The following is a 72,089-nucleotide window of genomic DNA, read 5'->3' as shown; positions in this document are numbered from 1 at the left end:
TATTTCCATTATGGGAATAATAAATGTGAAATTAATGAGATTAAGATAAAATGAACCCCAGAAGGGAGTGTAAGCACCTTTTAATGAAGATCAGGATTAAATGCAAATTTTCATCACTTCATAGTTCACTCAGTCGCTCATAAACGTTTTGAGTGGATAAAAAAACACCTGAATGGACATAGAGACTTAAAAGAATGGGTAGAGTTTATCTCAGTTCAGTGCAAAGAAAAGATAGTGATTGGTGATTTTAGTGGGAGGAAGTTATTAATGATGTATACCAGGGCTGGACAAACTGCTGATCTTGTGTCAAGGCTGACCTGCCAATGTGTTTTTGTAAATAAAGTTTTATTGGGCCACAGCCATGTCCATTTGTCTTTATGGTCTGTGTGGCTGATTTCTTTTGATATGGCAGAGTCCCTGTGGCAGACAGAACTCTCCTGGCTTGCAAAACCTAAAATATTTACTATTTTGGCCCTTTCTAGGAGGGCCTCATAAGCTTCTCCATTAGATTATTATTATTATGTTTTCATTTACTATTTAAAGTAGTTTTAATATGCCTTTTAATATACTTGGTTAGTTTTTCTGGTCACACCATGTAGCATGCAGGATCTTAATCCCTGAGCAGGGATTGAGTCCCTGCAGTGGAGGCATGGAGTCTTAACCTCTGGGACCACCAGGGAATTCCCTAGATTGTATATTTTTGAAGACAGGAATTCTAGGTTTAGCTTCAGTTTTTAATTTACCTTTAAAAAAGTATCAATCCCTTTGAGATGATCAGTTAATAACTCTAAGAAATGTCATATAGCATACACATTTCTGCAGTGGGTGGTATTTTCTAGTAGTAGTTACACATGTCCTTTAGGCCAATCCTGTTTTTCTCAGCCCTCAGGGCTCTGCCCCTCGCACCTCCATCTCTGCGCTCTGCTAGGGTCTACAGCGAGCCACACTGGAAGAGTGTCCATCACCAGACTCCCACAGCACCCCTTCAGGCAGACCTAGGGGAGCCCTCCCTGGCCAAAATACAAGCCAGGGTCTTAAATTTAGAAGAAGAAAAAGAAAACCTTAAAATACAAATATTCTCTTATTATTTTTCAGTCGATACAATACGTGAGAAGTTGATTTTTGCACCTCAGCTTTTACTTAAGTGTGAAAGTGTGTTAGTTGCTCAGTTGTGTCTAGCTCTTTGTGACCCCCTGGGCTATAGCTTGGCAGGCTCCTCTGTCCAGGGGATTTCTCAGGCAGGAATACCAGAGTGGGTTGCCATTTCCTTCAACAGGGAATCTTCCCAATCCAGGGATGGAATCTGGGTCTCCTGTGTTGCAGGCGGACTCTTTACCATCTGAGCCACCTTTACTCCAAAATATCTGGCATTTAGTAAGAAGCAGCCAAAGTGCAGGAGACGGAGTTCCAGCTGAGCTGTTTCAAACCCTAAAAGATGATGCTGTGAAACCACTGCACTCTCTATGTCAGCAAATTTGGAAAACTCAGCAATGGCCACAGGACTGGAAAAGGTCAGCTTTCATTCCCATCCCAAAGAAAAGCAATGCCAAAGAATGTTCAAACTACCACACAATTGCACCCATTTTACACGCTAGCAAAGCAATGCTCAAAATTCTCCAAGCTAGGCTTCAACAGTACATGAACTGAGAACTTCCTGATGTTCAAGCTGGATTTAGAAAAGGCAGAGGAACCAGAGATCAAATTGCTGACATCTGTTGCATCATAGACAAAGCAAGAGAAGTCCAGAAAAACATCTACTTCTTTGACTATGCCAAAGCCTTTGACCATGTGGATCACAACAAACTGGAAAATTCTTCAAGATGGGAATAGCAGACCACCTACCCGCCTCTGAGAAAGGAGGTCAAGAAGCGACAGTTAGAACTGGACATGGAACAATTGGGAGAGGAGTACCTCAAGGCTGTATACCCTGCTTATTTAACATATATGCAGAGTACATCATGTCAAACGCTGGGCTGTATGAAGCACAAGCTGGAATCAAGACTGCAGGGAGAAATATCAATAACCTTAGATATGCAGATGACACACACTTATGGCAGAAAGCAAAGAGGAACTAAAGAGTCTCTTGATGAAAGTGAAAGAGAGTGAAAAAGCTGGCTTAAAACTCAACATTTAAAAAACTAAGATCAAGGCATCTGGTCCCATCACTTCATACAAATAGATGGGGAAACAGTGGAAACAGTGACAGATTTTATTTTCTTGGGCTCTAAAATCACTGCAGATGGTGATTGCAGCCATGAAATTAAAAGATATGTGTTCTTTGGAAGAAAAGCTATGACCAACCTAGACAGCATATTAAAAAGCAGAGACATTACTTTGCCAACAAAGGTCCGTCTAGTCAAAGCTATGATTTTTCCAGTAGTTATATATGGATGTGAGAGTTGGACCATAAGGAAAGCTGAGTGCCAAAGAATTGATGCTTTTGAACTGTGGTGTTGGAGAAGACTCTTGAGAGTCCTTTGGACTGCAAGGAAATCAAACCAGTCCATCCTAAAGGAGATCAGTCCTGAGTGTTCATTGGAAGGACTGATGCTGAAGCTGAAACTCCAATAATTTGGCCACCTGATTCGAAGAACTGACTCACTGGAAAAGACCATGATGCTGGGAAAGATTGAAGGCAGGAGGAGAAGGAGATGACAGAGGATGAGATAGTTGGATGGCATCACTGACTCAATGGACATGAGTTTGAGCGAGCTCCAGGAGTTGATAATGGACAGGGAAGCCTGGCGTGCTGCAGTCCATGGGGTCACATAGTGGGACATGACTGAGTGACTGAGCTGAACTGAACTGAGCCAAAGGGGAGGGATGAAGAGTTCACGGATGGCCACCCCTTAGTCCCCTAGGAGCCTGGAGTCCCAGGTTGAAAACTTCTGCCTAAGACTGAAAGGAGAGGCAGCGCCAGGGCGTGGGGGCGAGAGTAGATATGTGTTTTGAACTGACCTTGCTCCCACAGTGGACACTGCCCAGAGCAAGGAGACTCTCCCTGCTCCCTTCCTGTGCCCTCCACCCACATGGAGAGTCTGTCTAGGTGCTCCAGCCACAGTTGCTGGTCTGGACCTCATTATTTTTCCTTTTTTCATAAAAACGTTTTTGCAAAATTATACTAAGATGGTTTCTGCATTTGCAAGTTGATACAATATATGGCCTCATGAGAAAACTGCTATAACTCCAGTAGAAGTCATTACTGAAAAATTTTTCTTTAAGAAATTTAGTATCTTTTACAGAAAGGGATATAGAGATACATTCTTCTTAAAGCTGATTGCTAGGAAGAGTTGTTCCTTCTGACACACTTGAAATGTTTTCCCTTATCAGAAAAATTAATAGTCCATAATATTTTGATTTTTTTCTCTCTTGGCTTCCAAGAAACTTAGAGCTAAATTCTTTGTGCAAACATGGCAACATACTTCAGGCCTTCCGTTATGGTTTTCTGAACCCTCCCGTCTTCCCTGATTCATTACTTAAGTTTTGTTATTTTATCCCGTCCTCAAAGGTCATATTGGTGGGGCTACAAAATTAGCTTCCTTAGAACACATTTTCTGAGTTATGTTTTATGAATTGGCTAAGAGTTTTACATTCATTTTCTCGTATAATTTTCAGAACAGTCCAGTGAAATTGGTAATTTTCTCATCTTCCAGAAGAAAAGACTAAGGCTAAAAGACAAGAAGGATTGTAAGGCTAGAAAGTGAAGGCAAAGTTAGGATTTGATACCATTTATCACCTAAAAGCCAAGCTGGTCAACTCAATCACTGAGACGGACAATCTCTCCCAGTCATATTCTGGTGGGTTTCAACAGATGTCAAAGAGACCAGCTTTGTAAAAATGGAATCAATTTTCCCATTAGAAAAAAAAAAAAGATTAATAGGATGAGCAATTACTAATAGAAGACTTTTATCCATAGAATTGATATTAACCGTTTCACAAGAGACTGAGACTGTGACATCAAATGAAATCCAAGCAATGAATCGACATTGGGAAAACAGTCTAATCGTGTCTGTAATTAATATGCAACTTAAAACCATTATAAAATGTTTTGGCATTGGAGCTCTGTAGAGGTAGGTTCTCTTAGGTTCTTCTGGTTGCAAAAAATTTGTTTAATCTTATTGGTGGACAAAACCATAGAAATCAGCATAGTGTCAATGTATGGGTCCTCTTTATAGAAACTGAGGAAATACTTTAAAAGATGAGAACCATGTGTCCAAAGCTGTCACTGCAGCATTATTAGCAGAAAGGAGATAACTAGTCTTCAATAGAAGATAAAATGCTCAGGTGATTTTGATTCAACAGCAATGCTGTGTACTAGAAGTTCACTGATGAGGAAGACATAACAAACAAAGTCATAAAGAAAACAGAACTCTGTTTTGATTATGCAAATACAAAAATTAAGTTACTACATGGATGGAGTGGCAGGAACTAACTATAGACTAAAATCTTGTTCCTCCTATTAATGAAATCCCCATCTCAGAATCTGGGAGTGGGAGGCAGTTCTCTACATTAGAAGTGGACTGGATTAGGGCACCCCAGGGACCTCGGCCAGCTGCCGAAAGGAGAATGCCAAGGCTGCGGCCACATTGTTCATCCAAACCGAGCCACTAATTTAAAGGTGAAGCAGCAGAGAGATGCAAGAAGCAGTGGTATGGTGTTAAAATACGGAGTGCCAGGAAAGCTGATGAGAAGGCAGTTTCCAAGTAGTGATTTCTTAGCCCAGGTCTCCCGAGCAGTGTACAAAATTATAGATTGTGAGGCCCAAAGTAATGAGTGGTCACTGCAAAACCAGTCATTCAACATAGAACTTTAGAACATGATATTAGAAAGCTGAGTAACCTTCTGCCCCACCTCTGAAATGACACTGACTCCCACTGAGAGCTACAAGTGAACAGTTTGGGCTGAAATCCTGTGGCTCCTCCCTGTGTATTTATGTATAGCATAATATAGGGACAGTAATACTTTCTATACCATTCAGGAACTTACTTTAGACATCTAGGAAGTTGTTTTTGACATCTTTCCTTGTGTTTGATTTTGATCACATGAGTCTTTTAATTACTACAATGAGATTGCTTTTCTTTTTTGTTCTAAGTCCTCCAGAAACACTGATGCTTTAAGGCAGGGACCATGCTTTCCTTGTGTGTCCAATTTCCTGGCCTATCACTCATTTTCACAGATGACTTTCGGGTCCCATTAAAACTACTGATACAATAGCTGTTTTTGTAGTTGGTTGGTTTTTAGATATCCTCAACCGTTTTCGCCAGCTCTTTCTTGAATACATTTGCAATTTGGCTTTCTTATTTCTTACTATTTTGCTTTTCTGTTTTGGGAGGAATCATTCTTTCTGACATTACGTTGAACTTTGCTGAGTAGGATATTTCTAGGCTTAAGAAGCAAGAGGGTTACGGTTTCTGTTTGGAAGTCTTGGGGAGTCTATCCAAAGAGCAGAGTTGGGGAGATGTTGGAATTTGACAATATTTGCACTTGGAGGAGTAGGCAAAGCAACATCGCTTTACTAACTTACAGCGAAAACAAAACAAAACAACAAAAATGCATTCTCTGCCTTCTGCTTGGCAATTTAGTTTGCACTTAAAACCAATTTATTTGGGGCACTATTTCTTGCACTGGAGTTAAAAGTAAAAATACCGATAGAGTATTTGATCTGAGAGAGAAGCAGGTGGTAACAAGAAATGCTGGTCTTAAGCTTCACAATACTTAATGTTGGAACCTCTATAGTCTCTTTTACTCAAAAGGAAAACCATATGAAAAAGTGTTCTACAACATTCTTTCTTTATGCCATTGTAAAGTCACTTGTTATTTGAAGAGCTTAATGGGTGATTATGGAGGAAGGGCAGCCGAAGAATTAAGGACTATTTCCCCAAGACTAAGGTCCCTCTGTTCTAATCCTCTGCCCTGTGTCTGTAGAAACAGGTAAGCAGTGCTTGAAAAAAGCCCTCCCTGGTTAGGGAGGCAAATATCCTTTGATCACTGGCTTTATGTATTTTCTTTTATTTATTTATATTGAAGTAAGTCAATTTACAGTATCATGTTAGTTTCAAGTATACAGTATGCAGATTCAGTTATACACACACACACATTCTTTTTCAAAGTCTTTTCCCTTATAGGTTATTACAAAATACTGAGTATAGTTCCCTGTGCTATATAGTAGGTCCTTGTTTATATAGATCATATTTATAAACAGTAGTAGGTATCTGTTAATCCTAACCTCCTAATTTATCCCTCCCCCTTTTTCCCTTTGGGGCTTCCCATGGTAAAAACTCTGCCTGCAATTTGCAGGAGACTCAGGTTCAATCCCTGGGTGGGGAAGATCCCCTGGGGAAGGGAATCTTCCCTCACTCCAATATTCTTGCCTGGAGATTTTAATGGACAGAGGATCCTGGTGGGCCACAGTCTATGGGGTTGCAAAGAGTCGAACATGACTGAGTGACTAAACCTCCACCACCTTTCCCCTTTGGTAACCATAGGTTTGTTTTTGTCAATGAAAAAAGATGCACAACTTGGGAGTTGCAAGTTAAGTTTTATCTGGGGCAAAATGAGGACTGCAGCCTGGGAGGCAGCACCTCAGATATCTCTGAGAGACTGCTCCAAAGAGGCAGTGGGGGAAGGTCAATATATAAGGTTTTGGAGAAGGCCAAGTTCAGAACCATTAAGCACTCATTTTACAAAAGGTTTTCTGTTAGTAGTGAGGATCTGATGTCACCATGAAGGGATTTAGTGCTTTGCTAGATAAAAGGAGATGCAAGGATTGAGATCATAACATGAAAGTGAACGTCGCTCAGTCGTATCCGACTCTTTGCGACCCCATAAACCATAGGGGGGATAATCTCTAGGCCGGGATACTGGAGTGGGTACCCATTCCCTTTTCCAGGGCATCTTCCCAACCCAAGGTTCAAACCCAGGTATCCCACATTGCAGGCAGACGCTTTGCCCTCTGAGCAACCAGGGCAGTCCATCTCTGCAGAGGCAAATGGCAAATGCCTTTGTTGTTCAGTCACTGTCAGCGCTCTTGGCAAGCGCCAATTTGTAGTTGACATTTTCTATGTCTAGTTTTGTGTATGTGCTTCATAGAAAATGCTAGTGAGTCGATAAAGTGCTTTGGGATTTACAGGATAGGTGGGGAAATTCCTGTCTGTGAAAGGGAGGAGGGAGTTGGGAATGAGAACTATTCAGGTAGAGGATAAGATTTGGTTTTTATCCGTTTTTTATCTGGGCCAAAAATGTTCCCAGTGTGGTGCCAAGGCCAGGTTGCTCCTTGCATTTCAGGTCCACTGTTTCGTGGTAAACACACGTTGGCTCAGGTTTCCAGCTCTCCTCTTACAGGACAGAAAGAGGAGTGTGAAACAGGGAGCCAGGTGAGTTGTTTTCTTCCTTTTACTCAGCACGTAGGAATACAGTGAATTAAAAATCCTTGCCGTGGCTCTGAAGGTCACTGCCTAGATCTGTGATCTATCCAAGAAAGGTGGCAATGAAGGGGCTCAGGGTGCAATGCAGCCCCTATTCAAAGGAAATCTGTTAATTCTTTGCACCTCCAGAGTTGCTGCCTCCACTGACACCTTGAACCACAGCAAGAGACAGTTCCTCAGGCAGCACGTGCTCTTCAGAAAAATCAGGCGTTAAACCAAGGTTTCTCCACTCGCTGTTACTGACATTTTAGGATGAGCAACTGCCTGTTACGGGGGCTGTTTGGTGTGCATTGTAGGAGGTTTAGCAGTAACCCTAATCTTTATCTATTAGTTAAATTAGTTAAATCTAAAGATGCTTGATCTTTATCTATTAGCACCACTTCTCCCCTTATGAGTTTTCCCCAAAGTCTGGAGATATTGCCGCTTGTCTTCTGGGACTCAGAAGAGCCCTTGCTTGAGAACCATTGACTGAAACAAAGTCCTTTCTCAGCTATGTGAAGGCTGAGACTGTAATAACAGAGGTGGAAGGTGCAGCAGGGGGAGGGAGAAAGGGAGAAAGAGGACGTAAATATGCACGTCAACATTTTCCTTTGATTAAAAATTATGAGTGTATTTAAGAAAGAAAAGCTATCTACTTTCATATGTAATACTGCCTGTCTAACCTTTAGCTTGCAATTCATAGAAGAGACCTTGTGAACAAACTGCAGCAATTCAATCCTTCACCCAATACTTAGCTGTCCTGCTGAATTGATCAAATTCTCTATAGAAGTCTCTGTGGGTTTGCATTAATTCAGTGGCCCTGAACAAGAGCTACTCAAAAAGATGTCAGGCAAAGGTGGCTAGGGGAACACTGGGCTGACATGACTGTGACCATGCTTTTGCTTCATTCATGTTGGTCCACAGGTATTATTTGGGGTCGTAATTCTCTTTTCAGTGTTTAGGAGGAAAGACTGGGGAACTGGGAAGGTGCCTGGCCTCGGTGGGTGATATGAGAGGTACCGAGAGGGGAGTTGTGGGTGAGCTTTGGATGTGAGGTGAGGTCTGCATAATAATCTACCCTATATGTCTCAATAACAATAGATATGATTTTAAAAGCTGAACACATATTGAGGTTTTTGTAAGCCTACTCATTTAGGTGACAAGAGTCCATTTCATTGCAAGCAATTCTACAGCAAATCCTTTAGTAAAAATCAGTAGTCGCCAAATCATTTATCTTTTTGATGAATATTTCCATAATGCAGGTTATGCCTCACTGAAGCAAAATATGTAGGCAATTGAAAATGACAGTGAAATTCATTTTACATCCCAGGAAGTCTAGCTTTATGAAAAATTATTCACTCCTTTTAGAGAGTAAAGCAATTTTTATTTTCATGTATATAATGTTGAAAATTAATTACATTTGTCACAATCTGCACCTTTAACATCTACTTGCAAGTTAATTTGTCTATAATCTAAACAGCGAGTGGCATCCATAATAGTTTATGTTAACAGTTTTCTGAACTCCAGAGCTTTAAACTGCTTAGTCATTAATTCCTTAAGTGTGGGTTTTAAAAAGAAAGAAACAAAACCTTTCAAGAGCATGCATCTTAAAAATGTAAGATGTTAGATGAACAACTAAAAATGAGTCTAAAAACATCAACAAATTGGATTTTATAATGTATTGAGATATAACAGATATAACGTGTTGGGTACCACCTGGTGCATATCTATAAATTCTGGAAAAGGTTCCATTCTTAAGATTAATAGCACTATCAGCCAGTTACATCATTATTTCATTAAAGAAGAATTGCTTTAAAAATCTTTTAAATAAACAAATCTGATGGAAGACCAAACTGAGGAGACCTGAAGTCTCACTGATGTAAGCTTTTGCCTCCTGTTTCTATGGTAACTGTGATTTATATTCTAACCACACCTTTGAAAGGCTTGTTTTCTCCATCGTGAAAATTTAGCTAGGAGCACTGAAAGTACCAAACGTTAATTGTTAGGGTTTTTTTTTTTTAATTGAAAAATGAAAAGATAGAAGATAACATCCAAAGACTTACCACACAAACACAATAGGAACACATATTTACTCATTTGGGGATGAGTTTACATGACTGGAAGATCACAGGGATGAAAACTGAATGCTAAATGAAATAACTACGCAGATACCCTAACAAATATATTCAATACATATTATGAGCATAAAATTGTAAGTGCTCATTTAATTGCATAGGGTTAAAACTTAAAGACTTGCTCATAACAGTTCAAAAAAAAAAAAAGATAGGCCAGTAGTTTTCAACCTGGAGGGATGTTTGCCTCCCGGGGGATGTTTGGCCATGTCTGGAGACATTTTGGTTGTCAGAAGTGGTGGTGGTGGGGGTGATACGTGTGTGTTTCTGTGTATGTTACTGGTAACTGGTGGATGGATAGAGGTCAATAACGATGATGAACAGCCTACAGTACACTGGACAGATACACCCAATCCCCACCCCCATCAGAAAATTATCTGTCCAAAACAGGAGACTGAGAAACCCAACACCTAACTTCATAAATAATGTGCTGGAATGAGGGACATATACTGAACATAGAAAATTATTGAACATTTATGTTCAAATAAATAAAATGCTTTTATTTGTAATTTGCTTCCCTGTTTTTGTACCATATTTACTTCTTTGGCTCAGTGATAAAGAATCCTCCTACGAATTCGGAAGCTGCAGGAGATGTGGGTTTGATCCCTGGGTGAGGAAGATCCCCTAGGAGGAGGAAATGACAACCCACTCCACTATTCTTGCCTGGAATATTCCGTGGGCAGAGGAGCCTGGTAGGCTACAGTCCAAGGGTCAAAAAGAGTTGGACAGGACTTAGCGACTGAGCGCACACACACACACACACACACACACACACACACTTTGTTATTTCATTTAAATAGGAAACAGACAAAAGAAAAAAATGAAAACGACTGCAGAATTCCCTTGCCCCTTTGGCTTTCATAGGTGTATATTTCCAGCTTTCACGCCTTTGTCTAATTCGGCGTGACCCACATAAACTGTAAATATCAGTACAGTAGGGGAGCCTTGTTCCACTGCAAAACTTCGAGGCTTGTATGGGGTTGATATTGTCACCCAGCTTAATTTAAATATAGCAATTAAATTCTGGTAAGTTTATTCCTTGTTAATCGGAAATGGACTTACCTTTTCCCACTTGAATGCGGATGCACTTGCCTTTGGCGTCTGCCTCCTTGTAACATGTGGTTACACTGTATCATTCCGGCTTTGGATACATTCCTATCCTCGAATCCTCGCCCAGGTCAAGAGGGCAGAACCGTCCGGGAGAAGCAGCCGCAGCATACTTTGGTTTTCTTTGCTGCTATGTGGGCGAGCCAGAAAGCAATCCAGATACCGCCAGAGGGCGCCCAAATACCGCAAATGAAAGTTCCAAAGCCTCAGAAGGGTTTTGCAGGAAGGGTAAAATTGGCTTTTGTCTAATGAAAAGAGCTATACCGTTCTAAGCGATGTCGTGTTACGTTATTTTTCGCATTTGCTTCTTGCCAACAGATAAGCAAGGTGAGCATACATCCCCACCCTGGTGGTTATTTTGTATTCCTGTGATAAAGTGGCAACCCCCCAGGGACACCCCACACCCCGAAGTTGGCCACGGTTTTGACCTGTGCGTTTCTGAGCTTGCACTGTGCGGCTTGTCTCGGCTAACTCTCTTCCTGAGAACTGGTGCCTCCGTTAAAGCACAGACATCAAAAAAACAAACAAACAAACAAACAAAAACCCGACGGCTCCGTGCCTAGGGCTCTGGTCTTCCCTCCTTCTTCTCCCAAGTCCTGAGAGCATCCTCGCAGGGGCGACGCCGCGCGCCCGGCCAGCTGGACCTCCGCGCCGCGCTGGTCAAAAGCCGCAGCCTGCCGGGGCGCAGCACACTCGGTGCACCCGGGCGCCGCCCAGGCGTGCCTGCCCTGGGAGACCACTGTCCACCCTCGGGCGTCGGTCCTAATGGCCCGAAGGGAGCCACCAGGTCAACCCCTCCCCCGAACCTCAGTGCCCGCCCGGGTATCAGAATTTCAGCCGGACATAGCGAGCGTTCGGATGGGATGCTGAGAAAGGATAGCAAGGGGCAGGGGGCGTCAGGCACCACCTCGAGGCGGCCCCTCAAGGTCTGAGCGAGAGCCCGAGACCTTCTACCCAACCGTTCCAAACAGAATAGACGGAGAGAGAGAGGGGGGCGCAATGGAGAGCAAGTGTGTGTGTGTGTGTGTGTGTGTGTGTGCCCCAAACATCGCCGGCGCTGCGGGGGGAGGGGAGGCGGCGGAGATGGGGGGGCCAAGGACTGGAGAAGAGTGGAGGGGAGGTGGGTTGGGAGTGGGCTAGGAAGGCAGGAGGGGCCCGGGGATGGAGGGAAGGGGAGGGGGCGAAGAGGGGAACCAGCCCTTTGGAGAAGGCAGGCGGGGGTACCCGGGCGGGCGGGGCTGGGGGACCGCGGGGAGCGGACGGGAGGCGGGCGGGGCCCCGAGCGGGAGGGAGAGGAGGGGCGTTCGGGGGGCGGGGCGAGCGGGGGGCGGGCGGGCGGGCGCGCGGGGGGAGGGCGCAGGGCAGGAAGGGGAGGGGGAGCGCGCGCGCGAGAAATGCAGAGGCTGCGGCGGCGGCGGCGAGGGCAGTAGCGGCAGCGGCGAGGGCGGCGGCGGCAGCAGCGCGACAGCTCGCTCCTCGCTCCGGGCTCCCCGCCGTCGAGCCGGGGAGAGAGCCTCCCGCCTAGCGGCCAGGCACCCGGCCGGACGACGCCCAGCGACCCGGGCCCCTCCGCGGCACCGCGTTCACCTCGGGGCGGCCACAGGCACCCAGACCCGGTAAGGAGGCGCGCCCCGGTGGCCCCCGCAGCCGCCGCGGACCCGGGGTGCCGGCCACCCCGGGGGCCTCCGTTCCCTTCCCCCCACCGGCACCCCCTTCTTTCCCCATCTGCGCCCGCCCCCCACCCCGAGGCCCTTTGTTCTCTCTCGGCGCCGCGGCCCGGGATGGGGGGTGTGGGGAGGGGGAGTGGTGCGGGGCCCCCGATTAGACGGCGCTGGTCGTGGGGGTGGGGATCCCTCGGGGAGGGCTCCGTCGCGCCGCGGGGGACTGGAGAGATGGGAGGAGCGGCCCCCCGAGGTGGGTGGCTGCAGCCACTCGCAGGGTGGGGAGGCTGGGGGGATGGGGGGCTGGTGAGCCTGTTAAGCGGAGTTGGTGGTGGGTAGCGGGAGGAAAGCAGCTAGTGCAGCAGGAGATTGCGGAACGTGAAGCCCTTGCGGTGCACCGAGTCCCGAAGAGACGGTTTTGTGAGTCTGGTGGGAGAGGCTGTCACCCGCCCGGCTCATCGCCGGGAAGAAGGCGCTGGGTGCGGGGGTCGCAGCGGCAGAAGACGAAGGGTGGGGGTGGGGTGGGGCGAGAGTGTAAGGGGGAGAAGGGATACGGGGGGACGTGGTGTGATCAGAAGGAAGGAGGTGGCTTTTTGGTTCAGCAAATGGGTTTTCTTGGCCGCTGGGACTCCTGAATCTTGGCTTGGGGTGGCCGAGGAATGCGAGGTTCACACGACAACGTGCCTCCCGAGGCACCACTGAGCCGATCAGAGCCCCAGCCCGGGAGGGGACCGAGCTGCCTTGCCATTTACCTGTGGGCTCCATCTGAGCGTGTCCTAGTCTCCAGCACTCAGTTCGGAGAATGCGCTGGGCGCCTCCTCTGGCGGCCCTGGCCCGGAGGGTGTGAGCTTGAACCTGACAGCGCGCGGCCCCTCGCCGCCCAGCCCGGCCGGGAGCGAAGGTTTGGGGTTTAGTAGGCTTTGCCTAAAGCGCTAATACTGAAACCCGACGCCTGGCCCCTGTTCCCCCTTCTTCGCCCAATCGCCTCCTCCCTCCTTCCCCAAAGAATAAAAATTGCAGAATCCTTGGATCCGAGCGCACACACAATGCGTGGCTACAAACCGCATTCTTTTCATGAATATTCATCGAACGCTTGGCTGGGCTCCTTATCTGCTTTCTCAAGAGACATTTCCGCCTTGAAACGAACTCCGTGAACAGTCTTTGCCTGTGTAATTTTCACCCTGCTTAAAATAACGCAGCGCACATGGGTGCATTTTTTAGTATCTGGAACAGGATTGACAACCACGCCTCGGTCTGCCGCGAGGCCACTAGCATATCTGCGGCAGGTTAAAATCAAACACTGTCAAAGAGGTGGTCTTCCTGCACTAGGGGTGTGGATCAGCCTCGCAGGGATTACAACCGGGGCTCACAGACCTCAGTACTGCGGGCAAAATGAATGAATCCGGACTGTAATTACCTATTCCTTTGTCTTGGCCTCGCGCATGCGCCGGAGAGCAGGGTGTGGAGGGCCCGGGCCGACCCATCTGATCCCTCCATCACCCACCCACCCACTCCCTTCCCAAGCCCAGGAACAAAGGCGTTTGCCCTAAATGTTGCGTGAAACCCTTGGATACAGATGACAGTTTTCCCCCACCCCGTGCGTATATTTCTTCTCCCAGGCTATCTCATCTTTTGCCTTCTTAGCTATTTCAATTGATGAAAAATAAGATTAGCCTTGATGCTGAGGGCAAACTGTGGGGTTTAATGTTTTTGTAACCGAACACTGCTCTTTTCCTTTCTCGTGCTGTTCATTGTTCTTTTTCCTGTAACGTATTGCACTGCAGTGATGGTGGCCCTATTAATTTGCATCAGTTAACCGTTTGTCTGAAAGATTTTTGCTGCTGGCCGTTTGATGAAGGGACATTGGCCTCAAAAATGACAGTGGGTCTTGCCCCTGGTGTCACTACGGGAAGAATTAAGACATTTGGCATTTCTTCGAACAAGAGGGCCTACAAAACCTAGAGCTGAGAAAATCGTTACTTTGTCAGGATCCTAACGCTGTTTTCTTTTGATTCCTACCTCATTGTTTCATTAGGAAAATCCGAGAAGAACCACATGGAGATGGAGACCACTGGTAGGGGAGGAAGAAGGCACATGGGGCTGCTGGGGTGAAGATGGTCTATTAAGTTCTTAATTTTTCTTTTCCGTATATATCGATATATGTCTCCATATATATATATATACATATGTGGGCATACACACACACATTTGATGGTTGATGACTGATTTTTCTTTCCAGTGATGCAGATTATGGCCTCTTTTGGGGCCAGTTTGTTCTACCAGCTAAAAAGAGACTTAACTGTTGTGTATAAAAAGGAGCTAAATAATTACATTTTGCCATGGTACGTTACACTTGAAAGAATTTTATGTTTCAGTATTCTCAGTACACCCTGGTAAGACAACACATGGCAGGAAAATGGAAATTATCTTTTTTGTTCCTGTTAATAAAACTTGATATTGATCAAGTTGAATGTATCAGGACCTTTATTTGATATGGAGGGTAGCCGCCTGCTACCCACTGTCCTCCATAGTATTGGGTGGATTTTTTAGGGTTTAGAGGGCTAGGGGTAGGGTTTTTTTTCTTTAGGTTATGTTTTTGAGGAACAGATGAGTCGGAGTATAGATCACATGCAATAACAAGTATATACCAGTATGCCCCAATTCGACGAGTCTCAGGTTTTTGAGCAAGATAATTTTTAAATTGAATTATAAATGATCGGTTACCTTATTCTTTTACCCGGCTAGCTTTTTGGCAAGCTTTAGCAGGTGGAGAAAGGAAGCTGAGCCTTTTGACAAAATGCGCCAACAATGACCATATTATCAGCGGCGCCAGTGGCGTATCTCTCCTTAACTGATACACTTGCTCTTATTATGCAGGCAGAAGAGAGCCTTTTCTCCCCGTAGACCACCCTAATTTAAACATCTGATTTGAGTGGAAGAGTCCTACAGGGCTCTGGCTCCTTATCTTTGGAGGCATCCATTGCAGTCTTCCTGGATTTACTAGAACAAACCATATTATAATCTCAGGTTGGATGTATTGTGTCTCGTTAATTTTTGTCTTTAAAATTTTTTTCATAGTAAGGAAAATTTCAAACCATTTTCATTCCACAGTCAAGATAAGGGGAGTATGAAAAACTTAGGAGATTTGGTCACTGTTAAATGGATGTCTGTAATATCCACTGTAATTTTGTAAAAAATTACCAAAATCCAAAACCATTTTTAAGGAAAGTAAGGTGCCAGGTATATACATATGTATACACACACACACACACACAATTTGTGTATATATATATATATATATATATATATATACTCATGTTACAAAATAAATTTTATTACTGATATGAAACAAAATAGTTTGTACAGAATATCATTTTATAGTGCTTCATGTTGGTCTTTGGAAAATAATCAGTTTTCTGTTTTTCTCAGTCTGTATATAGAAGGGAGAGCCTAGCTGGTCTACTAAGATACTTGTTTCTGATTTTTACCAATGTACCCCTGAAATAAATGGGTTGCATTGAGCATCTTAAATTAGCATGTTCATTTAGGGTCTTAAACATTCACATGAAAGCATTTTAAAAGTTGTAATAAACAAATGCTTATACTAAACAGAAGATTTATAAAGTTGCTCTGCCTTATTTTTATTATTGTTTATAAAATTTTGTTTCAAAAATATTTAAAAAGAGGCCTGCTCACTATTGTTCATCAAAATCAATTGATTTCCTTTGGTGTCTGATTCTGTTAAAAGAGATGTTCTGAATTGCTTAGGTCTTTATCTTTCTAATATGTAGTTTTAACTTACTACTTTATTTATATCCTCTATCAAAAGATTAACATCTTGATGATTATTTTAGTTGGTAAACTGGAAGCCAGGTACTGTGGAGGTAAAACTGAGCTTGTATATGAGTTGAAGTTATGGAGGTGGGTGGGGGGATGGGAACGGAATCTGTTGTTTTATTACGTTTTCTTAACTCACTGAATCCTGTCCATTTATTCTGACTCTTAAGACTTCGGGTAATACAATGCAATGGGAACTTTGCAGCTCAAGTCTGGTGGATTAGTATCAGGAAATAACCCAGGCTGTGAATAGCCAGAATGTTTTTTAGAGAGAAAATATTCTTGATAGGGGGGTTTCCTCGGGTGTAGTCGAAAGGAGAGTCAGTTTGAAAAATCTCTAGGCACTGGCTGGGCCACTTTGACCAAATTGCTTCAAACCACTCTGAATTTCATTTTATCCAATTGTAAAACTGGAGTAATAATTCCTAATTTTAGGCTATAAAAAGGATCACACATGTCTGAAAAGGGCGTAAGTACAGTGGCTGGCTCCTCGGGGCCCCTCGCCCTCTCAGTCTGCATTTTCAATGTAGTCATCAGTGTGATTGACATCAGTAACTAATTTCTGTATATTGAGCTGTGTTTTTGTTCCATGCTGATTAAGATTTGAGGGTTTCAGTATATTCAGTCAGAAATAGGATATTTCAAACCTCATGGAGATACATATTTGAAATTCTATGAGATACCGAATGGGAGTTTGCTCCCATGTGGACTGAATGACGTCAGAATGGCCGCCCTCACTGAATTTCCCACGGCTGCCTACATAACTCAAGAGACGGCATTTCAATTCTTTTGAGAAAATACAGGGGTGGTCTTAAAACCACAGAAGTTCCCAGCCTGCCAAAAGATTGTTGTTAAATGCTGTCCCCTCCCCTGCTATCAAGACAGACATCTAGGTAAGTGTCATGTAAGAAGAAAATGTCCAGTAAACCGTATCAGAAGTAAATGATTATCATCTAGATCTTACCAGTGGATAGTTAAATTATAATTTTGAAAAGACACAAGCCTAGGAAGCAAAGTGATTAAACGACATTCTCTTCTTTGTTCTGGAACTCAGAAATGGGATGACGTGGATGCTGAGTCTCATAATATATTTTTCTTCTTCTGCACCCTAAGGGTTTAAGGAACATTAAAAATCAGGCTTTCCAAAGGCAATAGATGTTTTTGAACAAAAACAGGGAAAGCAAGAGTTTTTTTGACTAGTCAAGGAAGTTAGAGAGGGGAGGTGCTAATTGAGCATGCCTAGAAATCTAGGAGTAAATTCCTGAAAGCTTTAAGAGTCTTTGAAATGGAAGCCATCTGCAAGCGCCACAGGGACCCAGGTCATAAGGACACATTTCAAGATTATATAAGAAAATGGTGTTCAGCTGGGAAGGCCAAGTATTTCCACATTTCCTTCTTATCACTTAAGACGCTTTCTAAACTTGTTTTTGAATTGATTTATTTTCTTAATCATTTTGGATGACTTAAGAATTTCGTTTCAGCCATTTACTAGCTGTGTGACATTTGTCAAATTGCGTAACTTCTCTGCTTCAATTCTCATCTGTATAATGAAGATTATAATATAGAGTTTCTGTAAAGATTAAGTAATCAAACAGGAGAATACCTCACACATTCTGTATACCTTCATAATGCACACTCACTGTAAAGCGGTGAGAGGACCAGCTTTCTTTCCTTCCTCCTCTGTATCTATAGCTGTTTATATTCTTACTTCGAAGGTTATCATTGCAAGAAAGTCTGGTTGGGGTCCCTTGGACAGGAGTTGGTAGAACATAGAAACCTGTTTTAGAAAAGCCTCCAAATGCAGCTCTGATGCCTTGAAGTTGTTACCAAGATACTTGTGCTAGTTTTTAAAGTCCAGAGTGGGTCCCCAGCCCCCATATTGATTAGAATTACAATGAAAAACAATACTGTGAAAGTCTTTGGAACTTACAGCCCCTGGTGACTCAGACGGTAAAGAGTCTACCTGTAATGCAGAAGACCCAGGTTTGACCATGGGTCAGGAAGATCCCCTGGAGAAGGAAATGGCAACCCACTCCAGTGGAGATCTTCAGAGAAAGCCTCTCTGTTTTGATCTGGACTCCACTGGAAGACCTTAGGTATAGACACAATTCATTCATACCTGAAAAGACTTGGCTTTGTGGTGTCCTGAACCAAGGTGCATTCATTGGCATCTGAAAGGAGTCAGTACAAAGATTGGTAAAAACCAATTTAGATATTTAAAATCCTGAGGACACTGTTCCACATCCCCACCACCCACACCAGGAGTAAAACCAAAGCTTGTCTTATTCAGGGATGTGAAGGTATTGTTACCTGTTGAGAAAATATCTGCAAATAATTATCCCCCTGGCAACCTTAGTCACTGTGACCAAAAAAAAAAAAAAAAAGAAGAAGTTCTTTGGCCTTCGAGATATTTGAGATGGTTCATCCTGGAATCACCTTGACTTTTCAGGCATTTAATTCAGGGATCTGCCTAAGTGATTCATCTTTGGCCTTCTGGACACTGGGCTTTGCTGTTGAGTGAAGGTAAAATCATTTTCATTTTGGTTAAATTATTTTTTCTAATAGTTTCTTTAAACAGGATTTTGAATCTTATGGAATCAGAAGGGAAATTAATTTATCTGTCAGGTATCCACTGTGGGAAAGTGGTTTTGGGTATGGTGAGTGTATCATAGAAGAAATTTCCTTTTTCCTTTTAAATATGGAGAAGTTAAGGGATGAAATTGGACATCGTTGACTATTATGTGTCTTATGCTGTAATTGAAATTTATCCCCTTAAGTTGTAAGAGGCATTTTGCCTGTGAATAAATGACCAAAAAAAAAAAAAAAGGGTTAAATAATGTACATAAGATCCTAGGGCTAACAGAAATTAATAGAATTTGGATCCATGTCTAATAGTCCTATTTTGCTGGCCAATGCTGCTTTTTCCCGTAAGCCTTGGCCATTTTATCTCATGTAATATGGACACTTGCGATAAAATGGATAATATATTGTAACATGTTAACCTCTTCAATATTCATTTAGAGAGGGTTGTGCTAGGTTCTTCTCTGAAAAATTATCTTAGAAGAGATACACTGTCTAATACATATTTAATCCATAAATGCATTTAGTGGCCTCTAGATTAGAAATGCTTCCTGTTGTGTGAATATAGGCTGATGTCTTTAAGTCATCTCTTTTTCTGGGGATGACAATGATGATAAAGGCTGCTTTTGAGGACTGTAGAGAAATGGCCTCATTGCACTTCACAGGTAGAAATAATCACTCAAATGCCTTATCTGTAATTCTACTTTTGAAATAGTAATCAGAGACACTAGTCAGCCCTCTTCCAGCTCTGTAGTTGCCTGATCAGAAATAAACCAAGTCCTGAACTCGTGACCCCATTTTCACTCTACCTCCACGAAGGGTTCATTTACACGAAGTCGGTGGCTGTGTTTAAATACTCTCCTAATTATCAAAGCGACCTCAGTGTTTTTTGTAAATTCTTGCATCATCCTAACAGAAGGATTGTAAGCTCATCACTAAAACACTTCTTTTGGAACTCAGAGGACCTTAGAAATGTTAGTGGCTTAGTCAAGGTCCCATGAGCTGGTTAGTGGCCAAGTGGAAACCCAGGTTATTTCCCGCTAAAACTCCATTCCTACCAGCCCTCCTTTCGGTCTAATTGAGTCAAACTCTTACTATCTTCAGCTTAAAAAATTCCTTCCTTTCTTTGACTCTGATACCAGTTTTTTTTTTTTTTAAAGTCTTTATTGAGTTTGTTAACAATATTACTTCTGTTCTTTTATGTTTTGGGTTTTCGACCCTCGAGGCATGTGGGATCTTAGTTCCCCAAACAGGGCTGGAACCCACACCCTGTGCCTTGGAAGGGGAAGCCTTACCCACTGGACCACCAGGAAGTCCCTGATAACAGTTTTTGAAAATCCAGTCCTGATCCTGTGTTCTTTCCAGCAGAGACCCAGTTCCGCCTTCTCGATAGCACCACTTGTGCTTACTGCCTGCTGCTGCTTTTTCGACATGCCATCTTCTCCGTTTTCTTCTTATTATAGGCGTGTGGTTTCCTTCAGATGCTAAAGAATTTATGGCATGCGTTAAAATAATTTCGCCCAGAAGACTAAATTTTTGTGTCATATCTTTGTTTCTCTCCTAAAATAAACAAATGTTGCAGGGTTTGGAGCCTGCAGATGGAGGGTAGGAGTTTGAAAAGAAAGCCAGTTGGTTTTAGACTAATTTGGGGGCTGTGGAGTGAGCAGAGCAGTGAAGCATTGTGCCCTAAAAATGCTCCAGAATCTCTTGGAAGATCCAGTGTGCACAGTGCTGTAGAAATGGGCATGAGTTTTTCTGGCCATTCCTAGGGTTATCTGGACTTCCCAGGTGGCACTAATGATAAAGAACTCGCCTGCCAATATAACATACATAGAAGACAGTGGGTTTGATCCCTGGGTCAGGAAGATCCCCTGGAGGAGGGCATGACAGCCCAGCCCAGTATTCTTACTTGGAGAATCCCATGGACAGAGGGGCCTGGTAGGTTACAGTCCATAGGGTCACAGAGAGTCAGACAGAGCGAGTTAGCACACACAGACAGTCTGGGTTACTGGCTTAAGAGCTACGTGAAATGTGAGGTTTGATCTTTTTTCTTTAGAATGATCAGAATGATCATTTGTGGTATTTGGGATGATTTAGAGGATTTAAAAGGGCAGTAAGTTTCTGAAGTAGTCATTAAAATATGAAACTGAAGTACTTAAGTTGTTAAAACACTTGATAAAGCTTAATATTCAGATGTTTGAAATGAATTTTAGCAATGTAAACTGTGTGCATTTGTATTTGGAGAAAACTATGATAAGTTTATTTTTAGATAAGAGAGTTCTAATTCATATTTTAAACAATCTATTTAGACATTTCAGTAAGTAGAGAATGAGTCTTAGATAAATTTATATATTTTCCCCAGGGAACCCTGCAATAAACAAATGACTTTGCAATTTTGTTAATGCTTTTAAATTATCATAGTTTTGCAGGTTCAGAAATGGAAATATTTCTTAAATAAAGCCAAATTAAACCCCCCCTTTTTTTTTTAAGTTTATGAGGCAAAGGATATCAGAGAACAGCTTCTCCTGGTTAAGCTTTCTAAATTACGAGTATCCTAGATTGCTTGGCTAACTAATTTTGAAAAGACCCACATCATTTACCTGATGGTGGCCATTCAAAACACCATTGCCAATAGACTAATACAATAGCCAAGTTAAACAGTAACAGGATCTACTTGGGGAAATAGTATATCAAAAGAGAAAGCAATAACAACCATCTAGTGCCTGTGAGGACATCCAGATTTCCTTGGAATCACTGGATCTTCCCACAATCCGGTTTTAAGCCTCTCTGAGCTTATCTTGGAAACTATAGGGGCTGTAGAAGATTTGCTGACTCTGACCTTTATGAATATTCTCAGCTGTTTCAACATGGGATAAGAGCATCTGAGTTTGCTTTAGGCATGTTGAAGACTTGGGAAAAAGGAAAATCTAGAGAAATCGGTGACTTACAGATAGAGAGATTTGAGATGGCTTTCCTCCTTTATCCTGTATTCCATCCAAGAGGTAGGGTGAGATTATATGACCACTTGGGTATTCACTAAAGACTTGATTGATTAAATGAGGTGTTCTGGAATCTAATTTGCATGACTCATTTTCCTAAGGTAGGAAAAAAAGAGTTTCAATTAACAATTAATGGTGACAATGGTTCTTAACAGAGTCTTGTGATCGCCCAGCCTCAGTGAATACAATTGACCAGAGGTTATTACGGCACTAGAGTTTCTCAGTAGCCCTGGTCATCTTTTGTTGAGACTTCAAGCTTTGAATTCCCAGGGCTCACCCAGCTGGACTTTAGAAACCTGGTTCCAGAACTTCTACTGTGTGGTTTTCAGACAAATAGTAACAAGTGTTTGTAGCAATGGTCTCCCACAGAGAGCATTTGTAGCAATGGTCTCCCACAGGTTGTTAACACAAGGTTGATGGTTTCCCAGGTATATGTTTCTACATGTGACTCACATCTGAGTATCACTCTTGTCCATTACCTAATTCAGTGGTTGACTAAGGAAAAGTCTCATTGAAAGTTTCATTGGTATAAGAGACAGAACCAATAGCTTCACTCCTCTTAACCTCCACCCTTTCTGTTCTAACTGGCTTCACTTCTACCTTCCAAAGAGCTTAGCTTTCATTTTATTTATACTAAAGTCTCCTGGGTGGGTGGGTACGAGGTCCTCCTAGGAGAACTCAACTGGCTACAATGCAGAGAAAAGCAACTACATGATGGGATTATGACACTTCCACTAAGGTAAGAGAAGAATTTTAAAAAAACTGAGTCTGAAGGTCACCAAGCTTCTCATGTCTCTGCCTCACCCAACCATGTTAATTGGTCCTTTCCTGCCTGAAAAATATCACATGGTTGTACTTTAAACTTTAATGTTGTCAGTAGTAATACATTCTATGACTGTATGCTTATTTCCAGCAACAAATATTACCATATTAAGGGGAGATGTGGTGGTTAGAGGAATCAGTTGGCAACTTAGGGTTTGTCCCGAGTTAAATTAGGGTTTGTACCCACGCTGCCACCATTAACTTGCCTTCTTTATGACCAAGAGTGACCGCTTGCATATGTATTTCCTGTTAGTGATCCCCTTTGCTAGGCATACTACTTAAGGAGTGTTTTTTCTCCTATCTGTAGTGAGATAGCCAAGGATCCCAAATAAAGGGTAAAGAGTCCAGAATGATGTAATACTGCAAAAGATGTTACTGCTGTTATAAGTGAAATGAAGAAAAGCTCAACCCAATAGAGTTGAGCATTATTTCTGTTGGAAGAGGGTGCCATCTGGGGCAGATAATATCGAAAAACCAGCCCCCTTAATTTCCTAAACCCTTAGGGTATTTAGATAGCATCGTATAATAAAATTACTGTTAGCAGCACACAGCATGGTGAAGCAGCAAGCCCTGACATGTTAGCAGTTGTTTGCATAGTTTACCTGGCAGAGAAAATATCTAACTGCTAGAACAAATGTTTTCGATCACTAACGTGCACTGTGGTTAGTGTGAAATGTAAGTTGGCTGCAGAAGAATTTCCATTGAATTCTGATTCTGATAACACATTTAACTACCACCCTAACTAAACCATCCCATCTTGAGAGAGGGAGACACCTTTGGGAGTAATAGCATTTCTAATTAAATACTGAGGTTTGTGAAAATCCTTCTGAAAAGAAGGAAGTGGCTATGCTTGAGGGAAGTTTCCACGGGGTATTTTTGCAGCTGTGTTTCTGGATGGAGAGAGGGGAACACCATTCCTTTCTGTTCCTGAGAGTGTCTGGATTCCCCTTGTGTGGGCAGGGTTTCTGGTAAGTACAATACAGGAAGCAAAACTGCATTGTTCTAGATCAGCAGTCGGTGACCTCGTTTCTAAGCCCCAACCCCCTCTTTGTAGTGTTTTCAGGGGAGAAAAGGAACCTGGAGAGTGAGAGGAGGCAGGGGAGGGGCAGGAGAGGAGAGCTGGAGATACTCACGTGTAACAGGAATTGCAGAGGCAGGTCGCTTTGTTCCTGGGGTCCCCTGCTAGGGCTGCCATGACAGGCTCCCCGAACCGGAGGCTACCATCCAAAGTCAAGGTGTTGCCTCGTTCAGCTTCCTCTTGTGATGTCTCGCCCTGGCTTGCAGATGGCTGCCTTCTGGCTGCGTCCTCCTTGGGTCTTCCATGTGTGCGTGCACCGCTGGTATCTCTATGTCCCAATCTCTGTATAAGGACACACCAGTTCTATTGGATTTAGGCCTACCTCTTTAGCCTCATTTTCACCTAATTTACCTCTTAAGTTTTGAGGTGCAGGAAGTTAGAACTTCAGCATATGCATGAAAGCAGGGCACAGCCCATTTCATATTAGGAAAGGTGGTTTAGAGGAATATTCAAAGCCGCTGTGCAAAGTGCCCCGTTCCCTGCCCTCAAGACAAAGGAGGTGGGGAGAATCAGCTCCCGTGGAGCCTCTGGTTTTGTTGTTGTTGAGACACTAAGTCCGACTCTTTGTGACCTGATGGACTGCAGCATGCCAGGCTTCCCTGTCCTTCACCATCTCCAGGAGTTTGCTCAAACGCACGTCCACTGAGTCGGTGATGCCATCCAACCATCTCATTCTCTGTCATCCCCTTCTCCTCCCGCCTTCAATCTTTCCCAGCATCAGGGTCTTTTCCAGAGAGTCAGCTCTTCACATCAGGTGGCCAAAGTACTGGAGCTTCAGCTTCAGTCCTTCCAGTGCCTGTGGTTTACTCCTTGCAAATCCATGTGAGGCAAGCCTGAGCAGTGTTCTCTTTTGACAACATGAGATTCAGAGAAATTAATTTCCTTGAGATTCACATCACTAGGAAAGGTAGAACCTATGTGGACTTCAAAGCCTATTTCTATGGCTCCCTTGGGCTGTGGATGGCAAAGGGTATGTGCAGGTACTATTCTCTCTGTTGTACTCAGGATAGATGTGGGATGAGGCCTCAGAATCCTTCTCAGCACTGCTCTAGGCAGTTGCCACCAATCAATAGGCATTAATATGTGGTGAAGCCTGTTTTCATTCCAGCACTATATGATCATGCTTTTCCTCTGCATGAAGCCTTTTCCATTGGTTATCCATATTTCTAAATACAGCAAGGGAATAAAGGAAGAGAGAAGGATTGACATAGTCCAGGTCATGTAAAGGACACCTATTCTTGAGTAAATTAAAATAGAGGTATTCTGGGGGGAGAAAAAGAAAAAAGACAACTCCTACCAGTAGTGGCATTGGTCAAGAGCCCTTCTTATTGTAGATGGAAGGGTTGACCAGATGTGTAAGCCAGTTTAAAATCCTGTATCAGCATCCATGCTTGTTGGTAGGGATTCAGGGTCCAGAAGAATCTTACTGTGGGCAAGTTTTTATTGGATGGATGGTTGAAGACATTAGAAGATACAGGTTTTAACAGAAAGCAAATGTGGAAAGAATGGTTGGAATTTTGACAGGTTTCTCTACAGTGGGACAGTAAGTGGAGGGAAGTTAGTGTCAGGAGTCATATGAAGTTTTTGATAACGAAAAAATCAAGGCTTATGAATTCTGGGGCCTTTCCAAGAAGTAAAACAAGTAGTGATACTGAAGGGACTCTTTGAGGGGGCATTCTCAACAAGTGTGGATGTGGCTGTATCTTCACGTAACACTTTGGCGGCTCTTTTTCAGAAAGCACTTGACTTTTGAAAGTGCCCTTTCAAGTGATTCAGTCATTGCCTTTCTGTTTCGAGCTGCAGGTCACGTCATGTTGTGTTTAACTATAGCAATAAAAATATTACCTCACTAAGCCACAGTCTAATTGAATATAGTAATTCAATTTGGCGAAGCTAGATGAGCCACCGGCCCTAAACTAATTGAAAGTTGGTACTGTTTAATATCTTTTATGGAAATAATTTTCTTCATAAAACCTAAAATGTTACTGTAGAATTTTTTTAACTCTTTAAGTTATGCAGCATCTGTCTTTGAGCCAATGTCTGCAGTCTTCTTTCGGTGTTCACTTTCTGATCAATAGCACCTTCTTCCATTCATTCCAGAAAACGGGGATCTTCCTGCAAACAAGGGTCTGGGGCATCTCCTTGATCATTGCCCCTCATATCCGTCCCTTCCTGTCTACGCTAAGTGGTGAACCTAGTTGAAGTTTTTACCCCTCTCCTCGATTACTGTGGTCATACTCTGCTAAATGCATGCATGGCATTCCTGTGCTGAACAATTTTTTATCATGACTTTCTGTTACACGTAGAATAAAATTATCAAAATCCTTTGCCGATCTATAAGTTCCCTCGTGTTCACCTTCTGTTTTCCTCTTCAGCCTCCTCTAATCCCCATCCTCACCCGTGCGGCCTGCCTTTCAGTTCTTCCAAATGCTCCAGGCTCTTTCCCATTGTTCTTCTTCCTGGAATATTCTTTTTTCTATTGTCCAAGTACTCCTCAACCTAAAAATGCCACTTTCTCAGACATTCCTTTCCTGACTGTCCCCATCCCTCTCAGAACACTTGGCATTTTTGGCTCTTAATTGATCAAAACATGATGTGATTATTTAATGTCTCCATTCCTCTGGATGGAAAGACCCAGGAGGCAGGGATGCGTTAGTTTTGATGATCCGTGACAGAGCTGTCCAGCAGTTCTGGGGCTTACGTAGCGCTTCATATTTGCTCGGTGTCAAGGTTGCCCACAGGACCATATATTTCATGGAGGGTTCACATCCTCTGAAAGTCACCTTTGGCGGCTGAGATAACTTCCATGTATTGACATGCAATTTCACCTCATCAGTTGTGCTTACTGTGAAGATGAATACCTGATGAACTCCAATTAGTGTAATTATTCTGTTTCCAAGCACCAACCTTAGTGGTAATTGTTCTGCAGGCCTGTGACATTATGGAGTAATTAGTACTAATGGCTCGTGCATCCAGGCTTCCTCCTAAGGTAGGGTGTCAAATAATGAAATTGTGTTATTTGGGAAACAGCAGTATTACTCTGTGAGGTCTTTCCAGACAGAAACTATAGCAAGTGAACATTGGGGCAGACTGTAGCTGTACTTCTCATGCATTCTTTCAAGTGCTTGAATGTCACAGGTCTGCCATGAATCGGTCATATTGAGCATCTTAACCATTGAATTTTTATACCAGACTTTGTGAGGTCGGGAGTGTTAGGCCCCCAGATGAGCATAATAGATTATAAACCTAATGAAGTAAATATGAATTTAATGGGCAGAGGAGCCTGGCAGGCTACAGTCCATGGAGTAGCAAAGAATCAGATATGACTGAGCACACAGCCCTGATTTTATGCTGTGACCTCTTACTCTAAATGATGAGTTCCTCCAGCACAAGGCTTTGTTTCGTTCATCTTTGGACGTCAGTTTCTAGCACGAAACCTATGGTCCAGTAAGGACTGGAGGCATAAGAGGTCATGTTTTATGGCCATGTGACATCTTGCTGTGCAGATAAAGGCATATTTCAGAGCACTGACCTTTGCTGTACTTTCACATCCAGGAACCAGCTTGTAACAAACTTTTAGCAGATATCACAGTGTTTCTTTTGGGTTGGTTGGAGTGAACACAATTTAAACGGTTGTGATTTACTCCTCATCCACCCCTTACCCCCACCATTTACACATACTCTTTGATGGTCAGTATTCAACTTTCATTGTCTCATCCCTGAGTGTTTTTAGCTTCAGTGTGAACCAAAATTCTTAGAGATAAATATTTTCTTCTCAGCCCTGAGATCTCTCACAGGACAATAACTTCATTCTTAATGATAGAATTCTTATTAAATAAAAAAAGTTTGTAGTTTTTGACAATCATAGGAAATTGATTTTTAAAATAACCTGTAGTTAAGAAATAATAATGTAAGGTTCCAGTTAAAAGCAAGTCTAATCTGGCAATACAACTTATTCTGAAACATTTCTAGATATTGATATTTTATTTGCAACATTTTTATTTTAATTGTCTACTTTTAAAAAACATATTCACTGCGCAGTTATAAGTGAAGTGATTTCTGGGTCTTGATTGTCTGTATCTTTGAGCTGTGTTGGGCTGGCTATTGGGCATCTCATACCATCTACATGATTAATACCATAAACACGTGCTACTTTTACTAGTAAATCAATACTTTGTCTTAAAATGGTCTCATTTTAGATTCTACAAGCACATTCTACAAGATGGCTGTAGACTTGTACGGTCTCATTTTCAATGAGTTCAGTTTGTGAATTAGCCAGTGGCATTCTCTGCAGCTGTGGCTCCTTTATCTCCCCCTTGCTTGCTGATGTCCCTCCCTACTAACACATAGGATGGCACATCCGTATGGATTGAAGGGAACTGGCCATCAGAAAGGAGAGCTCAGCCTGGGATCATCAACTCTGTAGGGCCATGAGTTGGATTTAAATTGAGTAGTAGAATGAAAAGGGCAGTGATGCTCTTTGCAGTTAATTTTTGATATTATGTGCTGTTGAGTATCCCTAACTCACCATACTGACAGCTGGCTTCTCACATACCAGACTTCTTGTCTTGAAGCCTTGAGGTTGTAGATTATGTACTTGGAATATGTGATTAGCCGGAATGACATGGTATTGATGGTTGAGCAGCGGTTTATGACACAAATGAGTAACTGGATGACTGATAGACCTTTGGATGTGTATTTCCAAGAAGAATTTACTAAGCAATATTTTCCTTGATTTATTTAAAAAAAAAATCATCTTAATGTGGCTTGCTAAGATAAAGATGTCATTTTGGTTTTAAAGTTGAGGAATATAAACAGAAAAGTTGCTGTGGCTGCAGTAAGGAAACCCAAGGCATGGTTGGCTTAGATATTCAAGTCCCACCATCCCCCAGCTCCAGGAAGCATTCTGTGTGGGCTTCCCGCTGTTGTGGATACCTATGTCACTCCCCTTCAATTTTTTGTGAAGACAGTTCTATTTCTGTTCTATAAATGCATCATCAGGTTGGGTGCATGTGACATACACGTACACATTTGAAGATGTAAGCTTAAAATTTTATATAGTTAAAAGGTACAGGCATTACTTGGTAATGAATTCAGTCTTTATTTTAATATCAATGGTTTTCTAAAAAAAAAATAAATAAAACAGGCAGTGGTTTTGGTAAGCATATTTTTAAGACTAAGCTTTTTAAAAGCAGTTCAAATGAGCAGCCGACGTGGGAGTTTGCTACTCTGTTAAATGCAGTGTAGGAAAATACAAACCACATTAAAATCTTGTAGAGTTAATTTTTGTTTACTGGCTGAGCTGAGAGACGCAAAGACCTGTTAACCTTGTTTTTAAGGAGTTTACAGTTGGTGAAGGCAAACAGGTACACCAGTAATTACAGTGAGACAAAAGTGTTGGTCTGTATCCACATAGAGATATTAGATACTGAATTAGCAGCATGGATCAATCATTACCTCTGTCCTCTCTGTTCTGCTGTTGGTAGATCCATCTTTTCTACTTGACTAAGCCATCCATGTGGGATATTCTGAGTTGGTAGGCTATTATTTAAAGAGTTTTATGTAACTATTACTTTTGAGAATATAGAATCCAGCATTGGTTTCATTTAATTCAAAGGTCTTAATCACTCGGTAGGGAAGTCATTTACATATCTTACATTTTCATTAAGAACATAGTACTTTGAGATTATAAACTGAAGGGAAAGCCTTCAAGCCTAGTTAGTTCTCAGAACATGTATGAATATGCTTTAGGTCTCAAGCAGAGTGGCCTCTTCAGTATCTGAGGGACCTAATAGGGGAAGGGTTCCCAGCTGGTGCCCCCTGACCAGTTTAAGACAGGCTGCTCAGCCTGAGAAATAAAAGGGAAGAATTTCTCTTGTTCTTTCTTTGAAAGTCTCAGAAAAGGACTTAATGCTTTGTAGGATCCTTCAAATCTTTATTCTTGGGAAGTTGGTTCCTGAATTCAGGAATGAATGACGCTTGTCCTTTGTTCTAGAGAGAGTTGGAATCTCTAGGAACACAATGGGAGGTGTGTGGAAATGACTCGGACCTGGGACGAAGGAGTATCTCTGCACAAAGTTCATTTTGATAAAAGGTGCTTTGGAAAATCTTAATTCTAGAGTTTCTTGGATTGGGTAAGTTTGCAGTGCTAAAGTTAGTAACAGATCATTTTTCTGTTAGTATTCCATGTTTTGTCATAGGAATTATATTTCCTTATGTGTCTAATCCTTTTTGCTCTTAAGTGCTGGTTTCTCTTGACTTCTGTGTTGCAAATAGCTTACAGAGATTCGTGAACATGACTTTAAAAAGAAATCTCAATGACTTCATGGCAAGTTTGGTAACCAATCTCATATTGTTCTTCTAACCTTCACCTTCTAGTTTGATTTGTACTACCTGTTGTCTGTACCAGCTGACTGATTATTTTTCAGCCCCACAGGGAAACTTGTTGGACATAGAAACCCTGTCCACTGACTGCTGTTCTTCTACAACTTAGGCAATAGTTGTCTCAGAAATATTGTTCAACGTAAATCAATGTATTAGTCTTAGAGACTATCTGCCTTGAGGGAGAAATGCAAGAATGATTATTTTGTACATTTTAAACATTTGTTATTACATGAATTTAAACCAGTGATACATTTGTGAGTCCCTTGGGCAAGTCATTCGGAGAACTAATTTCCTGGCTGATAGATGGGAATTATAGTATTCATGCTCTGTTGATATTCTCTTAAGTTGTTAAATGGCTAGTGAATATATCCTGAGACCAAGTCCTAAGAGTTTAGTTTTCATGTCATTGTTATTTATATCATCTTTGTAGACCCTAATATCTAGATGTTGAGTAAGTCAAATGTACTGGGTAAAGCACACTTCTAATTACATCCATCTTAAGAAAAAATTCTTAACAGAAAGTCTTGTTGTAAATATATCAGGTCTTCATATCAAACAAACCACTGTGTAAATCCTGATATTTTCAAGAGCTAGAATTTTTCTGTATACCTTTTAAAGTTTGTTAATGGAATTTTCCAGCTCACCTTGTAGTAAACAACCGCAAATTCTTTTCCGGAGGTGTTGTAAGCAAGACTGATAAGGCTTTCTGAGAGGGAAGCAAAGAACCTTCCTTGAGCGCATCAGGAATGCATTTCTGAATTAAAGCACAGATTAAAGATCTGTTTTTAACATTACTGACTTGGACAATTTTCATTTTGAAGAATGAAAACTGCCTAAATCTGGGCTTGGGGTTGAAGGCATTACTGTGTAGACCTCTAGAGACAGGTGTTTAAATGAGGCTTCTGTAACCTGGCCAGGGCAGAAGAGGGTGGCAGAGGATGAGATGGTTAGATAGCCTCACCAGCTCAGTAGATATGAATCTGAGCAAACTCCGGGAGATCGTGATGGACGGGGAAGCCTGGCATGCTGCAGTCCATGGGGTTGCAAAGAGTCGGACACAACTGAGTGACTGAACAATGATGGTGGCGTGTGTCACCAAACCAGTACAAACGTGCGTGGAGAGAGGCGTTCATGTTAAAAATGCTTATTTGGAGTCTTGTCTTCTCTGAGTTTCTCAGTCACATTCTCTTGGATGGGTCTGAGCACTTTGAGACTCTTCGTCTAACACTTTCCTTGGTGTGTGACTTGGGATATATTTGCGAATTATACTTATTCAATTGTCCAGGTGCCTTCCGTTTGTTTTTTTCCCCCCTCTGTTTCAGTCGCTTTCTCTTTTTAGAACAGCGCTGCGCTTTCTTCTTCTTAAACTCATTCCAGATTTCTTTGGTTCTCCTCGGCAGCTTAGTTTCATCCAGGAAGAGCGGTCACCATTTTCAGCCAACTCACTTCACATAGCTGCCTATCTGAGTTTTTATTGAAGGCAAAATAAAACTTCAAAGACGCCGAAGAAGCTTGAGCATCCCTTCTCTCCCTTTCAACTAACACCTACCAGTGTTTATCTTGGGAGTAATTTGAGGTTTATTTGATGAAACATGTAGTCAAGTGTTAATAGAGACTAATATCAAGCTTCAGAACAATGTGCAGAAAGCTTTAATATTTTTTGGTTGAGCATTTGATACTCTCTGATCATGGGTTTCTGTGGAACCCATGAAAGCTTGGAGTAAAAATGCTCAGCTGGCTCCCTGATGGCCAAATGCGCTGACGCGCAGCCCCAGCCGTTTCCCATCTGAGCTTGTCCCGCCTTTTCTCTGTCTCCTTTTCTTCTTGGGCCTCATGCCATCTCCAGTTTGCCGTCCCATTTTCCAGCTCCATGTTGGCTCCTAATTTCTCATAACTACCTGAAGTGTGGCATAAAGGATATGCCTCTTTAAACGTGATTCACTGGGAATCATATTTAAATACTGATATCACAATGATTTCCCAAAGAATATGTGGAAGCCTCTTTGTGAGTTTAAACTGTTTCATCATCTACTTTCTATCCAACGTTGGTTATCTTCAGTATGTCTTAAGGACCCAACTTCTCAGGTGAAGACTACACAGCTCTCTAGTGAATGGCTAGAAAAGGACAACTGGTCTAGCGCTTGCTCAGTTCAGGCCGGTAAGAAGCCAGTTTAGCTGCTTTGAGCCAAAGGAATGTGTCACAATAGTAACAGTAAAGCCACATGAGCTCCTCACTCCTACCTGACTTATCAGTCAGCACTTGACTGGATGTTGGGCTACCCTGATGGCTCAGATGGTAAAGAATCTGCCTGCAATGTAGGAGACCCGAGTTCAATCCCTGGGTCAGGAAGATCTCCTGGAAAAGGGAATGGCAACACACTCCCGCATTCTTCCCTGGAAACGTCCATGGGCAGAGACCCTGGTGGGTTACAATCCATGGGGTCGCAAAGAGCTGGAGACGACTGAGTGACTTTCCCTTTCATTTTAACCGAATATTATACAGTATTCTAGCTCCTTCTGAAAGAACGTGTAGCATAGATGAAAACTCTTCTCACTTCATTTTTTTCCCCCTTTTTTTCCTTTCCTTAAGTTACCAGACCCCGGGTCCAGATAAGACCCCGGGTCCAGATAAGACCCCGGGTCGATGCTGGTGCATGCACAGAGGGCCGTGTATTTGGTGATAACCATTGGCCTCCCGCTCAGCTGGACCCTAGGTCTCAGAGTCCTAAAGGATGTGTTGAGATAGCTAGGGCCATCATCTTAATTACAGCTTGGGTTACCTTCCTTCCAGGATCTTTGCAATGTAAGGCTGATTCCAGTTTGGACCCAGTTAGGAATTGAGATGTGTCTGGCATATATGCATCTGCTAATGGCCTTTAATGGTTGAAAACAGAAGCTTCCCTTAGGGAAGCAAAACTGCTCCAGTTTGGATTTCCCCTCCCCTTTTACCCCCATGTGTGAAATCCTTTTAACTGGTAACCACTGCAGAGTGGCGTCTTCAGGAAAGCCACCCAGGAGTGTGGTGGTGTTTGCGTTTTCTTTCAGTCTTTCAACCTGTAGGCCTGTATTCGACACTGTTAATAGTTGATGCAGTTTCAAAGGTGCTTCTAAAAAGGCCTAGGATGTTATGGTTTTGATTAAAAGTTGATAACGTGAAACCATCATTACAGGGAATGTAAAACCATACAAAGATATGGTTTTCAAATGACATTTCACAGCATTTTATATTCTTTTAAATAACCCTTTTGGTGTGCTGAACACAAGCTTAGCAGAGACCAAGCAGGTAGTGCCACAGGCTTCACAGATCCCGACGTTTTAGGATACAGCAACCTGAAGGGGGACGTGTTGTTATCTTCCCATTGTACAGATGAGAAGACTGATGTACAGAGCCGTAAATCCCAGCTTACACAGCCTTGGAGACCAACCCTTTCTGGGCCACAATCTATGTGCTTCACTTGCCAGAAGCATTCCAGTCAATGGAAAAACTTAATTTGTTGCTTCCAATTTGGGTCACTTCTCTTGACCTCTTTAAGTAAGTGCCATACATTAGCTGTATTGGAAATAGAACAAGAGTTGGAAGCTATGTCTGTTCGGGGGCTGGAGTGGAGCCAGTGTGCACAGAGGTCCCTGTGTCTGCCTGTGAGACTGCGGGCTACCAGTGTCTCATTGCCTCTCCTCCAGCCCCTTTGGCTGCAGTGGGTGGGAATTGATCCTGTGGGTCAATTTACCAAAAGAAAACCAAGACCCCAGACCCATCGGCGACCAGGAGATGGGGACTTGGGCACCAGGCCGCAAAACTCATCCAATGATTCAGCATGCAAACTTTGGAATTCCTGAGACTCCAATTTAAGCTTAAAGAATTAAATCAGAGGACTCAACTGAAATATTGAACCATACTGTGATGTCCCTACAAAATACAAGGTGCACTGTATTTTAAGGGAAGGTGGTTATCTCCGAGAAGACACCCCGTTCCCTTATGTTCTGTGTGGTTTCTTCAGTGGCAGAGAGAGGAGTGAAACCACAGTAAGGCACTGGTTTCTCAGACTGCTCCTTAGAGTGGAAAGATTCTTGATGTTTTGGCAATTACTATCAATTACACTGATTTTGTTGGAGAAGGAAATGGCAACCCACTCCATTGTTCTTGCCTGGAGAATCCCAGGATGGAGGAGCCTGGAGGGCTACAGTCCATGGGGTTGCAAAGAGTTGGACACGACTAAGTGACTAAACCAACACCACCACACTGAATTTGTACTTCATGTGTGTGTGTGTGTGTGTGTGTGTGCTCGCGTGCACACGTGCACAGTTAAATCTGATTATTTGAGACCCCATGGACTGTAGCCCACCAGGCTCCTCTGTTCATGGGATTCTCCAGGTAAGAATACTGGAGTGGGCTGCCATTTCCTTCTCCAGGGGATTTTCTTGACCCAGGGATCGACCTCAGGTCTCTTGCATTGCAGGCAGATTCTTTACCATCTGAGCCACTAACGGTGCTAATACTGGGTTGGCTAAAGACTTTGTTCAGATTTTGCAGCGACGTCATATGGGAAAACCTGAATGAACTTTTTGGCCAGCACAATGAAATGATGTGTTTTTTTATAAGCTCTTCCATGCCCAGAAGTTTGCCCTTTTCCTTAGAATCTGAGTATAAGACTGGATCTTGTATGTGAAGGGAAAAAGAACATTCTGGAACACCTGTACCCTACTTTCTCCACCAGAGTCCTGCAATAGATGGTAAGAGGGAGTAGTGATAGACCCACCTGGACCTAAATCTTTGCCTTATTTATTTACATTGCCTTATTTATATCTACATTGACTTGAGTCAGTTCCTCCATCCTTCTTAGCTTCAGTTACTTTGTGCCTAATTTGACATGAACTGTATCTACCTCCTATTGCTGTGAGGATTGGTCTGCCCTGGAGTAGTCCCTCAAGAAGGAGTGATAGTTACTGTTCCTCCCCTCCTGGCTCTTATCCAGATCTTTGTTATAATACCTGTTTGTGGACTATATACTATCGTACGATCTTCTCGTTGATGGTCTTGTCTTGTATGTGTCTGATGCTGTCTCCTTACTAGGCGGTAATGGAAGCTCTCTGCTACCAGCCCAGGTCTGTCTCCTGCACTGTGCTCCTTACATGTCCTCAGGGCATAGTTATCCCCTGCCAGCGGCAGAAAACCAAGCACTGGACCTGTGGCCGAAGTGTTTATCAGACACGGTTTCTCCAGTGCCATACGTGCTTCGTATTACGTAAAGTCAGGTAACATTCAGTTCAGTTCAGTCGCTCAGTTGTGTTCTACTCTTTGCGACCCCGTGAATTGCAGCACTCCAGGCCTCCCTGTCCATCACCAGCTCCCGGAGTTCACTCAAACTCATGTCCATCGAATCGGTGATGCCATCTCATCCTCTGTCGTCCCCTTCTCGTCCTGCCTCCAATCCCTCCCAGAATCAGGGTATTATCCAATGAGTCAACTCTTTGCATGAGGTGGCCAAAGTATTGGAGTTTCAGTTTCAGCGTCAGTCCTTCCAGTGAACTTCTAGGACTGATTTCCTTTAGAATGGACTGGTTGGAATTCCTTGTAGGTAACATTCGGTTCAGTTCAGTTCAGTCTCTCAGTCATGTCCGACTCTCTGCGACCCCATGAATCACAGCACACCAGGCTTCCCTGTCCATCACCAACTCCCGGAGTTCACCCAAACTCATGTCCATCGAGTCGGTGATGCCATCCAGCCATCTCATCCTCTGTCGTCCCCTTCTCCTCCTGCCCCCAATCCCTCCCAGCATCAGAGTCTTTTCCAATGAGTCAACTCTTCACATGAGGTGGCCAAAGTCCTGGAGTTTCAGCTTTAGCAGCATTCCTTCCAACGAACACCCGGGACTGATCTCCTTCAGAATGGACTGGTTGGATCTCCTTGCAGTCCATTTCCTTGCAAATATATCCTTACACTGAAGGTTTCTCTTTGATAGTTCAGGCTCTCAAATATTGGATGATAACGTTTTCTTCAGTAAGGATCTCTATGTTAAATATTTCAATATATGCCCTTTTGGTATGTATTATACATCACAAGGTCTGGAGGACAGAATAAGTAGGTGAAAGGCTGGTCCAATGTTATGCTATTTTTTTCTTCAAACTAGTAATTTAACTCATGCCAGAATAATTGGATTTATACTTCTGAGTGACCTTGCTTTAACTTCAGACCAAATTTTGTATAATGTCAGTTTTGTTTGATTTGCTTTGTGAGGACAGGTAAAAATTATATCAAGTCACAAACATGAATAAAACATCAAAGAGCTGTCCAGTATCAAGAAACACATAATGACTTAGTATGGTATCCATGGAGGTCTGGGGACATACATTCTAGCCAGTATCTTCTGCTGAGTTGAGGTCTGACATTGAATCCTGGAGGCCCTGTCTTTCAGTTCTCCCTTTTAGGGGTGAGGGAGCTGATGACCAAAGGGTCTATGAGTTACCCACAAGCACACTGCTGTTATATATATACAGATCCTGAAGTCATGTTTTAATGTGTAGGGGCCTTGATAGGTGTTTAGGCATTGAATATATATGTACATTTATGTGCAAAATACTGTCATTACAGTTTTTAAAAAGGTAGTTAAGACTTTTTTTTCTTTTAGTGGATGTCAAATACATTATATATAAGTTATTTAAAATTTTAATATTTTAACATTAAAATTATTTTTAAATTAAAATTTTAAAAATGATTTTTTAACTGATTTTGAAGATGGAGTTCATTTTATCCTTATGCTGTTTTGTCTCAGTGGAGCTATTTGAGTAACACTGATTGGTTTCACTCTTCTAATGGTTAACAGACATTTTATAAATGCTAAATATAAACGCCAACTAAATAATATTTGTATATAAACTAATACAAATCTATAAATGCCACCTTGCCTCCCTTATTAATTTTATTTCTTTTATAAACACTCTCACCTCAGCAATTTAATATCTGAGATCCTGAGATTAAGGATAAACTTATAATTTTATAGGCCTTTAAAAATTACTAGGTTCTACATAGAAAGTTCAGGCTTCCCCAGGTGCTTCAATGGTAAAAGAATCCACCTGCCAATGCAGGAGACATGGGTTCAACCGCTGGGTAGGGAAGATCCCCTGGAATAGGAAATGGCGAGCCACTCCAGTATTCTTGCCTGGAGAACCCCGTGGACAGAGGAGCCTAGTGAGTCAAAGTCCATGGGGTTGCAGAGAGTTGGACACAACTTAGCATGCGCACGTGCACATCGAAAGTTACAGTTTTCCCCCTCTAGGAAGAGAATCTCCTTGGTGTTTACTGTTTGTCTCACTTGGAAAAGAACAAAAGAGAGAAAACTTGCTGGGTGGGAAAAGGTAAAAATAGAGAAAAGGCCAAGGGAGGGAAGACCAGAAAAGAAGAGAGAAGAGAAGAAACTGAGGTCAGAATGCATGAATACATCGAATAACCCCGAAGTACCAGGAGCTGTGTGTGCAAAGCTTGAACTTGTGCTTGTCTTCCTGGAGTCAGAACAAACCTTGGGTCCATTAGCGAGGTACTGATGTGTTGAATGATGTCAGTAAATGTACAGACAGAGACAAACGTATGAAGAGCACTCTCGAAAGGAAAGGGCATAGCTTTTTCTAGAATTTTTTCCCTAGAATTTTCTAGAATTACTGCGAAAGGCCTCATGGTAGAGCCCCATCATACTCAAAGGTTTTGTGTGTTTTTTGGTTCATTCGTTTGTTTTTTGCACGACATGTGGAATCTTAGTTCCTGGATCAGGGATCCAACCCCTGTCCTCTACAGTGGAAGCATGGAGTCTTACACTGAACCATCAGGGAAGTCCCCCCAAAGGTATTTGAAGGAGGCTTTATCAACAAGATTTGTCCCTGCCCTGAATATAGACTTATCAGTCCCTTCAGAGGACAGTCTCGACCGTGTTGACAAGAACTAAAGATTCCCCATAAAGACCTTTGGAAGGGAGAGAGCCTAGTTCACAGGAACCAGAAGACAACCCTATTAATAGCAATTAATAATAATAATAATAATTAGTCACTCAGTCGGGTCCGTCTCTTTGCAATCCCATGGACTGTAGCCTGCCAGGCTCCTCTGTTCATGGGATTCTCCAGGCAAGAATACTGGAGTGGGTTGCCATTCCCTTCTCCAGGGCATCTTCCTGACCCAGGGATCAAACCCTGGTCTCCTGCATTGCAGGCAGATTCTTTACTGTCTGGGCCACCAGGGAATCTCATTAATATTAATAGGTTAAAACGGACGCTTGCAAGATGGCTGTGGGGAGTTAGACTGGTAACTAACTGAATACACCAAGTTTCCCAAATCCACAGCTCTCCAATGCATAAAGGTGTTACTTGGGAGGGAGAGAAAGAAATTCATGTGCCAGGGGCTAACCTGCAAACTAGTAAACTTAGAGGACTTGAAAACTAGTAAACTTAATGGGCTCTAAAGGATGTGGATCCTGACTTCATACATGCAAGGGGTTTTTGAGATGTTTTCATTTAGTTCTGAGATTGGGAAAACATAAATATCACCGTGTCTTCATTCAACTACGGAAGCAGTTATTTGAGCACCAGATTGTCCAGTGGGTGTGTGTTCCCTATGCTGTCAGGCTGTCGAGACTGATGTGAAGCTGCAACTGTATCATGGATGCTGATCCTTCAAAGGTATCTGTGGTTGGGAACCAGCTTTGATGTGGCTCATGAACTTCCTGGGCCAGCACTTAAGCCTGCCTTTGATGGAGTCGCCCCTCAGTCAGATTTAAGCAATGTGTCTGAAACTGTATCTCTTTCAGTGTTTAAGACAGTGATAGGAATGAGGTACATGAGTGTGGCTGAGGAAATCCTTTGGCACTTCACATGGCCCAGATGTAACATAAAAGAATCAGTGGAGTTTGTGTTATGAGAAGCAGGGAATAAATGTATTGCAGAGGATTTGGGAAATAGTTAGCATTTTTGTGGTCTCTTTAGCAGTACCCCACCGTTGCCTGGAAAAGCAACATTAGTGATCAGAGAAATTGTGAATCTCTTTGCATCTGGGCCACCATGAAGCTGCCTTAGGCACGGACTGATCCATAGCCCCACAGTCTTGAGGCTTCCTCTGTCTTGTTCTCAGTTGCTTATGATTTTTTTTTTTTTTTCAGTTCAAACATTTAATTATTCCAGATCTAGGATAGTGAGCAAATGGTTTCATGACATTTTAGATGGTTGCCTATAGTCATATTGTCAGAATTCTCATTTAAGCTATAGGTGTGACTTTCTCTGCACACACTAAGTATAGCTATTGTTTATAAACTACTGCAGCGAAAGGACCACGTTCACACCTGGTGTCTATTACCTGGAGAAAGTGACCAAGTGTGCACTTCAGAGCAGCCTCTGTTGTGACCTTAATTTCTTGATTTGGTGTGAAAACAGTTACATCATACTTTAAAATAAAAGATGTTTTCATCGTGTGCTGCTGCTGTATGTGCCAGATAAGGATTTTGTAACTCAAATTTATTTCTGAATGTTAGTAACTGTTGCTGCTCTAGTCGACTATGTGAATTTAAATGGGAAGTCCCTTCAGCAGAACCGTTAAAAAAGATCTGCTTCAGGTTGAGTTGGCCATTACGCTTCCCAGTGTTTATTCTTCCGTGGGGCATTCCTATCGCATAAACCAGAGGATTAGTAAAACCAAGTTCAGTCACGGAAGTGTTCTCCTGAACTCAGAAGGAAGGAGCAGTGTGTTGTCCTGGGTGGTTCGCAGTCCGTGGTAGAGCATGATGTCCTAAAACAAGCATGTCTGGGGGCCTCTGTCAAACAGGAGGGCACTGGATGACTCTGACACGATAATATCAGACAGTATCATTGTTAGAACAATAACAAATATTGTTTATAAACACAGGCCACATTGCCATTGTGCTTTTTCATCCCTTTTAAGCACTTTTACCTATGACTGCACTTCCTTTAGGCTCCTTCATTACCTTTTTCTAGTCACATACCACCATTCCACCAAGTTCTATCATCTCTTAATTATGGAAGGCTTATTCCATGTCATATTAAATATGAAAACACTAGCATCCCAAATTAATATAATTTACATAACTAAATCTTGCTGTGTTGAAGTGTAGGTGCTCATTGGCATAAGTATTACTATAGGTGCATGTGTCTGAGTCCATTGGGCTTCAACAATAAGTATTAATTTCACTTTGATTTGGAGGCTGGGAAGTCCAGGATCAAGATGCCAGCAGACTTGTGTCTAGAAGGGACAAGGAGCTCTTTGGGACCTGTTTTATAAGAGCGCTAATCCCACTCATCAGGGCTCCCTCGAAAAGACCCCACCTCCAGACACCATCACTTTGGGGACTGGATTTCAACATGTAGATTTTGGGTGAGGGGAGGAAACAAACATTCAATCTGTAGCAACAGTTAAACACTTATTCATTAAAATCTGGAGGTCTTTTTGCATTTTGGAGGCTGTCTTTAATTTCTTTGAGATCACAACATTTTATACATTCCAGGGCCCCCTGTGAGCTCAGACACCCTCACCGTGTACCTGCAGGGCCTGACTTGGAACCATCCCTGTTGCTGGCTCTGCCTTGCTGAATTCTGCTCTTGATTGGGTGGGTCTGACCTGTGTTATTCAGTTGCTCAGTTGTGTCTGACTCTTATTGGCCCGCAGACTGTAGCACGCCAGGCTTCCCTGTGCTTCACCATCTCCCGTAGCTTGCTCAAACTCATGTCCGTCGAGTCAGTGATGCCATCCGACCATCTCATCCTCTGTCATCCCCTTCTCCTCCTGCCTTCAGTCTTTCCCAGTATCAGGGTCTTTTCCAGTGAGTCAGCTCTTCACAACAGGTGGCCAAAGTACTGGAGCTTTAGCTTCAGCATCAGTCCTTCCAGTGAATATTCAGGGTTGATTTCCTTTAGGATTGACTGCTTTGTTCTCCTTGCTATCCAAGGGACTCAGTATTTGTCAGTCTTCCTGAAGCCTTTTATTTTTCACCCAGAAAAAAATCTGGCCACAGGTGAGAAGACATCTGCTCCTCAAAGCTGTAGCAACAAATCTGAGCTTGCATCTCTTTGAGTTGCAGTGTACAGGTCCTTCTTCGTGGTACTTCTCCAAGCCAGATTCAGGTACTAGTTCAGTGAGACCCTAGGAGTCCTGTTTAATCAGTGCCAAGGCAGTATTTCTCATCATACATTAAACACACACACACACACACACACACACACTATTTAAAGTCACTTGCTAAACACAGCCTCTTTTTCTTTGTTTAATCATCAATTTGTTGATGGTGGTTTAGTTGCTAAGTCCTGTCTGACTATTGCGACTCTGTGGACTGTAGCCCACCTGGCTCCTCTGTCCATGGGATTCTCCAGGCAGGAATGGGTGAGTTGCCATTTCCTTGGGTTGGTCCAAAAGTTCATTTGGTTTTAAGTGAAAATAAAAGACATATTTTCAGTTTTCATCAAGAACTTGATTGAATAACGGATTGACTAACTGAATGAACTTTTGGGCCAACCCAATAGTTTCTATCATGTTTCATACCAGCACGTCTCTATCTTTGCTTGCTTTGCTCCTTCCTGCTTAATTTTTTCAACCCACAACTTTTTTCTTGTCCACCCTTAAGCATGTGTTTTTAGAGCTCCTTTCTCCTTTTTTCTTACTGCTAAGAGTCGCTCTTGCTTGTGCTGTTTAATCAGTCTTGACTAAACTGCACCTCCTATTTCAGTTGATACATGATCTTCCTGACTATAAAAAGTCAGTTTGTTCTTTATAAAAACTTTGCACTTAACAGAAAGTGTGTTCTTTGGTGAACTTGTCTATTGTATGTGTGTGAGATTACCTGCATTGAGTTTATAGAAGTATGAAAAATCAACCTAATTTTCTGTTACTGGTTTGTCCAGAGTTTTTAAACTGGAGGTGCTGTGTTGATATCAAACCTAAGTCTTTCTGATCTCAGGCAGTCAGAATACAAAGTATGTGATAAGAGGTTTTTTTAAAAAAAATTATCTTGTTTCCCAATCTTAAAACATTCCCATGTGACATTTTTCTTTACTGATAATATTGTTGCAGGCTCAAAAGAGCCTGATTAATCTTTGTAGCATCTTTAAAGCTTGAATCACACTTTCATCTGATAGTAGGAACTGAGTCACTGGTGAAGTATGTTCATCCAAGACTCTAGCCTAGACAGGGGTCAGCAAACATCTTCTTAAAGGACTAGACAGTAAATATTTGAGACTTTGCCAACCCTACAGTTTCTGCCATAGCTATTCCACTCTGCTTTCGTGACGTGAAGGCAGCTATAATGTGTAAATGAATGGGATGGCTGTGTTCCAGTTAAGCTTTATTTTCAAAAACGAGCAGGTGGCCCAGTTTACTGACCCCTACTCTAGAAGAAAGCTAAGTTCTAGAATTTCTGCTTTTAATGCTGCGAGTAAAATCATCTGACAAAATTGTGAAAAAAAGGCAGTTGTTCTTTCTCATTTCTAGAACTCAAAATATTTAGCCAATTTTGTTTTTAAAACTAACTTATCTCTATAATGGTCTTTTATAAGTGTAATGACAATTTGGGGAGAGTAGCTGCAAAATATGAAATTGGATTTCCTTTCTTCTCTACTTTATTTTCTCCTGCCTAGTCTTGATGGAATTCTGAGCTATGAAGGTCCCTCCACATCTCTCAAAATAATCCATATCTTTCAAGTCAGTCCCTAAATCATGGAAAGCCTTGATTACCTAACTGAGACATTGAGTTATTTGATCATCATGCATATGTGTGTATCCCAACATCTGTGGTGTTACAGACTGGAATCTGAATGTTTGGCTACTTGCATTATTAGCAGTTTCATGCATTTTACTCACCAACGAAAAGACCACTATGACATTTAGGGGACTCGCACAGAGTCGGACACGACTGAGCGACTTCCCTTTCACTTTTCACTTTCATGCACTGGAGAAGGAAATGGCAACCCACTCCAGAGCTCTTGCCTGGAGAATCAGAGGGACGGGGGAGCCTGGTGGGCTGTCTGTGGGGTCACACAGAGTCGGACACGACTGAAGTGACTTAGCATAGCATAGCATATGGAATAGAAAACATCTGCACCTCAGTTACTTTATCTGTTTTTTGCTAAAGTTTGTATTACGCATATATATATATATATCTTAGAAAAGCATTTTAAGTGGAATTTGCCTGTTGATAGTTTTCCAGTAGGTTCAAATTGCAAATCTTCTTTTGTATTATAGTAGAGAATTTGGGGAGATATGAGCTACATGGGGGTTTTTAAGGGAATTATCTTTTTCTCATGAAAGAACAAATTCCTGGGACTTTGTATGCAAATAAGTGCTGATTATAACAAATGAGCCTAATGAATTTGTAAAAGAGTCATAAGCAGGTTCTTGAGTCTCTTTAGCAGTTCTCATTCATTTGTAATTGAAAAAGCAAATCTTTGCTAAAATAATTTTCATCTGTCGTGTGTGTTCATTTCAGAGTGCCCTTCCTCTTCCTGGGCCAGGCTGGCTGTGTGCATCCTTAATACAGGATGCACCTTTGGGGAATGGCCCCCTCGTGGCTGTTGAGTCCTGCTTATCTGTTTGCCCTTTGGCTCTCCGTATGACTTACAGGAAATATACAATTCTTGTACAGAAGGTCTTTGAAATTCGAGTGCCTGGGGAACTGAGAAGGCCTGGTGGACTTTGGGTGTCTATTATAATGAGTCTATTATAATCACCTGTGACACTTTTCATTAATTCCAAGTAAAAAGAGAGAGTTTTGCCAAAAAAGATGGTTTGGATTTTAACGTTGTCTGCCTCACAGCTGTGTTATAAATGGAATAAACCTGTGTGAATAAGTAAAGTGAGGTAAGTTGTTAGACGTGTTTAGTTTGCAAAAGAGCTTCTGTATTTAATGAAGAATTCAATAAGCTTTGAATAACTATGTTCATTTCTCAGGTAAGAATTTGGGAACAATCGCAAAGCCCATGTTTGAGTCATCACCAAGTTGCATCCTTTAGCGTAAGGAATTTTTCCTCTATGCCATGCTTCATAATGATCCCTAAGACATGTTAGGCTTAAGTTAGTACGTGATCCAATATTAAAATGGAGGGAGTAAATCTTAAGGCAGTGTCTATGTTGAATGTTTTTATTTCACTGGATGGCACCTTGGCTGGCCTATTTCAATTGGCACCAAAAGAAGTAACAAGGTTCAGACACTGATCTTGCCCTTTAATAGATGCTCCATCTTTCGTAGGTGGTCTTAGGTAATTTTAACTCACCTTGTGCTTCCTTTTTAGCCTCCCAATTGACTGAAGGTGTAGCTTTGATTTTTCTTCATGTTTGCATGATAATTCTAACCAGCAACATTTATTTATTCACTTATTTGGACCCATTTTGGTAAACAAGTTAATAATTTGGGACATGTGAATTCTTCTATACTAGAGTTCATTGTCATCATCATTTAGACACATGATATTTTAGAGAGGAAATAGCTCAGCCCCTTTGTTTTACAGAAAAGCATTACAGGTCTAGAGAGGTGGGGAGCAGGTGGACAGTGATAAAAGCAAGAGGACGCCATTCTAACAGAGATTCTCCTGCCCTTTGGTTCAACTTAATCTATTTTAGGACTCCTGGTAATGACAGAGTAGAGTAATATACCCACTTCATACTATAATAGGTTCACTAGGATTTTCCTGTTAATGTAGATTCATGAGTCATGGCCTAGTGTTACCTTCCACACTTTGATTCTGTACAGTAAGTGCCCTACGAGCAAACTTTCAAAGATGTGGACCTGCATCTGGTTCCAGCAAGGAACCGGAACCTTTGCGATCAGTGTCAGACATGAGTGAAGCACGGCTTGTTCTCTGCCCCCTATCGCTGGTGATTCTTCAGCTCCATCATCTCCTACCTCTTCCTCTTCCAGTCGGTACCTTGTCTGTTCACTCAGTGCCAGCTGTTGTACTTTTCAAGGTTCTGTATTGTAAGATTAAAAAATTCCCTTTATCTTTTTATATTTATTTTAATAAATTTATTTATTTTCAATGGAAGGATAATTGCTTTACAGTGTTGTTGGTTTTTGCTACACGTCAATGTGAATCAGCCATAGGTACACATATGTTTTTTTATGTATTTAGGTATACATGTTTTTTTGTGTATTATTTGTGTGAAGTCAAAGTGTTAGTTGCTCAGTCATGTCCAACTCTTTTGTGAGCCCATGGACTGTCACCTGCCAGGCTCTTTTGTCCATGGATTTCTCTAGGTATGAATGGTGCGGTGGGTGCCCTTTCTTTCTCCAACAGTAATACTGTAAACTCACTGCAGTACAGTACTGTATAGCCGATTGTGTTAGTTGGGTACCTAGGCTAACTCTGTGGGACTTAAGAACAAATTGGACTTTAAAATGTGCTGTTGGAACGGACGAGTCCCTTGGACTGCAAGGAGATCCAACCAGTCCATCCTAAAGGAGATCAGTCCTGGGTGTTCGTTGGAAGGACTGATGTTGAAGCTGAAACTCCAGTACTTTGGCCACCTCATGCGAAGAGCTGACTCATTGGAAAAGACCCTGATGCTGGGAAAGATTGAGGGCAGGAGGAGAAGGGGACGACAGAGGATGAGATTGTGGGATGGCATCACCGACTCAATGGACATGGGTTTGGGTGGACTCTGGGAGTTGGTGGTGGACAGGGAGGCCTGGCGTGCTGTGATTCATGGGGTTGCAGGGAGTTGGACACAACTGAGTAGCTGAACTGAACTGATTGGAACGGAACTTGTTGGGATGTAGGGATCTTAAGAGTAGTGTAGCATCTGTGGTACCTGTGCCAGACTAAGGCTCTTGTGTCTTTTGAAATCTCTTGCCCCACGCTGATGCCTAGTGTCAGTCAGGAAGTGTGGTAATTGTTACCCAGTACCCTTGAAAGTGTTACCAGGCAGGAAGTTGTGGGAGTGCAAGCTTGGTGGTGGGGATGAAGCCTCAGGATCTCTAGTGAGGCTTACTTTTTCCTGCTTGTCTAAATCAGGTCAACTTTGACACGTTAATGCATCTTCTCTATCACTGCCACCTTCTGTTTTCAATGGACACTATGTTTGCCTTTGACTTTCTTATTAAGACAGCACACCTCTCATCAAATGTATCTGTCACAACGCCTGGGTTGCTTAAGACTCAGACCGTCACTGGTGTATTCCATTTAGCAACGTCCTATAGATCAGAACACATTATAGACTGAACTCCAGGTACCCGCATCTAGGAGACACGGGATGAGTGCACAGATGGGACCCTTGGTTTCCTGGTCAGAAGGAATTTGTGCCCGACTGAGTGACTCCTGATGTATCTGTCATTGACGTCAGAGGTGTCCCTCGTCTTTCCTTTGTCTGGTATCAGCATGCTTTCCCACCCCTTTTTAGTGGTTTTCTTGGTCCTTTCAGCTCCCACCTTGGTCTGCATCTCAGATACTGTGGAAAAAATTTGAACGGCACCCCAAAGAAAGCCTCATTGGCAAAGATTTTGGTCCCTACTTCTGTATTTTCTGCTCTAACTTTTGCAAAATAAATTGAGCTGAAATGTTTTTGTTGAAATAGTTTAAGCTATACCATTAGCATCCAGCCCACAAGTTAGCATTACCTTTGACTTTTTTCAGAGAAAGAATTTTCCTCTGATCTGGACTTAACAGATGGGGCTGTCAGAGTTGACTTTGTTTCCCATTGGCCATCCAGCACAGTGCCTGGGCGTTAGTGGCATTCTTGAAATATACGCATTAGCAGATTTGAGTACTCAGCAACATCTCATTAAGTTTGTGCATTATTACAGCTTCTTTGGGTAAAGATGAAAGATTATAGATATAAGGGATATAGTTCTAGTTGTTTATATTACAAATGAAATAACCAAGCCCTGGGGAGTAACGGGGCTTTTTTAACATAAGCAGCCAGCATTGGTTATGGTGAGACTCAAGCTCAGGCTTAACAGATACTCATAAAGATTTAGGTTCACAAGGAGTGGTGTCAGTTCTTTTTTGAGGGAGAGCGATTCAGGTGAACTTTTGTGTGGCTTGAACGGCCCCAGAGGGATTCCACTGAGGCATGAAATGGGTGGCCTGTTATAAGTTCCCCATGTTGGGATGGTATTTAGCACTTGGTCAACAGACTGAGTCTTAGCATGATGCTGGTGTGGCTCAGAACTCAATGCCACGTTTCCTAGGACCTGTCCAACTCCCAAGAAACATGCTTATGGATTCAGACAATTGGATTTTCTTAGCTTGCTTTTCTAAGTCTATAGGCAAAAATAAAGAAGTGACTGGCTTCTTGCCTGAATTTTTTTCCTGAGACCTAGAAAAGATATCTGGTAATTCCTTCCTTTACTTTGTATTTAAATGTATTATTTTATAGCTGTAGGTGAAGAATAAGATATTCCTAAGGAAAAGGTTTATTGATATTATCATTTTGTAACCAGTTTATTGAGATGTAGTTCACATACTATACATCCACCTGTTTAAAGTGTACACTCAATAGTTTGTGTATTACATTTAAAACTCCATTACATTATGGAATGGAGAAGGCAATGGCACCTCACTCCAGTACTCTTGCCTGGAAAATCCCATGGACGGAGGAGCCTGGTAGGCTGCAGTCCATGGGGTCGCTAAGAGTCGGACATGACTGGGCGACTTCACTTTCATGCATTGGAGAAGGAAATGGCAACCCACTCCAGTGTTCTTGCCTGGAGAATTCCAGGGATGGCGAAGCCTGGTGGCTGCTATCTATGGAGTCGCACAGAGTCGGACACGACTGAAGTGACTTAGCAGTAGCAGCAGCAGTAAATTATGGAAAAATACATACCACATAAAATTTGTCAACTTAACCATTGCTAAGTGTTCAGTTAATTCAGTGGTATTAATTACATTCACAGTGCTGGGCACCCATCACCACTTCTATTTCTGAAACTTTTTCATCGTCTCAAGTAGAAACTCTGTACCCATTAAGTAAAAATTCCCCTTTACCATCAGCATCCCCCAGCCCCTGGCAGCCTCTCATCTGTTTCTTGTCTCTATGAATTTAACTCCTTTGGGCACCTCATATAAGTGTAATCATACAGTGTTTGTCCTTTGATGTCTGGCTCATTTTGTAATGTCATCAAGGTTCATCTATGGGGTAGCATGTGCCCAAACTTCATTCCTTCTTATGGTGTGAACTCCAGACAGGTGAAGTGGGCAAAACAGGGGTACTCTGTATGGCTCTTCACCACAGTTGCTCAGTCTAAAGCAGTAAGAGAGGAAAATAGTCAGGAAAAGACTCTCCCTTCTCCCAAGGTTGCTTTAAAGCACATTTTAAGACCCTTTGTCCCTTCTGATTTTCCCTGTAGCATTTTCTCATGTATGCTGGGCACACTTGGTCCTTCAGTGTTCCGGTTTGGCATTCATCTTTTCCCAGTGTTACTTAACTCAGGTTTGGCTGCTCACTGCTCGAAAGCCAATACTAGAGACTGTTGATTGGGAAGGAAAGATTGCTTTATTCAGGAGGCCAGTAACCTGGGGAGAAGGTGGACTCATGTCCAAGAACCAACATCTATTCTCATCATTTTAAGATTTTGCCCATATAGTAACATTTATTGCTTTTAAAATCTACAGATTATAGAATGGATATTGCGGGCTTCAATATAGAATGTAAACATTAACGGAAGTGATTACTAGTTTGATTACAATTGGATCCATTTTCATTTTTTTTTTGCCTGTTTTGAATATAGTAATTTGTATACACCTCTGTTTCCCTTAATCTTGAAATTCAAGATTACTCTGTATTATATATTGACACAGCTGAGAAATGGTTTTAGGTAAAAGAGTAAACAAAAAAATTACTGAATACCTACTGTGTGTTTTTAGTTGAACTATGTCCTTTCCTGAAAATTCTCCATTAATAACCTCCTCTCCCTCTTTTTTCTTTTATGGTTGAGGCGCGTTTGCTGAGGTTAATGTTCATGCCCAAGTTCACATAGCTGAACTTGGCCTGCTGACCCCATTGCCCATACAGTTTCCCCCACAGAGTGTTGGATCAGGTCTCAAAACTCATTGGCAAGCCATCAAAGTTCTGTTTGAAACTAAAAAAGGAAAACCTGTTTTCTGAAACGTGAACTCTCAATTACATAAAATGGATGCTTCTGAAAACGGTATTGTCTCAACAGGGCGGACTGTAAACCTTGAACAACAGTGTAAACCTGATGTTATGTAAGAAGGGAGTTTACAGAGCCGAATATCCACTGAGCTGTGTTTCTGCTCCAGTAATGGGCAGAGTTGCTAGGGTAACAAGGGAAGTAGCCTTGCTCTTCTAAGTGGGCTGCTCGTGCGGTGTCCCACATGGCTAAAATGAGAGGGGCCCAGGGAGGAGAGTGGTGGGGAGGGGGTGGTCAGAGCGCTGGTGTGTGTGTGTGTTACTCGCTCAGTCGTGTCCGACTCTTTGCAACCCCATGACTGCCAGGCTCCTATGTCTATGGAATTCTCCAAGCAAGCATACTGGAGTGGGTTGCTCTGCCCTTTAGGGGATCTTCCCGACTTAGGGATCGAACCTGGGTCTCCCACATCGCAGGCAGATTCTTTACCATCTGAGCCACCAGGAAGGCTGGGGATGATTGAATACTGGGACGTTTGGGAGAAGGAGAATAAGCCCAGATAATTCTGGTAGCAAAGAGAACTCAAAGACAAAATGGCTCATTCACTGGGGCTGATACCACCCTGTTCTCTCCACCCTTATTTCCGGGTTAGACCCAGCTAGATGTTCTGCCGTGATTGCTTTTAGCTTTGTAACCACCAGTAATCACACTGGTTTCATATTTCAGTTTTTACAGATGGCGAAAAATCCCTTAACTGTCTCAGTGTCTCTTCCAACTCCATATATCTATATTTCTCAATAATGACTTTGACTCACTAGCTTTGGCTCCACCTGCTCAATGTGTTGAAAAACAGATTCTTGGGACCCACTCTGGACCCCCTAATTAACCTCTGTAACGAGACCCTGGTTCTACATTTTTAACAGGCTCCTCACTGGTGATTTCTACATACACAGATTTCACTACTACTGTTTGACACATTATATTGAAATATCAACCAAAAAGAAAATTTGAGTGACTTTGCTTCAAATGACATCATGAATAAGGAACAAACTGGTATTGAATTCTAGTTGCTTTAATTAGAATTTTTTCCCATTGATTCATTACTTGAGAAGGATGAGCTTTTGCCATATGCCTGGTCTGGGAATAAAAGACAGTCTCTTTTTCGGTAGTTGCGTGGTTAGGAAGAAATACCCCTCAGTTGTGTTGTTTTTAAATCTCACAGCCCCCTGAGACTCAAACCTTTAATGTCTCTTCAGTGCTTCATTAAGTAGCCAAGATGCTCAGTTTTGAAGAAGGCAAAAGCGTGGCAGGGAGTATGAACATGGACAGCTTGGGATAGAATGTTTGATTGAGAGGTTTTGAGAAATAAACTTGATTTGTATGGAGAGGGCAGATGACAGATGACATTAAATGTTACACTCTTGCTTAAATTCTATTGCAGTAGCCTTTTGAAGACAGATACAGCACATACTATTTGCCTGTGGATTTAATGCATTGTATCCTAATTCAGAATATGTTTACTGAATCCCTATTTGTGCTAAGCACAACACCAAGAAAAAAAGCAGATTCTTTGTTTAAAAATCAAGGATGCGTATATATATATATGGAATTTAGAAAGATGGTAACGATGACCCTATATGTGAGACAGCAAAAGAGACACAGATGTAAAGAACAGACTTTTGGACTCTGTGGGAGAAGGCGAGGGTGGGATGATTTGAGAGAATAGCATTGAATCATGCATGTTATCATATGTGAAATAGATCGCCAGTCCAGGTTCGATGCATGAGACAGGGTGCTCAGGGCTGGTGCACTGGGATGACCCCGAGGGATGGGATGGGGAGGGAGGTGGCAGGGGGGTTCAGGATGGGGACACATGTACACCCATGGCTGATTCATGTCAATGTATGGCAAAAACCACTACAATATTGTAAAGTAGTTAGCCTCCAATTAAAATAAATAAGTTAAAAATAAAATAAAAATCAAGGATGCGTATAGAGAATTTTAGAATGATTTTCATCAAAAGTGGTCTGGAAATACTGCATTTGCTGTTGGTGCCATGGGAGAAGAAAAAGACACATTAAAATGTCGATATATGGTGATTTTGGGTGTTCGCAGAGAGTGTAGGCCTCCCTTTATGATTGGATGTAGAAATTACTGGAATGAAATTGCAGTTCTTCTCAGTGTAGGTGGCCGCCTCTCTGTCTCCTTGGCCACCAGCCTCTTTTTGTCAGATGAGCCACACTGAGCAAGTCTGGTACAGCTCCAGAGCCCATCATGGTCTGTCTAATCCATCTTAGCTCCTGTAAGTTTTTTCCCTGTGCTTTAAAAACTCTTTTTTGAGAGTTCAGACATGCTAGTTTCCTGGGTCTTTGGAAGAGAGGAATGGTTCAGAAGTGATCTCAGTGGCTTGCATTTCCTGGGCTGATTGTTGTTCCTTTACCAGCTTTATTGACTAAAAGAGCAGGTGATTCATTTAAACTCATATGTTAGATGCAGTTAAGCATGGCTTTTGAAAGGACCACCTCACCCGTTAAGTGCAAATAAATAACGATGTGTGTATATAGCAGACTCTAAAAGCATATTAGACAATTGATGAGAATGAATAATACATGTCCTCTGATAGTGTTTGCTCTGTGTGGTAGCATATTTTAAAAGTGGGGTGATAAGAAACCCTCTGCGTGAGGCCTGCATTTAGTTATTCCAAGACAAGCTTAACCATCATCTGCCATATTTATAACAACAGCATCAATTCAGGGTTTTATGCTCAAAGCTTGTAGAATAAATTAGGAGATATACTTTGAAAAATTGATGTTTACAATATACACATAGTAATCTAAAAAATGCCTTGTCAATATTAGTGCAGTAGTTTCTGTGTATTCTCATTTTAATTATGTGATGGCTTCTAATGCTTTAGAGTTTCTCATCATGGATGATCCCTGGAACTTGGCCATGTCCCATTTAATGGAATTAATAGTTTTAATTTAGCCTTATTTCTACTGCTAAGTGAAGGCCCAGTTTATATAACTCAGTTTATACGGTTGTATAAACTCATCTTCTGAGCCTATAACTTGAAAACTGAATCTTTGTTCTGATATCATTATATTTACATTGAATAAATCTGAAGTTAGACTACAGGTTGATGTTGAAATGGGGTCCAGTCTATCTTACTGCTAAAACTTCCTACACAATACAACACAATGTAAAAGGGTTAAGAAATGATGGTATAGATAAATAACCAAAAATAGAGGCTTATCTAAGACTAGGTTGCATAATAAGGAAATAATAGGGTAGTAATTAGGTTCTTAAGAATTAACGTTCCTTGTATACACTGTTATATTTAAAATCGATAACCAACAAGGTTCTACCATACAGCACAAGGAACTCTACTCAATACCCTGTAATAACCTTAATGGGAAAATAATTTGAAAAAGAATCCGTTCAGTTGCACAGTCGTGTTCAACTCTTTGCGACCCCAGCACGCCAGGCTTCCCTGTCCATCACCAACTCCTGGAGCTTACTCAAACTCATGTCCATCGAGTTGATGATGCCACTCAACCATCTCATCCTCTCGTCGCTTCTCCTCCTGCCTTCAAAGAATAGATGCATGTATATGCAAAACTGAGTCACTCTGCTTTATACCAGAAACTAACACAACAGTGTTGATCAACTGTACTCCAACGTAAACATTAAAAATAAATAAATAAATTTTGGCTTTAGCAAAAAAGAAATTAATTTCATTTTTATATTTACATAAAATATGGGTCTAGATATCAACTATGCATTTGTTGTCTAAGAAACTCTTAAACTCCTTTGTAATCCACTAAACCTATTTGCTCTCCTTTTGCACATCAGATTTTTCACAATAAGGCCTCTCTTGGTTTAGTGGTCACTGTATTCATTCTTTAGCATTTTCACACATTTTAGTTGATGAAATATCAGTCCTTTTCCTTCCAGTACTTGAGAAATCTCTTAACTGTTACATGAAAGAACTGAGAAGATAAAGTACCTTAGGTCAATGGCTATTTCCAAGACACGTGATCTCATGTTGACTCTAGAGAGTCTTTGAGTCTTTGGTCTGGAATAATTCGGATTTGACTACATGCACTTAAAAGAGAGCTATGCCGATGGCCAGTCTGGGAAAACCACTGGATTTGAAATTCACTTAACCCCTCTCCTTCCTCCATCTGTATAGCAAGGGTTCCTGTTTACCAAGCTTAATCTTGACTGGCAGTCTTTAAGAACTGTGCCCTGTCCATTATTTCTCCTTTATCTTTCCACTTTAGTTTCTCTCTTTATTCTTTGTCTCATCCCATCTTCCCATATGTATTTTCAGTTTTTCCAAATCCTTATAAGCAAATAAAATCCAATATTGACAAAACTGTAAATTGTTGCCCTGAGATTGCTTTCACTTCACCAGAACCCTTCAGTGTGGGCTTTTGTAGATATCTTTTCTGGCTCATGTCCTTTTTGAGCCTTTTCCAAAGAGGTGAATGTCTTCACTCCTACCTGAGTCACTCCAGGGTCAGTAGTAAACAACTCATCACAAGATCAAATTGCACAATTTCTGTTCTTGGTTTGTTTTTTTAAAAACTCATTTTGTAGCAGAATCTAACTCCTCCAAGCTGCTTCCTAAAATTCTTTCTTGACTTCTGACACCTTCCCCCCCCCACCCCTTTTCTGGAAAAATCTGGTTTTCTGCTTTCTGCCACGTAGGTATAAACATTCTGTTAGGCAACCTTGATAGATTATGTTCCATCACCCCTCCCTCCAGGTAGATAAGTCCTCACCTAGCTCCAAAGTGTAAATAAGTTTTTCATACACTCTTGGCTAGATTCTTCAGTCAAGAATTTGTTGCTGTTGTTGTTTGTTTTTTAGTCACTAAGTTGTGTCTGACTTGCAATCCTATGGACTGCAGAACGCCAGGCTCCCTGTCCTCCACTGTGTCCCAGAGTTCACTCAGATTCATGTCCATTGAGTTGTTGTTGCCATCCAACCATCTCATCCTCTGTCGTCCCCTTCTCCTCCTGCCCTCAATCTTTCCCAGCATCAGGGTCTTTTCCAATGAGTTGGCTCTTTGCATCAGATGGCCAAAGTATTGGAGCTTCAGCTTCAGCATCAGTCCTTCCAGTGAATATTCAGGGTTGATTTCCTTTAGGATTGACTGGTTTGATCTTGCAGTCCAAAGGACTCTCAAGAGTCTTCTCCAACACCACAATTTGAAAGCATCCTGTTTGTTTGCTCTAACATAAATGCTTTCCAATTCCCCATTTTCATTGAAAGGTAGCTTTCAAGGCAGTTTATCATAGTGTTTAAGAGACCTCACTCCAGAGACAGAGTGTGTGGCTTCACACCACTGTTTCCAGAGTGCCAGTTGTGTCATGTTGGGTAGGTTACTTGGCTTGCTGCTGCTGCTGCTGCTGCTGCTGCTGCTAAGTCACTTCAGTCCTGTCCGACTCTGTGAGACTCCATAGACGGCAGCCCACCAGGCTCCCCCCGTCCCTGGGATGCTCCAGGCAAGAACACTGGAGTGGGTTGCCATTTCCTTCTCCAGTGCATGAAAGTGAAAAGTGAAAGTGAAGTCGCTCCGTTGTGTCCGACTCTTTGAGACCCCATGGACTGTATCCTACCCGGTTCCTCCAGCCATGGGATTTTCCAGGCAAGAGTACTGGAGTGGGGTGCCATCGCCTTCTCTGGTTATTTGGCTTAGTTTCCTTGTGATAAAGTGGAAGTGGTAATAATTTCTTATAGGATTGATGAGATTATGGGCTAATGGGTTAATATATGTAAAGATTAAATAGTAAGACAGTCCCAGACAGAGTAAGTTCTAGTGTATAAATACTTTGGTTATTTCTGCTGTTTCCAACTCCACCTTGTCTGTCTCCCAACTTCAACTAAAGGTCATCTCTTCTGGGAAAACTAATTTTTTGCTGTCTCATTTTAATTGCTTCTGTATGTGTAACCCTCATGGCTGGATGGCATCACTGACTCGATGGACATGAGTTTGGGTGAACTCTGGGAGTTGGTGATGGACAGGGAGGCCTGGCGTGCTATGATTCATGGGGTCACAAAAGTCGGACACGACTGAGCGACTGAACTGAACTGAACCCTCGTGCTAGACTAGAGTAGACTTTTTGCTCTTATGTGTTCTCTGCTGTGTCTTACTTAACTTGAAAAAATTTTTCTTTTCCTACTAAAGAGCAAGTCTATTTTTAAATCTGGAATAATTTCTGAAGATTTTAAGTTCTTAAGTCAACTCCGCATGTTGGATTTTTGTTTTTATCCGAGCATGTGGGATCTTAGTTCTCTGACCAGGGATTGAACCCACACCCCCTTCATTGGAAGCACGGAGACTTAACCACTGGACTACCAGGGAAGCCCCTGCGTGTTGAATTTTTGATGAGAGATCTTTAAAGATACTAAACTTTTACTCGTATTTAATAGGTTTGCCTTAGAAATTTAGACATGGGTTGACAATTCTTACTGTAGTACCCTCTCCCTGGAGGACATTCCCATCCCTAAATGTTGGTGATGTTACCAAATGGAAGCTTTCATTGAATCAGATACCGACAACAATTCCAACAATGGACATTATCACCAGGCATTGATAACACCTAAGAGCAAATCATTATGACATAGTGCACCCTGGTAGGAATATTGAAAATACACATGGGCAATATTATCTTTATTTCATTTTCCTCTTTAGAATAAAACTTTTGGCATTTGAAAGGTCATTTATTAAAAACAGAAATTTCTGGACATAAACAATCATGTTTTAGATTTCCTCCCCTCTACTCTTATTGTAAATGTATTTTGAATTTGTTGTGTTTCTCCATGCTTTTAAAATTCTTTCCTTAAGGTGAAGAAAGAAAAAAACCAAAGTTGTTGATCAAACCTACCTGAAGCAAATGCAGGTAGGTTTGATCAAAACTTGGATTTTTTTCAGCCAGAATCATTATAAAACCAGCATGTCTGGTGATATTTGTCTGCAGATGCATTTTATGAGTCAGTTCTAACTTTGTATGTTACCTTAAAAAAACAATAATTGGATTGTCTTGTATTGAAACCTGTTGAGTTTTTATAGCCCTGAATTTGCAGAGTGACACAGTTTAATTTGCTATGACCACATGGTTAACTTCGTCAAGAAATCTTGATTGGTTCTCATGACGTGATCAAGACGAACGGTCTTTTTTTGATTCTGTTTCCCTCTTATAATCAGCAGAAAATATATCTGCCTCACAGATGGAAACAGAATCAAAAGGAGACACTATTCTTCATCTTGATCACACGATGAAGCAGCAATCAAACCAGAAATGACACTTCAGTCTCCGACACATACTGTTGTATATTCATGTTAGGTTTTGCCATAGACTTGGCGTCATCTTTTTCACTGTAATCTGTTTGACATTATCCCTAAGAACTTTATAGTCTCCTGGTTCTAGATGAAGTGATTAATTAATCCAAATTCGTATTTTCAAAGTAGAAACTTGGCAGTGGATGGGACCTTTGTATGATTCAAGCTGTCCTATATAGAAAAATGCCTATATAATAGTGCAGAGAGCGCTATAAATAGGGAATTGCATTGAAGTCATAATATTGTAACCTTCAGGCCATATGGAGAAATACTCTGTTAATCATTTTCTTGTTTTGTTTTATATACCAGTTAATGTATGCCAGTGATTTTCATTGTCACAGAATGGCATCATTGTTCACTGACAAAGTAACAAAAATACAGAATTATGCTAAGGAGAAATGGAACTGGAAAATGTCATGAAGTATGTAGTCATTGTAGGAAGAATCTAGGAAACACATAATCCCTGTGGTTTCCAGGTGGTTAATGCCTAGAAACTGTGACATTATGCAAGGTTGCATTTTCTGAAGAGAGTCAGTGCTATACTTGGGACTTGCATTTTTCATCTGAAGATATGGGAAGCCAACTAATGAATGTAACCAATAAAATGCTACCTAAATGATGGTGATCATCTGCATATCAGAACATCTACAATTCAGTACATGGGCTGAGATAAACATTTTACATTTAATCACCAATAGTTTTCCTTTCAGAATGCAGAATGGTTCCTGAGAGTTCTTTGCTTCTAGTATGCCCAGTGGCATGCTATTCCTTAGACCTGCCTCTAAGAACTGAAATTTTAAAGTTGGTGATGACAACATTATTTCTCCAACTTAAAACTCCTTTGAATTCAATATTTACCCCATTCTCTCTCACTGAACACAACCAGATTACTTAGTGCTTTATTTCAGACTAAAGAAAGGAAAGAGTAAATAGGAGTCCCAGAAACATCTTATTTTTTTTTGGAAAATCATAACACTTTCACAATGGCTAAAATATTGATTAAGTCCTATCCTGGTAGGTAGGGTTTTGAGTTCCTGTGTCTTAAAACACAGACAGTTGTCATGATGGAAAGCAAAGGAATATATGAGCAGAGTGGCCGAGCCATGTGTTTTCACATGGTAGCCAGGTTATTTGAGAACCTTAGTCAGTGGAAGGGGTGGAACCGCTTTCTATAGAGACTACTCAGCACCAGGTTGGCTCGGTGACTCCACTCCCATAGTCTACCAGTGGGCTCCTTTTCTTAGCTGGGAACAGGGAAACTATCCCAGTGGGCTTCCAGTTGCTACTACCATCGCTTTGCCTTTGGTGCAGGATGGAGTCAAGATTTAAATCCTTCACTGCTAGATCTTTTATCTTGCCTCTGAAGCTGTCCTACTCAAGAAGCCTGTAGGATTGAATATTTGGCTTCAGTTTCTATAAGTTACAGTGCAGAGAATGACTGGATCCAGAGGAAGAGCAGATATTCATAGGCAGTAAAAGGAGGTAAAGAGGAGGATTTGCAATCCCCTGGAGAAGAAGCCAAGAACCCGCTTTCCAGTGTAGAAGACAAGAGAGATTCGGGTTCCCCATGGCTTGGGAAGATCCCCTGGGGAAGGGAATGGCACCCCACTCCAGTATTCTTGCCTGGAGAATCCCAAGGACAGAGGAGCCTGGCAGGCTACAGTCCATAGAGTTGAATAGAGTCGGACAGACACGACTGAAGCAACTTAGCACGCAGTGAATCTTTGCTCTTACTGTATTAAAGTCACCATGACCTCATGCTAATATTCCCAAAGCAAAGATGTTGGTATTAAAAATCTGTAACTGACTGGAACTCTTTCCCAACTTATGATAAACTCCAAACAAAATCTTCTCAAATGTTGCATTCTAAGTAGCTCTGTAACAATGCAGCTGTGTCCTAGTTTTGTGTGGTATAGCTTTCCATTACAATAGATGTAGAAATGAATTACCCCTTGATTTTGGAAACAAGCAACTCATGACAGATTTCTTAGGTAAAACTATTTTCTAGTCAGATTCTAAACATGCAAGGGGATCCATGAAAAGATACAGGCCTTTATAAGCAAATGAAAAAAAAATTTTTTTTTCTTAAAAGAAATATTCCATTTTCTAGGCTCAATTCAGTTCAAAGCAAAACAAAACAAAAATGGTTGCTTCCAAAGGAAATGATAATACTGTGAGTGAGTGCTAGGTGGCTTGTTTTTGATATGAGTTGTAAAGAAAATATTTATAATTTTTCCAAAATGACACTGTCCTCTGCCTCTCTACTTTTATTTTCCCAAAACGAAAGCTAAGTTTTAATTTGGTAGGCTATGCTGATGTGCGTACTCAGTTGTTTTAATTGTGTCTGACTCTTTGTGACTCTATGCACTGCACCAGTCTCCTCTGTCCATGGGATTCTCCAGGCAAGAATACTAGAGTGGGTTGCCATGCCTTACTCCAAGGGATCTTTCTGACCTGCGTTTCCTGCATTGCAGGCACGTTCTTTAAAAACATATTGAGAAACTCCTATATGAGTTGATCATATTAGAATTTGTAAGAATTGTGGTTCATCTAATATAGATGTAATTTTGCCTAGCATGTCCTGGGATTGTGTGTACAAAATAAACACAAACTTAGATGATTTGAATGGCTAAGGACCATCTTCCGTGTTCTCTGACGGCCTTCCTGGAGCAAAAGGATCAAAGAATTTGAAGAGCTTTGTGGAAGCAACTATCTTTGTCTATTATTAGAGTATCATTATTACCATATAATATTTCAAGTTATTTCTTCGCCTGAATGCCTCAAAGAAAATTCTTTTAAGCTTTGCAATAGTGGTGATATGTAGAATTACATTTTTTTCTCTTCGTAGGTATATATTAGTATTCAACTTGGTCGTTGACCATTACCTTGTAAACAGGAATTCCATTTACAAGAAAATAAATACTTGGTAGCTCAAAGACTCAACAAAATCCTCCAAATATTTTGTTTTGGAGAAACAATTAAAATCTAATTTTGAGGCCATTTATTATTTACTTCATGGATTTATTTCTGAGGCCAAAAAATGCCTTACCTTACTTAAGGTGAGGCAAGGAAGGTACTCTATCACATGGATGTGATCTGAGTCCTGATGTGAGGTGTAGGCAAAGAACTGGGCTCCGGGGCTTCATACCCGCCACTGATCTTCTCTCTGATTCTCATGGCTTCTCTCTTGTTTCCCCACCTTCCCTTCCAGGTTGCTTTGATCACATACCAGTGCTAGAATGTCACTTTCTCTCCTCACCAAAGAGCAGAATTTTCATTCTTCTGGAGTATTTGTGTATATAGCCAAGGGGGATTAATTAACTAGATAGAGGCTCACTTTTATAAGAATGGAGGAGCAGATAAGTCACACGGCAGCTGTGAGCCATTTTGAATACCGTAGTACCTGAAAAATATGACATGTTTTGAGACTTTATAAAAGAAAAGTTTCATCTGAGATAAAGTGTAGATCAGTTTTTTTTTTTTTGTCTTTCACATATGTATATGAGCAAAACAAATAGTTTTAATTGAAGAATTTGGATTCTGTTCATCCTGAGAACTGAGAGGGAGTTTTTTTTCTTGTTTCCATGGACCAGGTGACAGAGAATTAGTGGGGAGATAAAATGATGTTTCTTCTATGATCACTCTGAGTATGCGCTCAGATTGGGAGGAAGTAGATTTGATGACTGATCCATAATTTTTACTTCTGTCTGGGAAATGATTTCTTGGTATAATAGACTGTTTATATTTTTAAAAGATATCTAACCTCAAGAATCTTAAGGACATTAAAGAATGCAATCAAAGGAGTAGACTAATATTAATATTAGCAGTATGGGGATAATAGGTGACCATAGGGGCTTCCCAGGTGGTGCCGGTGCAGGGGACACTAGAGATACAGGTTCCACCCCTGGGTCAGGATGATCCCCTGGAGGAGGGTATGTCTGTCAATCCACTGCAGTGTTCTTGCCTGGAGAATCCCATGGACAGTGGAGCCTGGCAGGCTATAGTCCACAGAGTCACACAGTTGGATACAAGTAAAGCAACTTAGCATTCATGTGCACATGGCGACAACAGATAACCACACAAACTTCTTTTCCACGCATATGCAGTCAGCAGGAGCATCCTTGAAACACAGATACCAAAGATCTTGATGCCATTTAAAAATATTTTAACCCCAGTGCTTCTAATTCCTGATTCTAGAGTGTGTTTGTGGAACCTGTGGCCTGCTATTCTCTTACAGTTTACAAGCACATAATTATCTAAGAATTGCAAAATTAAATAATGGGGAAAGAACTAGCCCTTTTTGCAGGCTCATGAAATGGCATGTGCAACGTCTCCATGAAGTAAGTCCTGTCCAACATTTTCAAGGTTAAAAACAGTGACGTTTCTGTCTCTTGCTGTTGGTTGTCAGTTGTTTTCTAGGCCAGTTTGAAGCCATCGGTCTGTAATTTTGGCCCTTGTAACATACAATTCTTTTGTAATTTCAAGGGACAACTCCTGAGTTTGCTTTCCTCTGAGATGTTGTAACTAATAAATCAACTTTAGCGTTTGGTTGTCATATCAAGATGGAGAGCTTAGTTCAGTGCACAGGTCTGAGTTTTCCTGCTATGTCACTCAGTGGCTGGGAAATGTCTCAATGTGGAGAAATGCAAAGGTCGCCTAGCCCTTTCTTTGTAGCTTGAAAATGAAAGTTGCTCAGTTGTGTCTGACTCTTTGTGACCCCATGGGCTATACAGGCCATGGAATTCTCCAGGCCAGAATACTGGAGTGGGTAGCCTTTCTCTTTTCCAGGGCATCTTCCCAACCCAGGGATCAAACCCAGGTCTTCCACACCGCAGGTGTATTCTGTACCAGCTGAGCCACAAGGGAAGCCCAGGAATACTGTGTTAGCCTATCCCTTCTCCAGCAGATCTTCCCGAACCAGGGTCTCCTGCGTTGCAGGCGGATTCTTTCCCAACTGAGCTATCAGGGAAAGATTTGGGTTTAAGTACCTTCCAGGATGGATTACTAGTTGATGTGCTTGTGTGTGTATTTAACTGTTGTTTTTTTTTTTTTTTTTTTTTTAAATTTAGAAGTTCAAACTTCTGAATTTCTACACCAACTGATTTCTTTCAAAATTATAAGGGATAGAAATAAGAGAAAAAATATATGCCCACCACCCCTTATTTCTTTAGGATTTTGATACAAAGCTCCATTAGCAAATGGGATGATAAAAAGTTACAGGGACAGAAGGTACCAGAAAATCTGAAATTTGTCCTAATCATGTCAACATCTTGAGTTGCCCTAGATCTGCACCAGCCTTGTGACTCAGGATGGATACCCTTCCTGAGATGAGAACTTTGCCCACTTGCTAATTTCTCAGTGGAGTTCTCTGACAACCTAGACAGTGCCACCCTGCCTCACCTAATTTTGTAGGACTTGGCCTTTTTCTTTTATGACGCTGCTCCATGAACTCAGCTAGTTAGAATTTGGATAGGGATAACAGGAAGATACTAATGGTGTACTTATGATCTCATGGTGCTGTTGAGAAGATTAAATAAAATACTTTAGTAACATATTTGGGATTAGGGTTGCTCCTGGACCCCTGGAAACAGTTAATAGACTTGAAATTAGAATTCTAATTTATCCCTGGTTGTTGGCAAGGTTTTCACCCATATTTTCTTGAGAAATAATCAGACTGTTCTGCTTTTCCAGTGTTCTAGAGAATTCTATAAGACTTCCTCTGATACCTCACTATAACTAACACAGGAAAATTTGCAAAAAGTGATAGTGTTTATTAACTTTCAAAGACCAGTAGGAATGGAGACATACTTTCTTACTTAGAATTTGATTATGTACATTTGTTCATGTCCTGCCCAGAAACAAAGAATAGAGACTGGCCCTAATTGTGTTTCAGAACACCAATTTTAGTAAAGTAGATTTTAAGTTTGTTAACTAACATGACTAAGTCTCTAGGGATAGCTGTATACAATTTCATGCTGAGTATTTCAGAGAGGACACTTGGTTTTGGTCATATGCCCGCCACATTTATACTTTGTCTTCTGTACTTTCTAAGTCGGTTCATGGGTTTCTATTATGGAATTGAGAAGAGATTCTACCAGGCAGACCTGCCAGGTTTTCTGTTTCTTAGCTGGAGAAGGCAATGGCACCCCACTCCAGTACTCTTGCCTGGAGAATCCCATGGACAGTGGAGTCTGGTGGGCTGCAGTCCAAGGGGTCACTAAGAATCAGACACGACTGAGCGTCTTTGCTTTCTCTTTTCACTTTCATGCAATGGAGAAGGAAATGGCAACCCACTCTGGTGTTCTTAATTGGAAAATCCCAGGGACGGGGGAGCCTGGTGAGCTGCCATCTATGGGGTCGCACAGAGTTGGACACGACTGAAGTGACTTAGCAGCAGCGGCAGCTCTAACCTAATGTACCAAAATATCTTGAAATATCAGAGTTGACATTTTGACATGCACCATTCATACACACTGGGTAATTTAGAATTCAGTGAAAGAGTTTAAACTATAATTTAAAATACTGCTCCAGTTTATTTCTTCATATTTTCATTTATTGTTTTGTGATTGCTTACAGGATAAAGGTGCATTTAAAGTATTTTTATCATATATGCGTGCTCTCACTTCTGAGGGAAAAATAACCCAAAATTAAATCAAATATAGCCTGTCGGATGTCTGAAGTAGGTTATGACCAAAGTCACTCCCTTTTGAAAAAGAAATGTGTATAAGAGAAATTCTTACTTTGATAACATAATAAAGGTCTTCTTTGAGAACAGGAACAGTATTTTCGTCATCTTTTGGTTTATTGCTTTTTTTTTTTTTCTCCCCAACTATTAAAGTCATTCCAGACAGGAAATTCACGTACATCATGGTGAGACAAATTTTGACTGAAGAATAGCACTTTTGTATCTAACACCCAGCTCTTAAATAAGATAAATGTAGGTTATCACTGTCCTGAATCATGAGTCCAAGGAATGGAATGAATAAGCAGAAAATTTTCTATTCTAAATGGAAAATACTTTAAAAAAACCACATCACAGAGTACAATATAATTCTGCCAGGGGTCAGTTCTGACCTGAAACAGAACCAGAGGCGTCACCTGTATGCGGGGACGCAAAGCACAGGGTACGTTTTCTTCTCTCTCTTTTTCTCCTGAACTTATTTGTGGGGAAGAAAGAGAATATTGCCGATTATTGATTTGGATGAATGCTTTAGTACCAGAGGAGAAAGATTCAGGATCAAGTACACTCAGGTTCTTATACCAGAGTCAGTGTCAGCCTCCTGGAAGTTGGCGACTTACTTTTGAGTGAAAAGGCCGTTAATGACCATTAAAGTTGAGTATCTAGTTTGAATTCTCATCAGGAAATTGATCATGAAGGACATTGTTATATTACTATGGAACTATTTCTTTTAAGCCAAAAATACCTTGAAAAGCAATGAATACAAGTCTGACACAATTAACAAACCAGATGTAACTGGTGACACTCTTTTCTGAGCAATCGTTTTCCTTTAATGGGTCCTTCTTAATGAGATAGACCAAATCCTCCTTGCCTTTGGTCTTTGAAGATGTGAGTGCATATACGAATAGTGGACTTTGAAGCTTGAGATTATTTTCTCGAAATTTGAGATCTGTGTGGTTTTTTCCAGCTGCGTCATTTCTCTGGAATGTGTTTTAAAATTATGACACCTTTCACTAGCTCTCCCATAAATCTAAAACGGCTGTCACTGCCAATTTGTTCAGTCCTTGGTGTCTGAGCTGGACTTGAGGAAGCAGACACACAAATCGTGGCTCCGTTTCTCTTTGCAGTTGACGGTCTTAGTCTTTTTAATCACTGTTCTTTGATTTTAGCTGGGTATGTCCTTGGCTTACTACTGATCAGATACTTTAAATGATTCATTGTTTAAATTTTATTTTATTTTTAACTGTGATGAAATACTTGTAGCATATGATTTACTGCGTTTACCATTCTAAGGTGCACGGTTCAGTAGTGTTTTGAACCCTTCTCTTTGTAAATAGAAGCCTCTTTCAGTTTTTATACTTGACGAGCATCTTAGCGCTGCTGTAGCTAATTACCGTAGATTGAGTGGCTTGTGGGAGAAGGCAGTGGCAACCCACTCCAGTACCCTTGCCTGGAAAATCCCATGGACGGAGGAGCCTGGTAGGCTGCAGCCCATGGGGTCACTAAGAGTCACCTGTGACTGAGCAACTTCACTTTCACTTTTCACTTTCATGCATTGGAGAAGGAAATGGCAACCCACTCCAGTGCTCTTGCCTGGAGGATCGCAGCGACGGGGGAGCCTGGCGGGCTGCCGTGTATGGGGTTGCACAGAGTTGGACACGACTGAAGTGGCTTAGCAGCAGCAGCAGAGTGGCTTGTAAACAATAACAATTGATTTCTCACAGTTCTGCTAGGGTGGGAAGTCCTAGATCAAGATGTGGGCAGACTTGGTATCTGGTGAGGACCTGCTTTGAGATTATAGGGGGCTGGTTCCTGGCTTCGAGGGCACATGGGGAAGGGGGCCAGAGAGGTCTGTGCCGGGGTTGCTTCTATGAGGGTGCTAGTATCCATGAGGGCCCCACCAGCATGTCCTAATCACCTCCAGAAGGCCACCCACCCCGTCCTGCCTCCTAATACTGTCACCCATGGGTTTAGAATGTCAACCCATGAATTGGGGGGATGCAGACCTTCTGTCTAGAGCTTCAAGTAACTCTTTCTCGTTTTGTTTTATGTTGTGTTGTTACAGAACTCCAAGATGGGAGGCAAACTGAGCAAGAAGAAGAAGGGGTACAATGTGAATGATGAGAAGGCCAAGGACAAAGACAAGAAGGCCGAAGGAGCTGGGACAGAAGAGGAGGGAACCCCGAAGGAGAATGAGACCCAGGCAGCTGCCGAGACCACAGAGGTGAAGGAGGGCAAAGAGGAGAAGCAGGAGAAGGAGGCCCAGGACGCCGCCAACAAGCCAGAAGACAAGGAAGGTGAGAAAGACGCCGAGGCGGCCAAGGAAGACGCCCCGAAGGCAGAGCCTGAGCCGACGGAGGGGGCTGAGGGCAAGCCGGAGCCCCCCAAAGATGCTGAGCAGGAGCCGGCGGCCGCCTCAGGCCCCTCCGCTGGCGGCGATGCCCCCAAAGCTTCGGAGGCCGAGGCAGCGGAGCCCGCGGCCCCCACCAAGGATGACAAGAGCAAGGAGGGAGGGGACCCCACAAAGACTGAGGCTCCCGCCGCTCCTGCCGCGCAGGAGACGAAAAGTGACGGGGCCCCAGCTTCAGACTCAAAACCCAGCAGCACTGAGGCTGCCCCATCCTCCAAGGAGACGCCGGCAGCCACGGAAGCGCCGAGTTCCACGCCCAAGGCTCAGGCCCCCGCAACCCCCGCAGACGAGGTCAAACCTGCCGAGACCCCGGCAGCTAATTCCGATCAAACCGTAGCAGTGAAAGAGTAACAAAGGACAGCCTATTGAAAAAAAAAAAAAAAGAATACAGCTTAACGACGACCTGTCTCTCTTGTCTCTCTATCTCTCTCTCTTGTCTCTCTCTCCTATACTAACTTGTTTCAAATCGGAAGTAATCATATGTATTGCCCAAGAATAAGGATGTGGTCCCATCAAAGGGAGGGAGGGGGTGGGGAGAATCCAAATAGTATTTTTGTGGGGAAATATCTAATATACCTTCAGTCAACTCTACCGATCAGCCCTGGATTTTCAAGATCAATGTCTGAAAGTGCAGTACATCTTTTGTACCTGAACTGCGGTCACATGCGATCCTGCCACTAAGATCTGAACATCTTGTCTTTCTGCAAGGGGCAGGGGGTGGGGAGTGATGCGTTTGATTCTGCCCGCAGGGCTGTGCCAAGGCAATCAGATGTTTATGAAAGCAGTATTTTCTGTGTTTTCTTTTTCATTTACAGCCTTTCTTATTTTGATATTTTTTTAATGTTGTGGATGAATGCCAACTTTCAGACAGCCCACCGTAGCCTGTCCACATGTATCTTGATGCCAATACTCCATTTTTCCTCCCCTGGTCTTTTTGGGAATAACAAACATTCTCTCATCCTACTTAGCCTCCCTAGATTTCTCATGACGAGTTAATGCATGTCCGTGGTTGGGTGCACCTGTAGTTCTGTTTATTGGTCAGTGGAAATGAAAAAAATAAAATAAAAAAAGTCTGCGTTCATTGCAGTTCCAGTTTTCTCTTCCATTCTGTGTCACAGACACCAACACGCCACTCATTGGAAAATGGAAAAACATAAAAATTAAAAAAAAAAAACAAAAAACAAAAAAAAATGTACAATGGATGCATTGAAATTATATGTAATTGTATAAATGGTGCAACAGTAATAAAGTTAAACAATTAAAATGAAGTCACGAAGACTACTGGTTTTCTTTTTACCACCATGACCCTTCCCTGCTCCTGGGTCATTGCCTCAGTAGAGAACAGAACAATTATTGGGAGTTTTCTTGGGTATATTTGGATAGAAAAATAAAGCAGGATCTTCAAGATTATTTGTTTAAAAAAATGAGCTGGATCAGCGTCAGTCTATGGAGATACACTCTATAAAAAATGAGGATGTGATTAATTAAAAGTCACATATTTTGAATGAAATACATTGTAAGACAATAAATGGATTTGAACTTAAAGGGTGGGTAGAAGAGAATCACAAGGTCTTATAGGTAGATGCCATGCAGGTAAGTTGTAAAACCACTGAAGGTTATTTTATCTGTTTGTATACCATATTCGTGGTAGCTGTGGAGTGAAACCAAGCATGGAACCGGCCTTTGGAGTGACTGGATTCCTGTTCTGGTTTTGCATTGATGACTTAGGGCTTTTGCTGCTGCTGCTAAGTCACTTCAGTCATGTCTGACTCTGCGCAACCCCATAGACAGCAGTCCACTAGGCTCCCCCATCCCTGGGATTCTCCAGGCAAGAGCACTGGAGTGGGTTGCCATTTCCTTCTCCAATGCATGAAAGTGAACAGTAAAAGTGAAGTCGCTCAGTCGTTTCTGACTCTTAGTGACCCCATGGTCTGCAGCCTACACACCATGGTAGCCTGGTAGGCTACCTCCGTCCCTGGGATATTCCAGGCAAGAGTACTAGAGTGGGGTGCCATTGGCTTTTAAGTCACTTCTAATTGCAGGCTTCTCTCTTGCATGTAAGAGGGTTAAAACAAACCCCATTTCACGTCTGAAGTACTAGCTTGTGTATATGCCTGGTGATGATTTTATGGGATGGACAGGTATGTCCCAACAGAAGGTATGTCACCTCTGTCCCTCGATTTCTCTCCCAGGGCTGGAATGGCGACCCTCAGTTTGCTCATATTCCATAGATGGGGAAGGGGTTGGGAAATTAGTATCAGCAGTTGTTTTTATGGAGCAGCAAGGCAGGTGCATCAGTGCTGTAACCTAAAAAAAGAAGGAATTGTCTTAAATCTCTTGGTAGTGGTTTGGGTCTTTTGCAGTTGGTTATTAAAAGCCAAATCTCAAATATAAAGCACTTAAAAGTGAAGTGAATCCTGAAAAGTGAAAGTTGCTCAGTCGTGTCAAACTCTGTGACCCCAAGGACTGTTACAGTCCATGGAATTCTCCAGGCCAGAATACTGGAGTGGGTAGCCTTTCCCTTCTTCAGGGGATCTAACTGACCCAGGGATCAAACCCAGGTCTCCCGCATTGCAGGCAGATTCTTTACCAGCTGAGCCACTAGGGAAGCCCAAGAGTACTGGAGTGGGTAGCCTATCCCTTCTCCAGGGGATCATCCCAACCCAGGAATCCAACTGGGGTCTCCTGCATTGCAGGCAGATTCTTTACCAACTGAGCTATCAGGGAAGCCCCAAAGTTAATCCTAGACAAAGATTTCTCATGATTGAGTCCATCAAATGCCAGGTTTGAGAAGAGTGGGTTGGGTGGTAATAGAGTAATAAATAATAGTAATAGACTAATAAATAGACCCTAACCTAAGAAATTTTCTTTAGAATTTGTGAAGGGCCAGTATACTGGAATTAATTCCCAAAATTAGTTCATCCTCATCCACTAGTGAACAGTGGATGAGGAGGGACCTTATTCAGTTTTTATGGGTTACAATACACATGATTTAAAAAGCAGAAAGAAGTCCCCTCCAATGATCATCTCAGTAGTCTAGTCTGTACCACACTTAAGATGTTGCCAGTGGGTTATACTGGAGAAGAAGAAATGGTGAAACTGGATACTAGGGTTCAATGCGGGTTCTTGTTTCTGTAGTGAAATAAATTTAAACTCTTAATGCTTGAAAGCACAGCAAGAAATATGTAAACACACTAGCCACCAAGCAGCTGTTTTAGGTAAGAAAAATAGCAGAGAAATGTCCACATTATTACCAGTGTGTCCTGGCCTATGTAAAATAGCTCGGGGGTGGATTAGTGGTGCTGGTAGAGAGAGAACAGATTCTTTGAACCATGGAGGATATTTAAATGATTACTAATATTAAGTACCATGCATTTCTTGCAGATAGACGTGCTCGTTGATGAAAGTCATATAAATTCACTCTCTTCATTCTTTTCTCATAAAAAACTCACTAGGCTTTTAGATGATTAGAACAATCAAATCAGTCTCCTGGATTAGTGCTCATGACATTTAATTTTACTGTAGTGAAGAAAACCTTGGTTTGAAGTTGTGTATTCAGCAGAACGTGTTTTGTGTGTGGGAGTGATGCACTCAGCCCGGAAATGTTGAGCGTCCATTTTAACTCTGGAGGAAGCTCAATTGCTCCCTTCTCATGAATGATTTTAAATAAAAGGAAGGTACTGCATAGACTTGTGCGTCACTGGCAAGTTATTTGGGGACTCATCACATGTTTGGCTCACCACTTCATGCGTGTTTAACATCTGCTTTATGGAGAAGAAAGGCTTCCAGGGCTAACACTCACTGGGTGCATATGTACCTACAGCAAAAACTAACAGTGAAATGAGCTTTTCCACAGTGACCAGCTGTGTCCCCTTCACCTTGAATGTCCTGTCCAGTAGCTGACACTGCTGCTGCATGGTAGGGATGGACTCAAGTCCTTAAGAGCTGTTGTGTGCCGTGGTGATCCTGCCTGGCCTCAACCCTAAAAGCAGGCCATCTTAAGCCTGTCTGTGGTCACTGAGGCAGAAGCCTCACCTGGCCACCATCCAGGAACCCCACTTGCCATTCTTAGTGGAGTCAAGGCCAAGGTTCGGTGTACACTGGGCGCATGGTTGTCAACCATCTGGTGCTGATAAAATCTAGACATTCTTTAGTTGCCTCAGTTGGGAAAATAATTAGGTGCAGCAGCTACACATTTTGTTCTCATAATCCAGTTCAGTCGCTCGGTCGTGTCCGACTCTTTGCGACCCCATGAATCGAAGCACTCCAGGCCTGCCTGTCCATCACCAACTCCCAGAGGTCACTCAGACTCACGTCCATCGAGTCAGTGATGCCATCCAGACATCTCATCCTCTGTCGTTCCCTTCTCCTCCTGCCCCCAATCCCTCCCAGCATCAGAATCTTTTCCAATGAGTCAACTCTTCGCATGAGGTGGCCAAAGTACTGGAGTTTCAGCTTCAGCATCATTCCTTCCAAAGAAATCCCAGGGCTGATCTCCTTCAGAATGGACTGGTTGGATCTCCTTGCAGTCCAAGGGACTCTCAAGAGTCTTCTCCAACACCACAGTTCAAAAGCATCAATTCTTCGGCACTCAGCATTCTTCACAGTCCAACTCTCACATCCATACATGACCACTGGAAAAACCATAGCCTTGACTAGACAGACCTTTGTTGGCAAAGTAATGTCTCTGCTTTTCAATATGCTGTCGAGGTTGGTCATAACTTTTCTTCCAAGGAGTAAGCGTCTTAATTTCATGGCTGCAGTCACCATCTGCAGTGATTTTGGAGCCCCCAAAAATAAAGCCAGCCACTGTTTTCACTGTTTCCCCACCCATCTATTTCCCATGAAGTGATGGGACCAGATGCCATGATCTTCGTTTTCTGAATGTTGAGCTTTAAGCCAACATTTTCACTCTCCTCTTTCACTTTCATCAAGAGGCTTTTTAGTTCCTCTTCACTTTCTGCCATAAGGGTGGTGTCATCTGCATGTCTGAGGTTATTGATATTTCTCCCTGCAATCTTGATTCCAGCTTTTTTCTCATGATGTACTCTGCATATAAGTTAAATAAGCAGGGTGACAATATACAGCCTTGACGTATTCCTTTTCCTATTTGGAACCAGTCTGTTGTTCTATGTCCATTTCTAACTATGGCTTCCTGACCTGCATACAGATTTCTCAAGAGGCAGGTCAGGTGGTCTGGTATTCCCATCTCTTTCAGAATTTCCACAGTTTATTGTGATCCACACAGTCAAAGGCTTTGGCATAGTCAATAAAGCAGAAATATATGTTTTTCTGGAACTCTCTTGCTTTTTCGATGAGCCAGCAGTTGTTCGCAATTTGATCTCTGGTTCCTCTGCCTTTTCTAAAACCAGCTTGAACATCTGGAAGTTCACGGTTCATGTATTGCTGAATCCTGGCTTGGAGAATTTTGAGCATTACTTTACTAGCATGTGAGATGAGTGCCACTGTGCGGTAGTTTGAGCATTCTTAAAACATCCCCAAATCTTAATTTTCATTAAATTAAATACCATGCTCTATTGAAACACGTTATCTTCATTGTAACACTCAACATATCAATTGATGTCCATCCACTGTCAAAACTGGCTTAGGAACACACATTTACATTGTTTCTTTACAGACATAAGGCTTTGACATACAGTAAATTTCACTCAAGTTTTATTTATGGGAAAAAATTACTAATTAGGTAATTTACTATTTTGTTGTAATCCAAATTCTTTCTTCAAGATTGATGAGATTAGTCCTCATTCTTTTGATTTCTATTTTCCAGCGTAACAGTGCAGTTATTTTAGTCTTTATTTTTAACCAATTTACACAATATTGGAAATCAGATGCTTGGAAGATAATTTTCTTACCATCAAATCTGAATGAAATCCTTGCTGGGTAGAGTAACCTTGATTTAGGTTTTCCTCTTTCATCACTTTAAATATATCCTTCCACTCACTTCTGGCCTGCAGAGTTTCTGTTGAAAAATCATCTGTTAGCCTTATGGGGATTCCTTTGTATGTTATTTTTTTTTTGCTTTTCCCTTGTGGCTTTTAATAGTTTTCCTTTGTGTTTAATTTTTGTTAGTTTGGTTAATATGTGTCTTTGTATATTTCTCTTTGGATTTATCCTGTATCGGACTCTGGGCTTCCTGGATTTGGGTGCCTATTTCCTTTTTGGTGGGAATGTAAATTGATACAGCCACTATCGAGAACAGTATGTGGAGTCCTTAAAAAGCTAGAATAGAACTACATTATGGTCCAGCAATCCCACCACTGGGCATATAACCTGAGAAAAGCACTAGTGAAAGATACACGTGTACCCTGGGTGTCCTTGGTTCCTCAGTGGTAAAGAATCTGCCCACAAGGCAGGCTTGGGTTGTATCCCCGAGTCAGGAAGATTCCCTGGAGGAGGGCATGGGAACACATTCCAGTATGTTTACCTGGAGAATCCTATGGACAGAGGAGCCTGGCAGGCGAGAGTCCAAAGGGTCACAAAGAGTTTGACACAACTGATGTGACTGAGCACGCACACATGTACCCAGTGTTCATTGCAAGACTTTTAACAATGGCTAGGGCATGCAA

The 72,089-nt window shown here is 42.0% G+C and overlaps 1 protein-coding gene across 2 annotated transcripts; it reads left to right on the top strand.

Annotated features, from left to right (window-relative positions):
• The first annotated feature begins 11,965 nt into the window (after positions 1-11,965).
• Positions 11,966-66,770, top strand: BASP1 (brain abundant membrane attached signal protein 1). 2 transcript variants are annotated; one of them, XM_069556121.1, is made up of 2 exons: positions 11,966-12,258; positions 65,158-66,770. In XM_069556121.1, the coding sequence occupies exon 2, from the start codon at positions 65,167-65,169 to the stop codon at positions 65,851-65,853; it is 687 nt and encodes a 228-aa protein (XP_069412222.1). In that variant the 5' UTR covers positions 11,966-12,258; positions 65,158-65,166; the 3' UTR covers positions 65,854-66,770. The 2 variants fall into 2 exon arrangements, with proteins under 2 accessions (XP_069412222.1, XP_069412223.1); XM_069556122.1 differs by lacking the exon at positions 11,966-12,258 and adding an exon at positions 22,166-22,458.
• The last annotated feature ends 5,319 nt before the right edge of the window (positions 66,771-72,089 follow it).

This window comes from Ovis canadensis, chromosome 16, assembly GCF_042477335.2.
Source record: "Ovis canadensis isolate MfBH-ARS-UI-01 breed Bighorn chromosome 16, ARS-UI_OviCan_v2, whole genome shotgun sequence".
In the NCBI taxonomy this organism is placed as follows: Eukaryota; Metazoa; Chordata; class Mammalia; order Artiodactyla; family Bovidae; genus Ovis; species Ovis canadensis.
The sequence above is the reverse complement of the archived record's forward strand: the minus strand, read 5'-3'. Positions and strand labels throughout refer to the sequence as shown.

Excerpts from the sequence above, each read along its gene's own strand:
- BASP1 (XM_069556121.1), top strand. The coding sequence starts at position 65,167 with ATGGGAGGCAAACTGAGCAAGAAGAAGAAGGGGTACAATGTGAATGAT.